Source organism: Citrus sinensis, chromosome 6, assembly GCF_022201045.2.
Source record: "Citrus sinensis cultivar Valencia sweet orange chromosome 6, DVS_A1.0, whole genome shotgun sequence".
Taxonomy (NCBI): Eukaryota; Viridiplantae; Streptophyta; class Magnoliopsida; order Sapindales; family Rutaceae; genus Citrus; species Citrus sinensis.
In genome coordinates this window covers 1,815,326-1,887,414 of record NC_068561.1, presented here as the reverse complement: position 1 = coordinate 1,887,414, position 72,089 = coordinate 1,815,326, and the positions used below count along the sequence as shown (strand labels likewise).

The 72,089-nt window shown below is 33.2% G+C and overlaps 6 protein-coding genes across 23 annotated transcripts in view; 2 read left to right on the top strand and 4 right to left on the bottom strand.

Annotated features, from left to right (window-relative positions):
* The window catches only part of LOC102631165 (putative RNA polymerase II subunit B1 CTD phosphatase RPAP2 homolog), a 7,522-nt gene extending 182 nt beyond the window's left edge, over positions 1–7,340 (bottom strand). The window contains exons 1-7 of the mRNA XM_006480226.4: positions 6,462–7,340; positions 5,021–5,389; positions 3,593–4,222; positions 3,303–3,496; positions 2,958–3,221; positions 1,516–1,674; positions 1–235 (exon numbers count right to left, since the gene is read on the bottom strand). The exon at positions 1–235 is cut by the window's left edge and continues 182 nt beyond it. Of these exons, the coding sequence (XP_006480289.1) occupies positions 131–235; positions 1,516–1,674; positions 2,958–3,221; positions 3,303–3,496; positions 3,593–4,222; positions 5,021–5,389; positions 6,462–7,047 (2,307 nt within the window). The 5' untranslated portion in view covers positions 7,048–7,340 and the 3' untranslated portion in view covers positions 1–130. The remainder of the gene's footprint in view (positions 236–1,515; positions 1,675–2,957; positions 3,222–3,302; positions 3,497–3,592; positions 4,223–5,020; positions 5,390–6,461) is intronic.
* A 2,041-nt stretch (positions 7,341–9,381) lies between these two features.
* ABA2 (short chain alcohol dehydrogenase) lies at positions 9,382–13,541 on the bottom strand. Of its 8 annotated transcripts, XM_025099519.2 has the most exons (6): positions 13,140–13,541; positions 12,478–13,011; positions 12,042–12,131; positions 10,322–10,448; positions 10,127–10,176; positions 9,382–10,028 (listed from the first exon to the last, which is right to left on the bottom strand). In XM_025099519.2, the coding sequence occupies exons 3-6, from the start codon at positions 12,083–12,085 to the stop codon at positions 9,650–9,652; spliced, it is 600 nt and encodes a 199-aa protein (XP_024955287.1). In that variant the 5' UTR covers positions 12,086–12,131; positions 12,478–13,011; positions 13,140–13,541; the 3' UTR covers positions 9,382–9,649.
* Positions 13,542–19,175: 5,634 nt separating this feature from the next.
* On the top strand, positions 19,176–23,708 carry LOC102607456 (FACT complex subunit SPT16-like). Of its 2 annotated transcripts, none has more exons than XM_006480232.4 (2): positions 19,176–19,584; positions 20,211–23,708. In XM_006480232.4, exon 2 carries the CDS (start codon positions 20,241–20,243, stop codon positions 23,460–23,462), a length of 3,222 nt encoding a protein of 1,073 aa, XP_006480295.3. In that variant the 5' UTR covers positions 19,176–19,584; positions 20,211–20,240; the 3' UTR covers positions 23,463–23,708. The 2 variants fall into 2 exon arrangements, with proteins under 2 accessions (XP_006480295.3, XP_006480294.3); XM_006480231.4 differs by having other exon boundaries at positions 20,192–23,708.
* Positions 23,709–24,617: 909 nt separating this feature from the next.
* Positions 24,618–28,673, bottom strand: LOC102607954 (FACT complex subunit SPT16). The gene is made up of 3 exons (XM_006480233.4): positions 28,513–28,673; positions 28,336–28,409; positions 24,618–28,123 (listed from the first exon to the last, which is right to left on the bottom strand). Exon 3 carries the CDS (start codon positions 28,109–28,111, stop codon positions 24,914–24,916), a length of 3,198 nt encoding a protein of 1,065 aa, XP_006480296.1. The 5' UTR covers positions 28,112–28,123; positions 28,336–28,409; positions 28,513–28,673; the 3' UTR covers positions 24,618–24,913.
* A 13,145-nt stretch (positions 28,674–41,818) lies between these two features.
* Positions 41,819–46,637, top strand: LOC102608248 (ATP-citrate synthase alpha chain protein 2). The gene is made up of 13 exons (XM_006480234.4): positions 41,819–41,938; positions 42,151–42,270; positions 43,599–43,775; positions 43,863–44,024; positions 44,179–44,259; positions 44,547–44,598; positions 45,017–45,131; positions 45,225–45,306; positions 45,403–45,498; positions 45,649–45,750; positions 45,859–45,975; positions 46,081–46,197; positions 46,282–46,637. The coding sequence occupies exons 2-13, from the start codon at positions 42,172–42,174 to the stop codon at positions 46,351–46,353; spliced, it is 1,272 nt and encodes a 423-aa protein (XP_006480297.1). The 5' UTR covers positions 41,819–41,938; positions 42,151–42,171; the 3' UTR covers positions 46,354–46,637.
* Positions 46,638–48,694: 2,057 nt separating this feature from the next.
* Positions 48,695–52,438, bottom strand: LOC102608535 (uncharacterized). 10 transcript variants are annotated; one of them, XR_003065837.2, is made up of 7 exons: positions 52,099–52,438; positions 50,506–51,312; positions 50,357–50,443; positions 50,094–50,216; positions 49,831–50,013; positions 49,681–49,747; positions 48,695–49,569 (listed from the first exon to the last, which is right to left on the bottom strand). XR_003065837.2 is itself a non-coding variant. In XM_025099571.2 (6 exons), the coding sequence occupies exons 4-6, from the start codon at positions 49,950–49,952 to the stop codon at positions 48,919–48,921; spliced, it is 594 nt and encodes a 197-aa protein (XP_024955339.1). In that variant the 5' UTR covers positions 49,953–50,013; positions 50,094–50,216; positions 50,357–51,312; positions 52,099–52,438; the 3' UTR covers positions 48,695–48,918. The 10 variants fall into 10 exon arrangements, 7 of the variants coding, with proteins under 7 accessions (XP_024955339.1, XP_024955341.1, XP_052298920.1 ...); XR_003065838.2 differs by having other exon boundaries at positions 50,539–51,312; XM_025099571.2 differs by lacking the exon at positions 49,681–49,747 and having other exon boundaries at positions 48,695–49,148; positions 49,328–49,569; positions 50,357–51,312.
* Positions 52,439–72,089: the final 19,651 nt, after the last annotated feature.

Below are 72,089 nucleotides of genomic sequence, written 5' to 3'. Positions count from 1 at the left end.
AAAAGAGCAATAAACTTTTGTCTATTCAACATTTCGGGGAACCTGGGTCTAAGACTGGATCTCTAATGTTTATATGTCCATAATCAGAAATCTCAATTGCATCAACAAGAAATTATAAGTTTATCCCAAATTAAGCACCAGATTGTGATGAGAACTGAGGTGCTCGGCCAAGCGGCATTAAAAAATCCTTCATAACTTCATACTCTTCTGCACTTATTTGAGCGCCATCCAACACCTATTCAGTCAACAATAAGAAAGAAATAGTGAATTTTCAAACGCACATAATTTATATTACCACACTGTCAAATTTAGTAACTCTACGCAGAATTCCAAGATACCCCATTGGTTCTTCCACCAGCCCCATAATTGTTATGTCAACATTCACCGTTACTATTTTAACAATCTGCAATTTGATTGGATATGATAACTGCCAAGTAAACCTTATTCAATATATATTGAAGACAGATTCCTAATTTAACTTCCCGAGACTTCAATCACCTAACTGCAAGACTATAATTAATTCTTTACACACCTCATAGAAACTTGAGTAAGACAATGCCACATAAACTTTTAACTTAAAAGTTACGAGAAATGATGAGTAAAAGGTCTCAATATCAATCTTTCGTCACAGAATATTGCATCTTGTCTATAATACATAGAATTGTGAAATAACCATTTTAGGGTGCGTTTGGCAGTATTGTATTAGGTCGTATTGCATTATTTTAATATTAGTGCATTGTATTATACTGTATTGTATTAGCATTATATTATAATAATGTTGTATAATGTTTGGTGCTACACTATATTTTATTAATTTTTTTGTGATTAATTTAAATTATATATTATATTATATTAATATTTTATATTATATTATATTCATATATTTAAATTGTATCAATATTTTATATCATATTAATATATTTAAATTGTATTAATATTTTATATTATTATTAATTTTAAATTAATATCATTCAAATTTATTCATATTTAAATATTTATTATTAGTTATATATTAAATTATAAATTTATTAATAAATTATAATGTAAAAATAAAAAATATAATATAATATTATTGAATAATAAATTATATATTTATTAATTTATATTAATAATTATAATGTAAAAATAAAAAATAAAAAAATTATATAATATTATATTTAATTAAAAAGTTATATTTATTTATTATTATTATTATTATTATAAAGCAAAAGCAAAAGAAGAAGAAGAAAAAAAAAAGAAAAGGCAAGCTAATGAGGCAACAGCCGCATTAGCTTAAACCTGACTCACAGTTGGGTTTAGCTCATGCGGCAGTTGCCGCATTAGCACAGTACGTGTAATCCATTCCCATGTTCTTCCAAACATAGTATTAGTATAAATTTAATGTGAACAGTATTTTTATACCCCATAATGCAATGCACCAAACATAAGTGACAACATTTTTTTGGGGCAAGTTTCATCAATTGTTAGCATCATAACATAAACAAATGAAACAAATATCATATCCAGGGGTCTCACCTTGCGAAGCAACATGGTTCGATTAGTCATATGTGGAGTAAGAGCAGGGATCCTACATACGGAGAGAGCATCCAGGAAGAGAACTGTAATCACTTGCCACTGCTTCACTTTGAATGCTGGAAGTGGATCAATAAAAGACATTGTATTCAACAAGCCTTCCTGTAACATAGGCGAGGGTTCAGCAACCAGATGCATAATCAGATTAAGATGATTATAAATACTTCTTTAAAAAGTTGTAATCTACTTCAAAACCATCACACCTCTATTGCACAACCATAACATCCTCGTTCTTACAAGCAAACAAACAATTATCACAGAAGACTCATAAGAATCAAGAAATACATCTCAGAGAAAAAATTAGCAAAGAATGAAACTGAAATGTGGAGTTTGCTTTACTACAAGCACATAGGAATGGGAATAAAAAGATTAGATTGCTTTGCTACAAGCACATAAGAATGGTAATAAAAAGATTAGATCAACAACAGAAAACCTAGCATATTGGAGAAGTTGCCTGGGAACAGCCCTGTGGAATCAGGATCAGCATTCACATTCACATTCAGATTCATCAACCTAGCAATATGGGAATCTTTCAGCATAATAGAAGACAGAAAGCAAATGCAGCAAGAGAAAGCAAACGATAAGTCAAACTCTCTCAACCTTAAGTGTTCCATGTAACATGTCAATTAATTCCTCAACGATGTTTTAAAAGGATATACAATCTCTATATACATTTGCTCTAAGAAATATGCAATGGGTCTTTAACTTCATTACTTTTCTCTATTATTAATTGTAATCACATAAATTTAGACAGAGAACATATAGGTCATATAAAGCCAATGAAGCATAGCTGCTCTAGTCAAACAGAAGATGATAAAAATATGCAGTGCGGAGACAAAGTCGAAACAGTGTTGAGATTTTGCAACACTGAGATACAAACTCATCACTGTGAATCTTGCGGCAATATTCAAGTGTTTTCCTATTATTGTTATTGTTTCTTGGCATAACACATAAATACATATACAACTCAAGCTTAAGATCACAATGAATGTTAACATCTTGAGAATGCTACAGTGTCCAGCATAAGCATATAAGCTTTGAAAACCTCAAGCTTCAGGCAAATTTCTAGAAAGTTCTCAGTCTCTGTTATGTGAGTTCACATGTGCATGCCATCCATGATAAATGAAAGGATGTTACCATCAAAGAACATTCTAAGGATACATTAAAAGGGTAACCTAGGAAAATCTTGGATGTGGTGAAGCTAAATGGCATAATGCATCAATTACAGCTTCAGTGAAAAATATTAATAGAATTAAAACATAATAATCTCAAACAAATCACATTTTATTCCTTATTACCAAAAGAACACATATTGTTTCAACTCAATTGGGAGCACAAAACCCTTAATAACTGTCGACACAGAACATCCAGTTCAGAGTTATTACCAGTCCCTTCTCCAAAGTAGATACTGGAATACGCAGCCTGAGATCAGCAACAAGTGCGGGAAAAGTCCGAGCAAGACAACCAGAAAGAGTTTGCTTAATTGCAGAAGAGTGACCGTCTCCCATAATAATCTTCTGGGAATATTCCCTTCCATTAACTGATAAATATTCTTCATGGAAACTTTCATCCCTCCCATAAATGTAAGCCAAAGAAGACGATGATATCCAAGCGAAGATTGCCATCCACATGGTTGCAAAAGGAGACAACTAACACACATTAAAAGCATTAGTAACATAAATCTGAACTAAAAATAGAACATAATGATAGGAAAACTTAAAATGACTTACCGTCAAGCTGAACCCCTCTGGTGGTTCATCATACCACGAATCCTCAGGGTCAAACAATTCAGAACGTGGAATCCCCGGCTTACTTGGCCACTTTAAGAGAGCTGCTTCTGGCTCAAGCACATCAGGATCCTCCATTGACTCCCCTTCATGCCCATCGCGTGGACTTGGTAATATAATAACTCCAGCTTCAGACACTGAATATCACAAGTAACATGATGAAAAGAAATATCCAGAAAATTAGTTTACAAAATATAAACAAGATAATTTAGCATAGTGCACAAATTAACTACCAGCATCAGCAACATCAGAATCTCCAGACATAACAGCTTCTGCTACTCGGCTCAATGCCATCGCACAGGCTCCAGCAGACGCAAACCGTAACATGTCATCAGCATTATTATCATTACCATCATCACCCATATCTCTAACTTCAAAAAGGTCTCTACTGCCACAACCGTCAATTTTCTCATCTGCCCACGTGACAGAGAGACCAACCTTCTTTGAACCTGATGATTTAAGAGAGGATTTGGGCATTGATACACCTGATATAGATTCTTTCGCAACCTGAATTTCCCTTTCAGCGTCAACAGTACTGATATTGGAACCAGTGAGGGGAAGAACTGAAGCTGAAGGCACCTTTTGAGCACTGAGTTCAGCTTTCACAACAGTTTTACTCTTTCTACAAGAATCATCCTTAATTAAAGCTAATGATCCCAAAGCAGCACATTGATCCTCCAAGTTTTCACCATCCGCATTTTCTTTTGTTTCTTCAAATTTTGTCTTGGTTATTGTCTTCGTTGAACCACAATGTGGCTTTGAAATGCTATACTCATCGTTTGTCATTATCACACTCGTGAAGTCCATTTCATTGAAAAGCAAATCCTTTTTACTATTTGGCTTATTAGTCTTAGAATTAACCCCTGCAATGGACAATTACTTTAAACACAGTTTGAAGGATAACAACCCAAATAATCGAATGATCAATTAGACATACTATAGCAGTAGGGATACTCACACAAGTAACAGAGTTGCAGACAACCAAGAACATATAGTAAAAAAGAAAGAAAAGGGGGAAAAAGAGAGAGTATTGTTAATTACAACAGCCAAAATGATGCAGAAAAGATAGAAATAAACAGAACTACATACACCAGCTTATCGAATGCCATAACAGAAATAACTTGAAATAAATTGCAGGATATCTGAAAGTACAAAGATTTCAAAATGTGCCCCTATGAAAACTTGGATCAAGTCAGAAGCCATGCAACAGACTTCACTCTGTTGATAACACAATAATTAATCATCAATAAAAAAAAAAAAAGCTTAGTGTAATGATTTAAAATTTGGCAAAATATTCTGTTGAAGAAGCTTCCACCTCCTATCTAAGAGTCTAAAAAAGGCAGTCAACAACTCAGAATAATATAATCATATCTAGTGGATACTTGTCAGCTGAACTGATAAGACCTCTTGTGGTGGCACAAGAGGTTTAGTTTTAAATTCTGCTCACAACAGAATTAGCAGATTGGGGATAGGTCTGGTTATCATTTGATGTACTATTTTCAGAGAATGAAATTCATGTCGAAATTAGTTGCAGAGAATGTACTTTAAAAAAAAAAAGTTCCGTAACATAGAGCCATGGACTACTGCATTCAGTTCCTTCTTAGAATTGAAGAAATGAAATAATGTAACAATTACTAAACAAGGAAAGTGAAGATCAAGACCTTCTTTCTTCTTAATCGAAGACTTGATCATCGACCTTGTTTGCGGAACATGGCCTTCAATTGCATCCAAAGCCGAAGGCATCTCCTGAGCATCAAGTTCATCTCTTCCTGTTGATTCTCTTGAATGCATGCAAGAATCATCTTTAATGGAAGCTAGTGATCCTGATGTGGTACATCGATTATCCAAGATTTCACCATCTTCTTGCTCTTCTGGTTCTACAAATTTTGACTTGGATTCTGTCTCAGTTGAACCACAAGGTGACTTTGAAATGCTATACTCGTCATTAGTGATTATGACACTCTTGAAGTCCATCTCATTGAAACTTAAATCATTTTTAGTATTCAGTTTATTAGTCTTATCATTAACCCCTGCAATGGAAAACTACGCAATTTAATTGAAGAAAAGAAAATAAAAGAATATCGAGTAAAAACAATACAGCAGTATCATAATGGTTGAGAGTTGATATCTGATCAAGAAAATGTAATAGATAAAAAAGTGGGAGAAAAAAGAAAAAGGAAAACTGTTTTTTATGACAAATCATAGAAAACAAATAAGACGCATACTAAGAATAACAATAAACAATTATAAACACTTCGATCAAATAATTATGGAGAAATTAAACTATAAGGATCAGTAAACAGATATGAGAGTAGCCAAAACAAGTTTTTACAGAAACTTCCACCTTATGTCTAGAGTTATCAAGAAGTCAATAAACAATTAAGCACAACATACTCATCTCAATTAGTTGCACAGAGACATGAACAAAAAGAGGGCATAATGATTCTACCTATTAAATAAACCCTAATCAAAACTTTTGCATATTGTTTATACACCATCTAGAAATTGATTATCATCACTTGGGTGGCAGTCACCGTATTAGTGGCAACCACATATATTGTAAGGTGTTGCCACTTTTAATCCATGGCTACTACCATGGAATGTAAATGTAATCACTGGTTACCATGTATAATGTGGGTGGTGAACAACCAAACTAAAACTACAAAATAAGAACAGATGTTTATCGGACATTCTACCTACAATACTTTCAAAATCATGCAGAAGCATGACAGTTACAAACATACCCTTAATTCCTTTTTAAAATGATGAGAGTAAATATATTTGATGTAGAATACTAAGAATTTCATTTTTCTTAATCGAAGAAGACTTAAAGATATCTGGAAATTAAGGTACAACAGTTGAGGATCATCAAACAGCTGTGCGATGAAACCACTAGCCAAATATATAAGTGTATTTAAGCATACAATTCAATATAAATAAGAAGCACAACTATTATGCACATACCCTAAATTATTTCTTGAAATTGATGAACCGAAATCCTTATCCAACTATCAATAAAGAATTGAAACAACTAGCTTTGCACGTTTAAACTTTAAAAATAACATTCAAAAATAATTCCACGCACAACACTTACGAACATACCCTTACTCCGTGGAGGCACAGGTTTAGGCTTGTGCTGCGGAACATATCCTTCAATGGCATCTGAAGCACCACCACCACCACCACCACCACCAACACTCACTCCTCCAACATTCCTTTCCGCATTCTCATTCTCCTTCACCTCCAAGCCACCAAACAGCTTCACAATCTTACTCTCCACATTTTCGTCATCCTCAACTTTCCCAATAACCACTCTCAAAACCTCCTTAATCTTCTTCTCGTTCACGACCACACTCCTCTCCTCGTTCAAACTCCCGCTAAACGCCTTGCTATTCACGAGGCAATTCGTCGAACAGTACAGATAATTCTCCCGAACGTCGTAGACTTTATGCTCCTTCAGAGAAATCCGGTACCGGCCCTTCCGCGTCCGAGAATCGGCCGGCGGCAAGGGGTTTGAGCAGAGAGGGTAGCCGCAGAGGTCCGCGATTGATCGTTCCGTTACGACGTCGTTGTAGTCGCTTTTGGAGATTAAAGTGCCGGCGGCGAGTAGTTGTTTTTCGGCCTCGATGCCTTCGAGTAAGGCGAGTTGGAGTTTGTGAACGGCGTCGTTCACCGCCTTAATCGCCATGACTTTGCAAAGTTAAAAAGAGACACGGTTCGATTATTTATCTAATTAATCCAGCAAAAACGATGTCGTTTTTAATGATGTAATTTGTTAACTTGTGAATTGTCGGGAGCCGAAGAAATTAGTTATATCAGCAGCGGAAGGAGAATGGAGAAACGGTGTCGTATGTTTGGGTTACAGGATTGCGGTTAGAGAGGAGCTTCGAATTGAATTGATCGCCGATCAGAACAGATATTGAAAGAGGGAGCGTGTTGGTGCTGTTAAGCCGTCATGGAGGATTTACAGCAGGTGAAGTGAAAATACATAAATAGCCTGCTTTAATACGATGTTGAAGCGAAAATACATAATACCCCTTTATTATTTTTATTTTACTTCGCCTTAATTTTTTTTTTATTATGGTACCAATGGATGACCTAAAAGTTTGGATGTGAACTAATTTCATATTTGTTAAAATTTTAGAACTTTCAACCTCAAAACTTGTGTAGAGATCTACAAGTTCTGAAGTCTAGATTATAATTTGAAAAAAAAATCCAACACTAAACTCAATTATTAATGATGAGATTAGGGATGGCAATAGGTACCATCTGCAGCGGGTTTTAACAATTATCAAACCTGTAATGATACCGGATGAATTTTATTTTTGTGAATTTCCAAGTTTAAAATCACAAATGTTCAATATGCAAATTTATACTCATAACCTAAAATTCCATATAATATATTTAATTCTAAATTTAATCAATATAAATGGAAAATTAAAATTTCAACATCAATCAAACACAAATTCTTAAATTTAAGTATAAAATATATAAATGCATAAGAAAAAGCCACAAACTAGTATCTAAAGTTCTAAAAATAACAGTTATCATTTCATATTATCATTCAGCACAAGATCTAAAGAAGATCATCATTTCATTCACCACCATTAGCACCTATCCAATACAATACCTACAATAATGATTAAGATTAATAATTTCTAAAGAATAATACATTTGAGATATTAATCTAAAGAATAAAATTATAATAATGAAATAATCCATACATTAAGTTAACGAATAATAGTCCATATAAAATTATAATAAGTATATTTTTATATTCAAATATTTTTGAATTAAAATTAAATTAAAAAATAATTAAAAAAGTTGCGGCTTGGCGAACACTCATGCTAGTATCTGTCGCATATTTAGTTAATATCAAACCCAACCGCAAAATTAATCTTATGATAAATGTGAAAGGAAAATTATAATAAGTATATAATAATTCATGCATTAAATCAAAGAAAATTCAATCAAATTATAATAAGTATATTTTTATATTCAAATATTTTTCAATTAAAAATAATTAAAAAAGTTGCGGCTTGGCGAACACTCATGCTAGTATCCGTCGGATATTTAGCTAATACCAAATCCAAATTAATCTTATGATAGATTTTAATTTATAACACCATATTCACTTGCGACTTACAAAATTATCCACAACAAGCGGGTTTTAATGGGTGAGTTTGGACATATTTGCGAATTTGCAGGCCCCGTTACCATCCGAGTATAATATATCCCAATGATGTTTTGTTGCATATACATTTCAATATAATTCATTTTATTTTATAAGAAAAAGGTACTAAATCAAAAGTACCTAACACTTAAAAATTCAACACTTTTATCACTGTAAATTATCAAAACAAAAACTTAGACTCAAAAATTAATCTTACGATAGAGTTTAAAGGAAAAAATCTAACCTTTTTAAAGTAAATGTGATTTTTAAATTATTTTGAAATATGTTTATTAAAAAAATTAAATTTTTGTATGAAATTCAATAGTGAAGAGAAAATTAAAATTTTTGTAGAGAAATTTAAGGACTTCTGTTGGGAGAGGGACTGCTCGTTATGAAAACGAGACTTGGGAAGGGTAATTTTTGCTTTCTGCTTCCTTCACTGGGTCATTTTCACTTACCAACCCTCAGGTTATGACTTTTCTCAATTAAATAGAATCCTTCGTTCAAATTTCAAATCTAATTTCAAAGATCACCCGGGCCGGTAGCGTTAATGATTCCGTCAATTGATTGTTTAAAATACCCACCAAAATCATCTACTGATACCTCTACTACAATCTTTAGGTTGCCGTTGACACAGCTGATAATCCCCAGAGACTAAGAAACCCCTGGGCCAATTACAATTGACAATGATATTCACACTAAAGGATGACCAAATAAAAGTAAAAATAGAGCTTACTTATCTTGTAGTTAAGGTGCTTTGCATTAATGTTGATAGGCATTATCATAAATCAGGCTTTATTCTTAGGCGTTAATCTAATTACTGTATTGAACATTTCAACCCATGAATCATGATCAAAAGGTTTCAAACACATACATCAACAAGTTTTCATAATCTAAGAAGTACATGCTTACGAGTTCTCAATAGTCCTAACAAGTAAACCCCAATCACATTTGCATCACACTTTCTTAAACGGTTCATTCTTATGCAACCCAATAATCTACCATGATACTTGAAATATGGAATCAATTGCAGGTATCTAACTGAAATAACGAAGAAACTCAAATGCTCCAATCACCTTTTATGCATCTAATTGTTGATTGGCGTGGAACCAATATTTTATCTAAAGACTCGAAGTGAATGATTCACAGATGTGAAGCCCCCATCAACCATCAGATTCGTTCCACTTATGTACCTAGCTTCATCACTTGCTAGGAAGAGCACAGCATTAGCCACATCATTGGCTGTCAACTCCGTGCCCTGCATGTTAGCATTTCTTGCAACAAAATTACGGAAACCTACCATGGCATCCTCTGTCCTCTCCTCTTCAGGCAAGTGAGCCAAAGCCAAGCCTGTTGCAACAGCATAAGGAGAAACACAGTTCACGCGGATGCCATATTTTCCAAGCTCTGCGGCAACATTCTTGTTGAGTCCCAAAACGGCATGCTTGGACCCCGTATAGGCATGTGGGCCAAGACCACCAATGGCACCTGCAACACTGCAGATTGATATGATAGTGCCCTTAGTTTGTGGGATCATGATCCGAGCTGCATGCTTCATTCCATGGAAAACTCCCTTCACATTTATGTCAAATACCTTCTCAAACTCTGATAAGTCCGCCTCACGGATGTCAGGACAAGGAGCCCCTGAAATGCCAGCATTATTGACCATGATATCAAGTGTGCCAAATTTTTCAACTGTGAGGTCAACAGCAGAGCAAACATCTTCCTCCTTTGTGACATCACAATGGCAAAAAAAAGTGTCTGGCTCACCACCAAGGGATTGACAGACCTGCTGACCAAGATTGTCTTGCACATCTGCAATGCAAACTTTTGCACCATGCTTGTGGAATAGGCGTACAGTGCTCTCTCCAATGCCAGTAGCTCCACCTGTGATCAATGCCACTCGTCCCACTAATCTGAGGAAACAAAGTGCTCATAACCATCTAAATTATTAAAACAATAAGTAAAACAAAATAATTATACCAACAAAATGTTAGGAAAAGAAAACACGTCTAAGGCCATTTAGGAAGACGTAGAGCATTTCACACAATAAAACTATTGCCCAGCAGATTGCTTCCAGAGGTGCCTTGCAGTAGGTTTAAATTTATAAGCCAATGGTAAGGGGACAAGATGTTGAACTCATATCATGTATGGTAACAACAACATAACCGTCATGCTCATTATGCAATTATACTGCAAAGATAGCCTAAAATTTCAATATAGATTGCCAGGCATTATTTTGCTCTCATACCGATAGAATTAAATCTTGCCATGAAATGAAACACGCTTCATTGTTTTAGAACAAGGTTTAAGGTTCTGCTAACAAATTAAACTGATCCGGCACATGCTAACAAATTAACCATGTTGCAAGAATGTCCATACAATTTTATACTCAAAAAGGCTGCTTGTTAAACAAGTCTCATTTCAAAAATGCCATTAATCCTATTTATGAGTAATCATTTTGGAGTGAAGTATGGGTTATCAGTATCTATTAATGAAGCTAAAGCATGAGGACTAAATGGAAATTGAGTGACTTCTCAAGTATTTGGTAATTATAATTACAGGCACTCAGCAGAAGTTTAATGTCTAGGCACCTACTTAATCAACTATAAAATTACCCACTTGCTTATGAGGTAAAATGAAGTGATATAGAAAGTCTTCTATAGTCAGGGGAAAAAATAAATTAAAAAGGAACAATACAAAGCTAGCTTTCTGTAGGCCTCTTGCCATCAAAGCCAGTTTAGTATTGAAGTCAGTCTCATCTTATACATTTCAATCTTTCTTGTTCATATAGTGTGTTCCCAAAAACATTATCTTCCACCAATGGCTATCAAAACCCCACATCACATCAGTTACTACATAACCAGAAATTTGAAGAACTCTAAACAAGTTTCAGGCCACAAGCGCAATAGTATTTTGGTTGGAAGCTGATTTCCAAATACAGGTTCAAAGATGACTCCAACTTGATTTGGGTTTCATTATCGACTAGGGAAAATTTGGTTTGCAATTTCCAAATTCAACCATGAAACAACAAAATCAATCAAACCAAGGACAAGGCTGCAAATCCAACTCAATTTCCGTCAATTTGGCTAGTAATCCAGAAAACTTGATACGAACAACATCAATCATTAACTGCGGCACTGAGATTGAAAAATAGTTCAAACAACAAAACATATAAAAACACCATATATTGACTGGTATATAATAAAACTCACCCATTTGCTGAAAGCTGGTTTAGTCACAGAATAAAGCATAAGAGTAGTGACAAAGAAACCCAAATAAACAGGCTCTAGCTCTACTTGCAGTAACAGACAACTTGTTGCTTTGAAAGTTCAAACCATCATTATATCACAAACCTAGTTAAGACTTGCAGACGAAATAGAAAACGTGAACCTTGATTGTAAAAGAAAGGGATAACACAAAAGAAAACATGCATAGATAAAAGGAACTAAATAAATGAGTATGGAATATGGAATGAAATGAAGCATCAAGAGAGGAAAGGTTAGTACCTCTGGACAGCAGGCGATGAGTCAGTCGAATTGGAGTTGGACATGATTGGAGAGCTTGTAGCACTTTGGCCTTTTCTGACTCTTTAGTCTCTGATTAGGATGAAAATAGAACAATCAACTTTGAGTTTACATGTTCAGGAGGCAAATGAAGGACTATAAATGGCTCAGACAAAGTGATTCAGATGCCTAAACTAGCCCATATTGTATTGGCCTCAATATTACATGTCCAATAGAGAATATAAATGCATGCTCACACTTTCTCAGTAGACTTGCTTTCACAAAGCTAGTCTTAAGACTCTGACCACAGACTGTAAGTTAACTTTTGAAACTGAAAGAAACAACAGGAACTCCAAAAAAGATATTTAAACATTTACTGCTTATATACTTTAGTTTCTAGCAATTGAAACAACTTGAAGCCAAAAGCGAAAGCCCCTACCAAGTCTGTGAGGGTGGCCAAAACAGGATTTTGACCTCAAAGGCCTGAGAATGCCCTTTATCTTAGAATCCCAAAGGCCCACAAGAAGTCTTCCGAAGTGACAGGGTGCAGAAATAGTTGTTGGAGGGGGAGTATGATTTCTTCTTCTACTTTTAAGTGTTTGTTCCAGACATATTCTTTCGCACCTAATATGGTGTTCAAATGATGGGTTCCTGGATCAAATAAATCAAAATCACAAGTACAAGTACACATGTAGATAAGAGTCAGCTAGAAACTTCAATTATATTGGTAACTTGGCCCAAAATCAATCATCTGTGTTCAGTTTTCACTTGCTCTAGACTCGTAGTAGTGATAGAAAGATCAACTTTGTAGCTGGTTCCCGAAGCAAAAGTTTCTTAAGATTATAAAGTGAATTTGCATCAAACTACACTCATCATTCATATGTTTCAATTTACAATTACAAACCACATATTTCTAAAACCTCACACACCAACCTTGAAGCTCAACAAGCTCCTCTTCAGACCTGCAATGAACCTGAAGCCATTAACACAACATTTGATCAAACTCAAAACACTCAAAACAAAACAACCAAAGAAACATATTAAAAAGCGTAATAAAGCAAGCGCACAACACAGTCGGGAAGAATATCAAGATAAACCCACCAAGGAGTAAGCTTCAATCCACTACACAAGCTTCCAATCGCAGAAGCTTGAAACCGTATCTGGGTTTATCCCCAGCTTCCTTGGGAACCTCCAAAACGACTCTTTTCTTTTTTCTTTTTTTCCCCCCTCTTTTGGGTGAAACCAGCCAGAGTTCTTACTTTTGGGACTGTACCTAGGCTAATGGGTGACTTGGGGGAGCTGACTTTCTCGTCACAGAGCCATTGCAGAAGGTCTGGACCTCTGATAGTGGTGACGGTGGCGGCTTGGTGGGTTTGTTGCTAACTTGTTGCTGAGTGGAGTGTAGCAGTTGCTCAAAAAGATCTGCTTTTGTTGCGTTGCTACGATGAGAGTGGCAAATTAAATGAGTGGCCATTTTCGTGAGAGAAACTCTCATCCGGGATATATTGCCAAATTAGCTTAAAACAAGGGGTCCCGCAGCTGTGGTGCCGTACAGCAGCTGTGTCTAGCCATTAAATATAGCTATGGTGTTAACTGTAGGTCAGATTTAATGGCCGGGTGCAGCTATAATATGATACTATAATTACATCATAATTTTGCCCTAAAATAAGATAATGTAATCTCATGGCTGGAAATCTATTCCAGAAAGTATTTTATCGGTAGGAATGAGGATTCAGTTTCATATAAAATATATATATCATCCGCGATTTTATATTGTTACCCTCTCAAGTCTCAAAATTTGAATTTATTTAATTTTTCCTCGTAAACTTGTAATTTATATCAAATTATCAATTATTCATTAAACTATTAAGGTTTTCTTTGGGATTAAAGTTATATAGTTGTAGACTTGTAGTTTAAAAGTTATAATTATAAAATATTTGGTAAATATTAACTGCTGTAATTTATAAATTAAGTTGATTTAATTTTACACTCATATGATAAAAAATCTATTATATTTTTAATAATTTCATTAAAATTATTATTTAAAAATTATATTTATTATGCATATTAATTTTTATATACAGCAACTTGCATTATCATATTTAAAATATTTTTTTTTATAGTTACAAATTTTTTTCTCATAGCAGTAACTTTTATCCTCCAGTACCTTAATCTCAAAAAGAGCCTAAATGTCAACTATACACTAATTTATACATTTATCAAGTATATCTCTAATTTATTTCTAAATTAATAAAAATTTTCTCTTCTCAATTTATCTTCACAAGTTTACTTAACCAAACTCAATTCACAAATTACCCTAAACCCTAATTCATAAATTAATCATATCCTTCAAATTTATTTCATAATTTATAAAAAAAAATTGCTAATTCTTCTTCTCAGTTTTATCTTCACAAATTTATGTACTCAAATCCAATCTATAAATCATCCAAAACCCTAATATACAGACACTCAATTAATATAATTCCTAAATTTGATTTCATAAACACCCAATGAAACCCATTTAGCACTGTCTTAGCCACCATGGCCGCTGATTGCCACTATCGCCGGCTCATGGATAGCTGTAACTACCACAAGACTCCTGACAATCGATCTTTATAGCTCAATGCAAGTTTTTGTCAATTACTTATGCTGGGTGTTTAGGGAATAAAATAGGGTGATCATGATCTTCTCGAGGTAAAGAGTGAGCAAATAGTTGATAAGCTATTATGAGAAGATTTTGGTGACCTCAAGCAGGCCGCCTCAACCAAATGATAATTTTGATGATCTCGACCAAGATGTTATTTGGTGACATTGAGCAGATTACATTGACCAAGAAGTAATCTTGATGACCTCAAATAAAAAATGCTCTTGAATTCAATCAAGAGTAAAATAGTCATTTTACTTAGATTCCTTTAAAAATTATAACAATGTTAACATTTTGGTGCATAGTTGATATAAATTATAAGCTTAGAATGGAAAATCAAATAAACACGAATTTTTGTAGTATTTTTTTATAACTGTATAAATTTAAGGTGGATGATTGATAATTTCCTATTTTATTATTTATTATGGTACAAAGTAAAAAATGCACTTTTCAAGGGTAAGATGGTCATTTTACTTAAATTATAATAAATATTCTAACAATGTTGGCCTTTTGGTGGACAATTGATACAATTTACAAACTTAAAATAAAAAATTAAACAAATTCGCAACTATAATATTATTTTTTTATAATACCATAAACTTTGGTGGATAATAAATTTTCATTTCGTGATTCACAACTCGTGCTTTTTGATTTATTTTATTAGTTTTTTTTTCCTGTAAATTTTGGGGTTAGCTAGCACAATGGGTGCCCATTGTATGCTGAGTGAGCACCTGGTTACTCTTAGCGGCATTCTATAACCGTTGACAAATAACATTAAAATTATTGTAAATTAATCAGACAATATCACCCGCTACTTCACTATATCATTTTTCTATAAATTTTGATACCATAAATTATTTGAATATGAATTAGCGAGGTGACAGCCAGGGGCACTACTTATTTCCCCTCTTAATTATATGAGTAGATGGGTGTAGATATGTCTTTTAGCCTTACAAATATGAGCAGGAGTAGAATAAATAATATTAGATGGGATGGATGTATCTTAATATAAGAATAAAAATTTACAAACTGTAATATAATAGTCTTAGTCTTGATTTAATTAATCTGACTCAATTTCTGATTTCCACTCATTTGGGGGTATGATAATTAAAAAAAAAAAAAGAAAATAATCATTCCACCATCTTTCTTTTACTTTATTTTCATCCAACCACCGTAAAATTTTAATATGTTCTTTACACCACATTTCTTTTTAAATTTGTATCAACTAGCTAGTTTTTAACTAACACTGTTAAATAATTTAGACGAAACAATAATTTTACCCGTAAATAAATTAAAATACTATTTTATTTTATAAAAACTTTAAAAATTAAGAAAATTATAATTATAAAAATACCCTTAAATTTAATAAAAAATAAATCTCAAATAGAGGTGCTCAACTGATTTTTATTTAATTTAGATTTTACAAAATTTTAATAATTATTTTTATTAAAAAATCACAATTTTGCAAAATTTTAATAAAAATGATTGAATTTATTGATTAAAAAATAAATCCCAAAATTTTAATAATTTAGGCGATTTTTATTAAATCTCAAAATTTTGCAATTATTTTTATAATTATAATTTTATTTAGATTTTTATTAAAAATAAAAATTCTAATTTTGAGATTTATTTTTTTATTAATCTTAGGGGTATTTTTATAAGTATAATTTTTTTTAATTTTTCAAAGCTTTTATAAGATAAAATATCTTTTAATTTATTTAAGGATAAAATTATCATTTCGTTAAAATTATTTAACAGTGTTAGTTAAAAAGTGGCTAGTTGATACAAATTTAAAAAGAAAGATGGTGCAAAGAACATGTTAAAATTTTGTGGTGGTTGGATGAGTATAAAACAAAAGAGAGGTGGTGCAATTATAATTTCCCTAAGGGTAAAAGCTTGTTTAATCCCTATATTATGAGCTTAGTGCCTATTTAATCCTTATATTTTTTAAAATACCTCAAAAAGGCCTTACTATTAAATATTGACGCTTATGCCATTATTTTTTATTTTTTTTATCATGCTTTTACAATATTACACTTTTACAGTAATGTTTCTTTTTTGGATATTAATAAAAAATTGGGTTATCAAATTAAACCCAAAAATAAAATAAAAAATAAAAAAAGATCTATATTAATTTTAGTGGAAGCTCATGTGTGTCCAAAAAAAATTATTTTTGTAAAAAAAATTAAATTATCAATTTTTTTAGAAAAATTAATATTTTAACTCCTCAGCAAAGCGTTCCACAAAAATTAATATATTTGTTATGCCCTTTGGTTTAAAGAATGCACTCTCAGAATTTCAAAGAATTATGAATGATATTTATAATCCTTATTCTGATTTTTGCATTGTTTATATTGATGACGTGTTGATTTTTTCGAACTCAATTGTCAATAATTTAATGGTCGGGATGCTTTGAGGTATTTTAAAAAATGTATGGACTAAACGGACACTAACCTCAAAATATAGGGACTAAACGAACTTTTAACCTTTCCCTAAAAAAAATTCCACAGCTTATAAATTAACATTTTTCAATCTCATTACATAGTGACACCAACTGCCTTTGAGCTTGTAAATGTACTTGAAATCTGTAAACAAATATCTTTCAAAAACTCTTGAGCAAATTTAAAATTTTTATGCAAAGTAAATTTTTTTTTTATAAAAAAATACATTGAAATATAATTAAAAATCTACTATATTACAATCATAAATTTATTAGAATTTTTTAAGATTAAATCTATTGCGGCACAGCCTATAGTTGCTTCTCGACTAACGTTCAAGAGGATTAATATAAAACTCGAACCAATTATAACCACTAACCAGTAAGTATGAAATGGTTCCCTCCAAGGCCGTGCTAATTCCCTACTGCATTTGAGAGTGGATCTGGGCCTCGAGCTAGTACATGTGGGTTCGCAAAGTAAATAATGTGGTTTCTCTAGAAATCCAATTTTTAAATATTCCGAACTGCATTTGAGATAGGAAAGTTCTGTAAGAAAATTTGTGCGTGGTATACAAAACTACTTATTTTATAATTTTTTTTTTTAATTTTGACAGTAGTTTTTAAAAGTAAATAGGGGATTCCATGTTATAATAACTTATTAAATAAGTTATTACACTTTGTTAAAGTTTATATTATAACCTTAATAATTTAACAAAAAAAATAATTATATTTTATTTTTCCATACATCCTAATATATAAGCAATTAAATATCATATCACCACAATAATTTACCACGACAACTATTTTACATTTTCTTTAGTGTCAAAGTTTTGATTCACTAAGTTCATTTTTTCATATTTTCCTTTTATTTTCAATTACAAGATTCAATTGGACTTGCATAAGATTATGTATATTTTTCTTTGAATTATTAATAATTTCATATGAAAGTTAACCATAACTCTTAAAATCAACTTCATAACCACGACTTTTAATGTTCAACACTTCAACCTATTTATATTTTTTCTAGAGTCATGATCTTCGTTTTATTAATTTTTTATTTTATTTGAATTATGTATTAATATGAATTTTTATCATATTTTATGCAATTGATAATGGGGTTCATTATATTTTATTTAATTGAGTTTTTTTTTTCACTTTATGTGTTAAAAAAAGAAAAAGGCATATTTAAACATTATTAAACATACTAAAAAAATAAAAGATAATTAAACATATATTTATTTTAGTTATTATATAATAAAATAATATTTTTACAATAAAATTTACAAATACGTGTACATTACTTTTTAAACTTATAACAACTACAATGACATATTTTACCGAACACTAAATTATTTTTTTAATTAATAATTTATTTTACTTATACAATAAAAACAACTTATTTAATGGCTTGCGTAATTCCAAACTGACACTTACCGCAATTGGAATCTTGTCGCCTTTTTTTTTTCCGTTTTGAGATTTTGTAGGTTATTAGGCTTTTTATTTTTCAACAGTTTTTGAAAGGAGTAGCTCATTATATTTTTATTATACAACATTTCTGTTATGAAAATTGTAGTCTAATTTTTTTTTCGAATAAAACAAAATAAAAAGGGATAAAATTATTGTAAGTTCAGTTTTTTTCTTTACCATTGTATATAACAATATATATTATTATATGATATATTTATGTATGTGTAAATAAATTTCATTTAACAATATAATAATTTTATTCTTATAATCTTATTACAGTTAAATTTCGTTCAGCATTATATTCATTGAATAATATCTATTCTTACTACAGCAAATGTAATTACTTTAAACCCACTATATTAATCCTAAATTAAGGAAAATTAAAAAACCCTGAAAATTGATTTTTTTAATGTTTAGAAAAAAATTGTTTTTGGATATTGTTTAGAATAAATTTAAGATTTAAGAATTTGAATGGAATATACCTATTACAGATTTCATGTATCTAAATTACATGAAAAAAAATTAAAAAAATCTAATCATCAACATAATTTTCCAAAAAATATATTATTAATATCATGGAAAATGTTGCACACAGAAGTGAGAACACGTATTTAAACTTATTTTCCAATCCAATTTCCCCGTCTTCAACCTTTTGTCGTCTCTGCAACTTCAATTTTCTCAATCAAATCTTCACCTATTTCCTCAAATCCTTTCGATCCAAATTATACCCTTTAAAGTTCCCGCTTTTTTTTTTTTTAATGCTTACTAGTTTTTTGAATTCACATCAACTTTGTTTGCTTGCAAAGTTGCCTGATCGCGTATGATTCTATGATCGTATTTGAATTTGGATGCTTTCTTCATCTGGGTTGTTTTTATTTTATCAAGTTCAGATGATTCTGCAATCCAAATTAAAATTTTAACCCAAAAAGGACAAAAAATTTGACTTCATTTTGGGATATAAGGATAGAAGTTCAGAGCTTTGATTAGGAGACGCTGAGGTGATCTTTTATTTCGTTGATTTTCAATTGAATTTGGATTTTAGTTTTTTTTTTTTCAATTAATGGAATTTGCTTTATGGGGTTGAATGCATGTGTTATACTTATTGGTAGTATCATCTATTGCTTTGTTTGGTTGCTGAGAAACTGTGGGAAAGTTGAAAAAGAAACAGTAGTATTGTTGTTAAATATTTACATTTTATCGAAATTTTGGAAAAAGAGAATATTTTAATCAATTTGTGCTAATAAAACTCTTGAACTTGTTGACTTGATGAATTAAAATATAAATGAAAAAAAATCGTTCTAAATGCAGATAATTGCATCAATATTGTGTTACTGCAATGAATTTATGGTCGATAACATGCAAATCTTAGAACACTTGACTACATGATGCAAACTTATGATATATTTGTATTTGTATTGCAGTCAAATGTGCTAGTTTTAATATTACTAGCTGAGCTTGATTTTTCAGAAAATGTTACTCTTGTCCTTTTTTCTTCTTAATTGTTTGCCTCCCTCTATCGATTTATGGAACATTTCTATAATTAGCATTAACATTTACTCAGCATAACAAAAAGCTAAACAATCAATTGTTTGTTATTTCTCATAGTTTATACTGTGTTGTCAAGGATAAAAGTTGCGATCTTGAATCATTTCCAATGGCCGAACATCAGAACAGTACTGTCAAACCTGCTGCTGGCAAGCCCTCTGGGAATGCCGCTGCCAATACATATGCCATCAATCTGGATAACTTCAGTAAGCGGCTGAAAATGTTATACTCTCATTGGACTGAACACAACAGTGATCTGTGGGGTGATTCTAATGCTCTTGCTGTAGCAACTCCTCCGGTTTCAGAAGATTTGAGATATTTAAAGTCCTCGGCATTGAACGTCTGGTTGGTCGGTTATGAGTTCCCAGAGACCATTATGGTTTTCTTGAAGAAGCAGATCCATTTCTTGTGCAGCCAGAAGAAGGCGTCATTGCTTGAAGTCATTAAAAAGTCCGCCAAAGAGGCAGTGGGTATTGAAGTTGTGATACATGTGAAGGGGAAAACGGATGATGGCTCTGGTTTGATGGACAAAATTTTTGGCGCTGTTAATGATCAGTCGAAATCTGGTGGTCAGAATTCTCCTGTTGTTGGACACATTTCAAGAGAGGCTCCTGAAGGGAAGCTTTTGGAGACATGGAATGAAAAATTAAAGAAAGCGAATTTTGCGCTAAGTGATGTATCGAATGGGTTCTCAGACTTGTTTGCCATCAAAGATGACACTGAGCTTACAAATATCAAGAAAGCTGCATTCTTGAGTTCGTCGGTGATGAAACAATTTGTGGTTCCTAAGCTTGAAAAGGTAATTGATGAGGAGAAGAAGGTATCCCATTCCTCGTTAATGGATGAGACAGAGAAGGCTATTTTAGAACCAGCAAGAATTAAGGTCAAATTGAAGGCAGAGAATGTTGACATTTGTTACCCTCCGATTTTTCAGAGTGGAGGAGAGTTTGATCTTAAACCAAGTGCATCGAGCAATGATAATTACCTGTACTATGACTCTACTAGTGTGATCATATGTGCAGTTGGATCCCGATACAACAGCTACTGCTCTAATGTAGCTCGGACGTTTCTGATTGATGCCAATACAGTGCAGAGCAAAGCTTATGAGGTCCTTCTTAAGGCACATGAAGCAGCAATCAGTGCTTTGAAATCTGGGAACAAGGTGAGTGCTGCTTATAAAGCCGCATCCACTGTAGTGGAGAAGGATGCACCTGAATTAGCTGCAAACTTGACCAGAAATGCTGGAACAGGAATTGGCCTTGAGTTTCGCGAGTCAGGGCTTAGTCTTAATGCCAAGAATGATCGTATATTGAAAGCAGGCATGGTTTTCAATGTTTCACTTGGTTTTCAGAACTTGCAGACAGAGAACAAGAACCCAAAGACCCAGAAATTCTCAGTGTTACTTGCAGATACTGTTATTGTTGGTGAAAAGGTACCTGATATTGTGACATCTAAAAGTTCTAAAGCTGTAAAGGATGTGGCATACTCATTCAATGAGGATGATGAAGAAGAAGAACAACCAAAAGTCAAAGCTGAGGTTAAAGGTGGTGAACCAACCTTGTCTAAGGCGACATTGAGATCAGACCATCAGGAAATGTCAAAGGAGGAGCTCCGGAGGCAGCACCAGGCTGAACTTGCCCGTCAGAAGAATGAAGAAACGGCTAGAAGGCTTGCTGGTGGGGGTTCATCAACAGCAGATAACCGTGGTTCTGTAAAAACAATTGGTGATTTGGTTGCATACAAGAATGTAAATGATCTGCCCCCTCCGAGAGACTTGATGATTCAGGTTGACCAGAAGAATGAGGCAATCCTCTTGCCGATATATGGAAGCATGGTTCCTTTCCATGTTGCGACTGTGAAGAGTGTCTCAAGCCAACAGGACACCAACAGATCTTGTTACATCCGAATAATATTCAATGTACCAGGAACTTCTTTCACTCCTCATGACTCGAACTCTCTAAAGTTCCAAGGATCAATTTATTTGAAAGAGGTTTCACTACGTTCCAAGGACTCAAGGCATATAAGTGAGGTGGTTCAGCAGATCAAAACACTCCGTCGGCAAGTCACTTCCAGGGAGTCTGAAAGAGCTGAGAGGGCAACTTTAGTTACTCAGGAAAAGCTTCAACTTGCATCGGCCAAATTTAAGCCACTAAAATTGTTTGATCTATGGATTCGTCCACCTTTTGGTGGTCGTGGAAGAAAACTGACTGGGTCTCTAGAAGCACACACAAATGGGTTTCGGTATTCTACCTCAAGGCCTGATGAACGTGTTGATGTAATGTATGGTAATATTAAGCATGCATTCTTCCAGCCAGCAGAAAGGGAAATGATCACTCTGCTACACTTTCATTTGCATAATCACATAATGGTGGGAAACAAAAAGACCAAAGATGTCCAATTTTATATTGAAGTAATGGACGTGGTGCAGACGCTAGGTGGTGGAAAGAGATCTGCCTATGACCCGGATGAGGTAGAGGAAGAACAACGTGAGAGGGCGCGAAAGAATAAAATCAACATGGACTTCCAGAACTTTGTGAACCGGGTAAATGATCTATGGGGTCAGCCTCAGTTTAAAGCATTTGACCTTGAGTTTGACCAGCCTCTGAGGGAGCTTGGTTTCCATGGTGTTCCCCACAAAGCATCTGCTTTTATTGTCCCAACATCTAGCTGCCTGGTGGAGCTGATAGAGACACCTTTTGTGGTAATCACTCTAAGCGAGATTGAGATAGTGAACCTGGAGAGAGTTGGTCTCGGGCAGAAGAATTTTGATATGACTATAGTATTCAAGGACTTCAAGCGTGATGTCCTTCGAATTGATTCTATTCCGTCTTCATCACTAGATGGAATCAAAGAGTGGCTCGACACTACAGACCTCAAGTATTATGAGAGTAGATTAAATTTGAACTGGCGGCCTATACTGAAAACCATAACTGATGATCCAGAAAAATTCATAGAGGATGGTGGGTGGGAGTTTCTAAACATGGAAGCCAGTGACTCAGAATCTGAGAACTCACAAGATTCAGATCAAGGATATGAGCCTTCAGATGTGCAGTCTGACTCGGTATCTGACGATGAGAATGACGACAGTGAATCATTAGTGGAGTCAGAGGATGATGAGGAAGAGGATTCTGAGGAAGACTCGGAAGAGGATAAAGGAAAGTCGTGGGAAGAGTTGGAAAGGGAAGCAAGCTATGCAGACAGGGAAAAAGGGGCTGACTCAGACAGTGAAGATGAGAGAAAGAGAAGGAAGATGAAGGCTTTTGGGAAAGCTCGAGCACCTGAGAAGAGAAATCCCGGTGGTAGTCTTCCCAAGAGGGCCAAATTGAGGTAAACATGTTTTCGGTATTTTTGGTCTGATGTGTAAATTATGCACTTGTACCAGCAATAGCTGTTGATGTTATAACATAGTTAGCCTGTAAAATACCGCAATTATGGGAGCTATGTTTTGAAATGTTATGGTTGTACTATCTTTTTTGTGTGCTGAGCAAATATTTTAAGTTAAAATGCTTATCGTGAAGTAGCTGAGCAAAAAGTTTCTGAGAGGATTTTGCTTTGTACATCTCTATGTTTGTGTTTATTTTCATTGTCATTCCGCCTTCAATTTCTTCTGAATCTTCTGACACCGATTTATCATTGCTTTATTGTGCCACTGAATTATTTGTAGCTGTATCAAGAAATTGAGATGATATTTCTGTGGTTCGATATGCTTGGACTGCTTCACCCATCAAGCAGTAGCCGGCATTTTTATGCGTGAGAGTTGATAGCTATCTACTTTGTTTCAAGGTGTAATATTTGTTGAATAGCTGAAACTGTAGTGTCAGGCTGTAATGGACTGAATAGAACTTTATCTTATCAGTCAGAACTGCCGGAACTTACAGACAATAAGGGCTATAGGTAGTGAGTTGTTAAAAACTGGGAATTTTCTTCTTGAATGTGCGCAAGTCATTTCATGAACACGAACAAATTTTGATTACAAAATTCTTGCTCCTTTTGGCTACCAATTCAGGTTGGCTTACTTTTGAAGAAAATTTTGCAAAACGTTCAAATTTACTCCCAGCTTTGAGAGTGATCTGTTGCTTGTAATAGCTTATTATATACACGGGCATTGGATCTTGTTTTTTTGGTGTTCTTGCATCTGGCAAAGATCCTTTTGAGTTCTGACAACCAACAGGCTGCAGAGCGAGCAGGGAGCACAATCGCTTAGATCAGCCTCCTTCAAACATATAGTTTCATTTTTCAAGGAAATTAAAGCATATTTTTCGTTTATATTCTTTAGAACAAGTTAAAATATACCTTACACTGTTTGTCATGCCACTCAGAAAATAAAAATAAGCTAAGGAATATAAAGATGAGAGGTCAAATAACTTTTTGATAGCGACTATTTTTGTAACTAAAATTCCAGAAACAACTGCAATTGTAGGTTCTCAATACAAGCCCCAAAGAGCCCTCACTAGCAAATGAATCCTTTCAGGCTGTTGAAGATAAGTTGACCAACAAAATTGCAGCAAAATATCGATAATTAGCTGAAACAAACGAAGTAGAAAGTGATAACAAGAGAACCTTGCTTTAATCTAAAACTAATCCTGGCAATGTACAAGCAAAAATCTTGTCTTCTAGGCTATACACAAATGTACGCCCAAAACACAGGATACAAAAACTAGAAAGAAATCAAATTCCAAAGCTAAGTTAGAACACTGCATTCTAATTTCTAAAGCCGCTACTACAGATAAATCTTGTTCAACCACAAATTATAAGAACACGGAAACCCAGAGTTCTTCAGATCTATCTTAACTTGGTACGTTTTGGGAAACCGCCACTGGGTGGCCCGCGTGACTTCCCAAAAGTCTTTCCCTTCCTTCTCTTTCGTTCCTCCTCACTGTCTGAATCATCCCCTTTTTCCCTGTCAGCATTGGTGGCTTCCCTCTCCAACTCTGCCCATGTCTTCCCTTTCTCTTCCTCGGAGTCTTCCTCTGAATCCTCTTCTTCTTCATCCTCAGATTCCACCAGCGACTCACTGTCTGAGTCTTCATCTTCTGTAACGGAATCCACCTCCATATCTGATGGTTCGTAGCCCTGATCTGATTCCTCCGAGTTCTCAGATTCAGAATCACTGGCTTCCAGATTTAAGAATTCCCAACCACCATCATCTATAAAGCTCTGTGGGTCATCGGTGATTGTCTTCAATATCTGCCTCCAGTTAAGATTCAATCTACTCTCATAATATTTGATATCAGTTGTGTCAAGCCATTCTTTGATGCTATCGAGAGATGATGAGGGAATAGAATCAATCCTCAGCACATCCTTCTTGAAATCCTTAAAGACAATGGTCATGTCAAAATTTTTCTGCCCAAGTCCAACTCTCTCCAGGTTCACAATCTCAATCTCACCAAGGGTGACAACAAGGAAAGGAGTCTCTATCAGCTCAACCAAGCAACTTGAAGTTGGGACAATGAAAGCAGACGCTTTGTGCGGCACTCCATGGAAACCGAGATCTCTCAAAGGTTGATCAAATTCAAGGTCAAGGCCATTGAATTTAGGCTGCCCCCAGAGATCATTTACCCGATTCACAAAGCTTTGAAAATCCATGTTGATCTTGTTCTTCCTGGCCCTCTCCCGTTGTTCTTCTTCGATCTCATCTGGATCATAAGCAGACCTCTTTCCACCTCCCAATGTTTGGACCACATCCATCACCTCAACATAAAATTGCACATCCTTGGTTTTCTTGTTCCCCACCATTATGTGATTGTGCAGATGGAAGTGGACAAGAGTGATCATCTCCTTTTCTGCAGGCTGAAAAAAAGCATGCTTTATATTGCCAAACATTATGTCTACCCTCTCCTCAGGTCTAGAAGTGGCAAATCGGAATCCATTCAAGTGAGCTTCAAGAGTACCAGGAATCTTTCTTCCACGGCCTCCAAAAACTGGTCGAATCCAAAGATCATGCAGCTTTATTGGCTTAAATCTGTTACCAGCAAGTTGGAGTTTCTCCTGTGTCACCAAAGTTGCCCTCTCAGCTCTCTCAGATTCCCTTGCCATAACTTGACGACGAAGTGTTTTAATCGCCCCTACCACTTCACCTATGTGCCTTGGATCCTTAGATCGAAAAGATACCTCCTTCAGATATATTGCCCCTTGGTGTTTCAATGAGTTTGTGTCATGCGGATTGAAAGGCGTCCCAGGGACATTGAAAATAATGCGAATATAGCAATTCCGATTTGTGTCTTGCTGGCTGGAAACTGTTCTTATGGTAGCCACATGGAAAGGGACCATACTTCCATAAATAGGAAAGAGTACTGCCTCATTCTTCTGGTCAATCTGAATCATCAAATCTCTTGGAGGAGGAAGATCATTAACGTTCTTATAGGCAATCAAATCAGTCGTTGTTTTAGCAGAAGCACGATTATCTCCAGCCCCGCTTCCCCCACCAGCAAGTCTCCTACCAGTTTCTTCATTCTTCTGACGAGCAAGTTCTGCCTGATGCTGCCTCCGAAGCTCCTCTTTCGAAATCTCCTGATTATCAGATCTGAGTGTTGTTTTAGATGGCAAGGCTTCGGTGCCATTAGCCTCAGCTTTCACTTTAGGCTTTTCTTCTTCTTCCTCATCCTCATTAAATGAGTAAGCAACATCCTTAACAGCTTTCGAGCTCTTGCAAGTCACCACCTCCGGATTATTTTCACCAACAATAACTGTGTCAGCAAGTAACAGAGAAAACATCTGATTCTTTGGCTTATTGGTCTGGTTCTGCAAGTTCTGGAAACCAATTGACACATTAAAAATCATTTTTGCTTTCACCACTCGATCATTCTTGGCATTCAGATTTAGACCAGACTCACGAAACTCAAGGCCGATACCTGTGCCGGCAGATTTTGTTAAATTCGGAACCAACTCAGGTGCCTCCCTCTCAACCACTGAAAGGGCAGCCTGGTAAGCAGCACTAACCTTGTTCCCAGGCTTCAGAGCACCAATAGCTGCTTCATGAGCTTTCAGAAGAACCTCGTACGCCTTGCTCTGCAAGGGAGTGGCATCAATCAAGAATGACCTGGCAATGTTCGAGCAGTAACTGTTATACCGTGACCCAACTGCACAGATAATTACACTTCCAGAATCATAATACAGTAACTCATCATTGCTGGCAGCACTAGGTCTAAGATCAAACGCGCCCCCACTCTGAAATATAGGAGGGTAGCAGATGTCAACATTCTCCGCCCTCAGCTTCACTCCAGCTTTAGTAGGTTCCAATATTGCTTTCTCAGCCTCATCCATCAACAACGAATGAGTGACTTTCTTTTCCTCATCAATAACATTCTCAAGCTTTGGAACCACAATTTTATTCATCACATTATACGTCAAGTAACCAGCTTTCTTCACATTCATAATCTCCTCTTGATCCTTAACAGCAAACAGTTCAGACAACCCATTCGTCATATCACTGAGCTGAAAACCACTATTCTGCAATCTATCAGCCCATGTCTCCAAAAGCCTCCCTTCAGGAGTCTCTCTTGCTATGCTCCCAACAATGGGGCCATCACCACTATCCACATTTGACTGTGAACGAACAGCATTGAATATTGCATCCATCAGTTCAACACCATCATCAGTCTTTGCCTTAACATGAATCACAACATCAACACCCACAACATCCTTTGCAGACCTCTTAACCATCCCAAGCAAAGACGCCTTCTTCTGACTACACAGGAAATGGATCTGCTTCTTCATGAAAACCATTACAGTCTCCGGAAACTCATAACCTAGCAACCATATATTCAAGGCTGACGATTTCAAGTACCGCAAATCCTCTGAAGCTGGAGGTGTTGCTATTGCAAGCACATCAGCAGAACCCCAGTAATCAGATTTATGTTTATTCCAGTGAGAATAAAGTGCCTTCAATCGTGTACTAAAATTCTCCAAATTAATCGAATAAGCATTCGCCCCTCCAGTTCCATTCGCCATTTGGGCATTGCCATTTCGATTATCAGCCATTTAAAGCACCAACTGTAAAAAAACACTAGGGTTAGGGTTTCTAGTTCAACATAAAACCACTACTACACAAAACAAATCTCAATAAGTTTCAACACTTCAGATTCTTACTCAACTAAACCCCGAAATCCCCAAATAATCGTAAAATTAGGGTTTCAGCCACTTCAAATACACAGAAAAATCAACGAAATTAAAAGATTAAAATCGATAAAACTCTAGTTACTTACTCTTCGACGTGATGCTTCCGCTCCAAAACGTGGAATTTTGACAGCTAATTAGTCTTCTATCTTGCTTATCGATGCTGTTCTCAAACGAACACTAGGGTTAGGGTTTGTTAAAAGGAAAACAAAATTTAATAACGAATTGAAGAGCAAAAAAATTAAAAAAACAAACTGAGCACTTACAGAGATTGAATCTTCTAGATGCTCGACATCAAAACTGAAAATTAAACAAAATAAAGAGAAATCTGAAAAAAAGAAAAAAAGGAACAGAAGAAGAGAAATCGAGGAGAGAAAAATGGGAGGGTCAGCGGGAGAGCGAAAAATAGATTTTTGATTTCGAGTGCTCCAGAGCTCTGTTTATATATGTTGAGTGATTAACAATTAAGGCTTGGTTTTGATATTATTTACGGTAAATGCCACCGACACTTGGCTCTTGGATTTTTGAATTGTTATGTTTTGGACGATAAAGTACAGAAGCTGAGAGGGACATTTGTGAGCGATCAAGCTGGAGGATGGTGTAATTTAAGCGCTGTTCGTAGGGGTTGATTAGTAATATCAAACTTCCTCGCGCTTAGCGGTCGTTTTGTATGAGGGCCTCATTTGTTCAAGGATGTGGGACCAGAAACGGCGCCGTACAAGTGGGACTTTATTTCGTGCAACGCGTCGTTTTGGTTGGGTCCGTCTGTTTATCACCATCAAGAAATGGCGGGAGTGGAATTAGAGCCCTAAAATGAGGCGGGAGGTCGCGTTTCTCGTGTCATTCTTTTCTAATCCATTCACTATTTAAATTTCAAATTAATTTGATTTAAAATTTAAGAGCCTTTTTTTTAAATTAATATTTTTTGAAAACAAAAGTAAGAATAAAAATGATGTTTTACAGTTATTGTATTTTAAATTTAAATGAGCATTTGATTTTATTTCCTATATCCTATATTTTAAAATTATAAATTATAAAATGTGTTCGGTAAACACTATTAAAAAGAACAAAAACAGTATATATGTGTTCGATAATACTATTTTTAAAAATAATTTTTTCTAAACATTTAAGTCTTAATTAAAATAAAAAGTCAGGCATTTGCTAATAAATGTAATAACTTCAATAATTAAAAAGTCTTGCATTTGTTATTGTTCCTAGATTAAAATTAAGTCATATATTAAAGAATTAAAATCCTCAAACATTATCTCAATTGGTAATTGATCAGAGTAAAGATTGCTATATCAATGGAATGATTTACTCTAAGAAGACAAACTTTTTATAAGAAATTCTAATCCCCATCCACGGCAGCCATTTGCACCCATGGCAAGCATTAAAAAAGGTAACGAAAGGCCCGATATAATTCGATTTATATATATACTATATATTTTGTTTAGAAAAATACCCACCATCAAACTGCTCTCGATCATCCCAAAGCTAAAAATTTAACAGACATGAATCACGGCTTGATGACAATTTTGCAGCTACTCAGCACATTTTCTTACAATTTGTAATTTAAGATAATCAATAAAAGAAATAATAAATAGTCCCAGATATTTAAAATAACAAATAATATATGGCCAGATATTTAAAATTACAAAATCAGGAGCCAAAGACCATAAAACAAAATGGACCTAGATGAATAAAACATAACAAAATGACTCAATAATCTATAGAGATTTGGCTCTGTGTAAACGAAGACAAGGAAGGCCATGTTTGATAAACCAAAAAGTAAAAGAGAAAAAATTATGTGAAAGAAATGAAAAAAATTAAATTAAATTAAAATAAAAAAATTACATAGAAGAGATGAAGACGATCGGAATTACAGAAAAGATTTTTTGGTAAGAGAGAAAGAAAAGAAGATGATGATAGTCGGAGAAAATATGTGGTGCAAGGGAGAGAGAAGAAGATGAGAGAAAAAAATATTTTATTTGTTCTACTTTGGAGAACGTGCAGTATATTACGGCCTATTCGGTATTGTTTCTGAATTTGTATTTTCTGAAAATAAAAATAAAAATGAAAATGGTGTTTTACAGTCGCTGTATTTTGAATTTAAGTATGCGTCTGGTATCATTTTCTGTATCATGTATTTTAAAACTGAAAACAGTAATATGCATTCGGTAGACACAGTTGAAAATGATAAAAACAGAACATATGCGTTCGGTAATACTTTTTTCAAAAACAGTTTTTACTAGCATTTACGTCATGTTTATAGTTATAAAATAATTATTTAGCTAATACATACACAAATACAACATAATAATTTAAACAAAATTATTGTAAAAAAATTACATGATAATAACGTTTTAGAGTTAACATTAATTAAAAAAAGGTTTTACATTGTCATTGTTTTTACATCATAATTAAGATATATATTACAACACATGATTTAAACAAAATAATTATAAAAAAATTACAACACAATTTGATTTAGTTCATTGCTCTTCTTCTTAAGCACTTCATTTTCTTTCATTAATTCATCAACATGTGATTTCTCATGCTCATATTAAGTACTTTGTTTGCATTTAAATGATGCAATTCTATCATGCAACATTTTATTATTTAACTCTAGTCCTTTAATCTTTTCATTTAATGAATCATTGCATTTTTGTAAAGCATCATTTTCATTTTTCAAGTAATCTACATATGATTCTAGATGCTTGTGTGAAGTGCTAAATTTCTCATTTGATAATGCAACTTCATCATGCAATGTTTTCTTCTCTAATTCTAATTCCCTTATCTTCTCATTCAATGAATAAATGCATTTTTGCATGGTATCCTCTTCATTTGTAAGTTCTAGCATTTTCTTCTTAAGGCATGCATTGTTTTTACCAAGTTGCATCCACTCATTATGCAATTCTTTAAAAGCATAATGTAATTCATCATAAGTAGGAAGATCATTTACCTCATCAAGTTCATCATCCGATTCATCTCCAATTGCCATAAGTGCCAAATTCGATACTTCATGAAATCCCTCCTCGTTTGTAGTGTCCTCATACACAATTTCAAGTTTTCTCCAAATTTCATAAGCATTAGAACAATTTGAAACTCTATGAAATTTCTTTTTATCTAATGCACAAAATAAAGCATTCATAGCCTTGGAATTTAAAGATATATTTTTCTTATCCAATTCACTTAAAACATTCTTCCTAGGAATGAATGAACCATCACAAACTATTTCCCATAGTTCATAAACTAAGGCTTGTAAAAACACTCTCATCCTAGTTTTCCAATAAGGATAGTTATTACCATCAAAGAATGGAGGTCTAGTGGTGGATTGGCTTTCCATGAAAGTTGAACTAATTTGTGTTGCTATTAATCTTTAACCATAGACGGTTAAGTCTACACAAGAGCACCTCTCTCTGATACCAAATGAAATACTAACTAGGCAACCCAAGAGGGGGGTGAATTGGGATTTTAAAAATTAAGCTAAGCAAACCACACAACAATCCAATCTAATGCTTTAATAAATTCAAAAACAATAAAATTTAATGAAAGCACAATAATAAATGAGCAAGGGAAGAGAAAACAAACTCAAGGATTTTTACGTGGTTCGGCAATCCTCGCCTACGTCCACGCCTCCAAGCACATAGGGCTTGAGGATTTCACTATCCGAGTCTTTCCAAGGCTTCAAACGTTTACAATTGACTTCAAGGTGTCAATGAACCTTTACAACAAGAGATTATTTCTCCAATCTCTTCACCCCAAGTGTTTCTCACACTTGTACACTCACAATATAGATTATCAAAAATTAGTTGTTATGCACATTTTGGTCGTAACCGGATTGCCGGTTATGGACAACCGGTTAGCCGCTTAATGTTACCGTTACATCCACAATTTTGAATTTCTGAACATCCGGTATGCCGCTTTGTCAAATCTGGATTGCCGTTTATGCTCAGAAGCTTACTGCCCAACAACCGGATTTTCGTTTATCAGGATCCGGTTAGCCGCTTGCTACAGTAACTGCTACAGAGAAATATTTTCTAATTTTATAGTTTGACCCCAAAACTTTATAAAAACTATATTATGGCCCAAAACGTTATGAAACTTTGCAAATAGGTCCAATTTCATAATTTCTAAATATTACTTTGTCAATCCCAAAATTTTCTGAAATTGTGATTTCACCCAAACTATGTGAAATTATAGAATGACCCAAAATATTTAAATAGTTTCAAATATGTCCAAATCCGAAATTTAAAACAATATCAAAGGTTTTAAAATACATTCATTTTAGTCCAAAACACTTTGATTCCATAACATCATTTTCTTATTATAAAAACACAATTCATAAATCTTTGTTTAATCAATATATGTGGTTTGTTATCATCAAAATCAATATCTATAGCCATATAGGCTAACATTTAAGGCATCCATAAACACCCTTGAGTCACTGGCGGTACCCTCCCAACCCGTATACACAAATGTGAACATCATGTCAAAAGAACATACACACATGATATTTTGAGTCACCTAAGTCTTTCTATCTCAATATGATATCTGTTTATGTGCCGGTGACCATGTAGTAATGTGGGTTCCATCAATTACACCGATACACTTCTGTGAAAATATGTAAACATTATTAATTTATTAACCAAATGTTAATGTCACATAAACATTGAAGTAATGTGTATTGAATTTCTTACCTCAAAATATGAAAAAAAAAAATTGGATTGTTTCCAATCTCTGGTGGCATTTCCCCTTGAGGTTTTGGTTTTATAATATGATTTGCTAAGCAACAAAGTGCTTTTAACACACGCTTAAAGTGTGTAAACACAGTATCCACTGAATGTTGAAAACGTTCAAAAACAACCTGCACAGCAGCACCATGGGACAATACATACAAGCACATTGCTACAGCCTCCTTAATACAAACATGCCTATCATTCTCTAATAACTGTAAATGTTCAAGTGAATAACATAATCAAATAAAAACTTCTTTATACATTCGAAACATGTTATACATCCTATCCGGATGACCATTTAACAACTCTTGAACAAATTTAATGCCAGACAATTGTCCTGTATAGCATTGCCTCTTAACAACATGCTGTTGTTTCTCATTAATTTTTATAGCAATGGCTACCTCTAAAACATCTTCTTTAATATCTGTTAAACTATCAATATCATCATCTTCATTGTTGTTGTTGTTCATTTTTTCTACTCTAATTTAAAAAAATCACAAATTTTATATCTCAAGTATATGATAATTGATCAAAAAAAAAAAATAAAATGAACATACAAATACAAATAAATAAATAAAACATTAGAAAGTTCAACTCACAAAATAAAATGAAGTTCAACAAATACATTTAAGCTTATAAAAAAAATAAAGTTCGACAAATAAAAGTACTACAAAGTTCAAACCATAAAATGAACAAGCACACAATTCACAACAAATAACATCCAAGTTAAATATATTACATCTTAAAGAACAAACTACAAACTAATTAACCAATATTTTTTCTTATGCTCAAGCATGCTAAGAAAAGCTTTCCTCCACTCAATACTGGGTACTAACTTATCCATCTGTTTGTTGTATGTATCTCCATTAATGTCTCCTAATTTCTCCACAGCTTCAATACACTCTTCAATATACCACTTTTCAACACATTGAGAAGTTGACTCCGCACTTTTGCCTTTAACCATCTCTATTCTAGCATTCATCACTGAACTAGCCATTTTAAAGTAACCGTCAAACTCACTCTTTTTTTTTTACCACGCTCAGTTGAAGTTGCAACTGGCCGACGATGCCTTTTTCTTTGTGTCCTAGTCTCGAAAAGAGGTTCCATTGAATCGTCATCATCAATATCAACATGAACTCCATGACTAAGAAAATTCTCTTGCAATTCACGATCCTCATCCGAGGACAATGAAACTTGGTTAGAAGAAAAACGTAAATGGCCAGAACTGTGGTGGTGTTGAATATCTCCCCTAAGGTTTGGTAGTGCTCTAATCATTTTTTACGATATGGCTTCACTCCAGGCACTCTCTGTGGAAAAAAATAAGTGTATAAAATTAAAAAAATAATATTTTAATTTGATACGAAACTATTTAATATACTACGAATATAGTTTTACCTTAATATATTTAGCCTAAACAGCTTCCGATGCTGTGATCGTATTTGAAACAAGATCCCAACCAAACCCGGTATGAGCTATTAAGTCAGAAAACTCTCGATGTTTTTTGCGCAACCTATTAAACTTGGACTTAAGTTGCCTTATATTGAATCGTTTTTAGGATTTTTCAAATAATTCATCACTTATAGTGGTCCAAAGTTTCTTAGTGAAAGTTGATCTTTGTAAATCACCATTTTTAACATGGTCATGTACTATACGAATAAAAACAGTTTCGATCCAGCTAGACCAATCAGCCTTATCCTCAACATCAACATCATGTGGATCCATATCTTGAAAAATTAGAAAAAAAATATATCAAATATTAATCAACTTCAACATAGCATGAAAATCATTTCAGCAACATGTCATACATTAAAAACTGAATGTTACCTAAAAACTTTTTCAAAAAATTAACATATATCATATATTAATCAACTAAAAACACTGCTCTTACATATACATAGATTATAAATTACACAAGCCAATTTAAATTAAGGTTGAGCTCTCATCAAAATTTATTCAGGGCATAACAAATAAATGGGTTTCTATTTTTTATTCTCACTTCTACAAGTTGTAGATTGGAGTGAATTCTATCCGGACAATATTTTTGGCGTGACAGACAATAAATTCAAATTGTGAATTCCATCTAAAGTAATAAATTGAAATTACAGATTGTTTACTGAATTCTATCTAGGGCAAAACTTGAAAAATCCCTATTTCTCTCTAATAATAAAAGCCTAATTGCCTAAATCATTTTCTCTGTAAAAAAAAAAGGAATTTGTAATAAAATCAATATCATGGCAATGACAATCGTGAAAAATATCATCTTTACATGCTATTAAAAATAATTAAAATCACTCAAATAATTTCTAAAAATTTTAAGTCAAACAAAACAAATACCGGCAAGTGACAGATTCGAGAGAGCAACAGTGGTTGGGTGAAGACGGAGCAGCAACGGCTGAGCAGAGACGAAGCAGCAGCGGCTGGGCAGAGTCGAAGCAGCAGCGACTGGGCAGAGTCAGAGCAGCAGCGCGGCGAAAACAGAGCAGCGACAGTGGTTGAGACGAAGTAGCGACAGCAGCTGGATAAGGAGGAGAGAGTGGATCGGGAGAAATAAAGAGAGAGAAAGATGTTGAATGAAGATAAGGGGAGGGAGAGAGTGTAAATTTGCTGCAACTGGATCAAGAAAGCTGCAGGGGAAGAGAGCGAGGCAGTGACGAGATAAGGAGGAGAGAGTGGATCAGGAGAAACAAAGAGAGAGAGATGTTGGATGAAGATAATGGGAGGGAGAGAATGCAGATTTGCTAGAACTGGATGAAGAAAGCTGTGGGAAAGAGAGAGCGGCAGTGAATAGATAAGGAGGAAGAGGGTCATGGTTTTGCTTTTATTTTTTAATTCATTTTTAGGTTTAGTTTGTAAAATTTGGAGAACATGTTTAACATGTTTTCAGTTTGGTAGTTATAATAATGAATCCAGATTTTGTGTTTTGTAATATGTTTTTTTTTTTTAAATTAATCCACCGAACATGTTTTATGTGTGTATTATAAAAACGAACATAAAAACATTGCTTGGAAAAGGATACCGAACGGGCCCTTATTTTATAATTTGTTTTATAATTCATTTTGTGATTTATATAAAATGTGTCTAACATGTTTTCACTTTTATTATTGTCAAATAGATTTTGTTTTCTGCATTTTATAATTTGATTTTAAGTTTAGGCTCACCGAACATAGATTACATTTGTACTATTAAAATGAAAATGAGGACTACAAAATGATACCGAACAAGCCCTAATTTTCTCAAATCATTTTTCATTTTGCATTCTACTACCTTCTTTATTGGAAGGTGCTGCATACTATTTTGCAAACTAATAGAAAAATCATTTTTTTCCTCTTTTCAAGAACAACTAGGGACGAAGGTCAACTTACAATAAGCAATAGGGCTTTGAATATTACTATTCTAATACTACATTCATCTTGCATTTTGAGAGAGTGAAACAATCGTAGAGCGTGTGAGTGTGACCATTGACAAATGAGTAGTCCTATACATCTCAAAATTTTATTTTAAAATATGTGGCATTCATTCATTGGTTGTTATGATAATAAAACTAATTCACTTAAAATATATGAAAAATTATTAATTATTTAATAAATTACCTTCTAAGTGAAATTTTGAGAATCGCTATAAATATTAATTAATACAATTTAATACTATGTTGCAAACACACCCTTATTTAATTATTGTCCTTAGTATTTTTATCATCTGTTCCAACAGCAACAATAATAATGATAAAAAATTATAAAATAATAATAAGACTAATAATAAAAAATATTTTAATATATTTTAATCGGCACAAGGCACTGGATGACATTGTCGTTTACTATTTTCTTAACAAATGACATGCTATCCAAAAAAAATAAAATAAACACATGACATGTTGTCCTTTGCATTTACACAAATAACATGCCTAAATAGTATAAGTATACTCTAGATGACGTGTCATGCAAAACGACATGCCGATAGGCTTACTGTCGCATGGACGCCATCACATCTCTATTATTTCTTGGTAAATGACACATCACCTGTAAAGTTGAAATCCAATCAATTTTAATAAAAATACAAGATTGTTTGATTTTAATAATTACATGGAATAATGATATAATGTAGTATAGTATTACTAAATAAAATAATAATGTAATACAATACTATTAAATAAAATAATATTTTAATACAATGTATTTTTATATTTTATTTAATCCATCATTTGGTGCATTGTATTGCATTATAATAGTAACAATAATAATGATAAAAATAATAATACACCATAGTCCAACTTTCAAGACTTCCAAACATAGGTAAGCAATTAATTAATATGAACATTAATATAACATAGTTTGATACTATGTTCCAACCACAACCTTAGTTAATTATTTATCCATAGTATAATGTTATCTGTTATAATAATACTAGTAATTGTTGTTGTTGTAGTAGTAATGATGATGATATTGTTATTATTACTATCATCATCATCATCATCATTATTATTACTAAAAATACTACTAATAATAATGACAATAATAACAATAATAATAGTAACATATTTTCAATATTTTGATCGACACACAGGTACTAGATGACATTGCTATTTATCATTTTGATAACAAGCAGCATGCCATGTACAAGACAAGTACGACGATGACCTGTCATCCTTTTCATTCACACAACCAACATGAGTGAATAGTAAATACTGGCGCATACTTTAGACGATATGCCATTTATGTTTTTTGTGCCAAAATGATATATCACTAGGTTTACTATAGTAAGGAATTCATGACATCTCCCTTGTTTCTTGGTAGCGATGGTCATATATAAAGTTAAATTAAGTATAATAAGTAAATAAAATTAAAAAAAAAACTAAAAGAAAAATATCTTATTATTAATTTTTTATTCATATCAAGATATATAATTTCTTATTTTTATTTTTATTTTCATTTGTATGACTTATTAATTTATGATAGATACGAATAGAAATGTACTTGAAAAAAAGACTAATATTGTAAAATTATGGTGCCAAGAGGATTATTGGATATTATAAAAATAGTAAGGGGAGAAGTGATATATATTCATTTCAATAAGGAGAAATTGACAATCTCTCCATAATCAAGCTACGTCGAGAAGGTTACCAACTTGATAATGGCATAATTAATTTGAGGTAAAAAAATAATTCTTAAGTAGTTTAAAGTGAAGATTCCACTATTTGTAAAGTTAATTTCAGCGGGCACCACTGAAATAATGAAATATTAAGTATATAGATATCAAGTAAAAAGAATGATAAAATTTGAATCACAAATAATTGACTTAATTGAGAAATGTAACTGAATGGGTGTAATTTGCCAATTGTCATTTAAAATGGGTTCTTATTTCTGATTATCAATAAATTTGAGTGTAATTTTGAAATTCACCCAAAAATATAATATTTTAAGTAAGCATTGATTTTTTGAGTAAGAATAGCAAAAAGACCCAAAGTGGTTCTTGGTCCGACACCCCACCCTAATTTTTAGGGATTTGTCTCAAATTTAAACGGGTCTTAAGATTGAGTTAGCGCTTAAAGAATTAGGCCCAATTATACATAGGTTAGGGTCGAGGGCAGGGCCTTACAAAAATGTCTCGACCCGATCCTTTATTTTTAAATTACTTTTTAAAATTAAAAAATATAATGCTTAAAAGTAAAAAAAAAACACAAATATGTGGTTACAATTCAATCTACTAATATTTATCTCTATTTTGCATTTAATTTATTTACTTGTTAACGTAGTTATATCGTTATATGTCATATTGTTGTTAAAGCTAAATAAAAAATAATTTATTAAATTTCTTATAACCAAATTCAACATAAAAATGGAATAATAGTAATATAATATTGTTAAAAAAATGAAGAATTGAAATTCTATTATAAAAATTGAAAAAAAGGGTAAAAACAGCTTATGATGGGCTCAAATAAAGCGTAAACCCGACCATGATTCAACGAGGGGTAGCCTTTTAAGGGATCGGGCCTTTTAAGGGATGGAGTATGAAACTTTATACACTCTTCCAATCAGTGCAGTGCCATGATTGGTCCATACATTCTTCTGCGGAGGATTTTCGAGTTGAGCGGCCATTTTCAGTTATAAATGAGTCATTTTAATAGTTTCAATCAATTGGTAACTGCCAACTGTCACGTTTTTAATTCCCATCACATCACTCCGCGCACATGTTCAACGGATTTGCTTAGATATCAAACTCTCAATACCAATAATGCCACTAATTTTTCATATAAATGTAAAATATCCATTTCATGGTCTCGTAAATCTTCACTTCGGTAATTATTTTTATCCAACTGTATTTTTTCATTTTTTTGATTTAATTTATTTATACAGTAAATTTTTTTAATGAAATAAATATAATCTACCAAAAATTACACATTTTCTTTTGCTTTATATTTTTTTTTTCATGATCATAACAAAAACCCGTACGATTCATGGTCACATGACATTATTTAAGGTTTGACTATGAAGCCTTTATTTCTTTCTTCTGGTGAATAGTCTAGTCAATCACAATGTTCTAATAAGGAATTCATCTTTTATGGTTTCTAATTGGTCATTACGATTTGACCAAAATATCCTCACTCGATGGTCCCTAGTCTATCTGTATCATCATAATTTTAAAAGAATTCCTCCTCCATAGTCAACACTGGAAGAAATCCTAAAATGCACCAAATTTAATACAATTAATTGGTGTGTTATAAAAAATATAATTAATTAATATATATATGATGTATGTAGTTAGATTTAACATAGCCACCGATTGTATGTTAGTTCCTTAAAATAAATGTACATATATCATAATATTATTTTTTTGTTGCATTATTGACATTAAATTGCACAAGAATTTCTCCTCTATGGTCTATTACTAATAAACCATTATTGATCTAGTATTACATATACTAGTTGTCTGCAATGGAAAATCAAACAAAATAAAAAGAACAAGTGATAAATAGGTTAATGAGAGGAAATTTAAATCTCCATGAATATTTTTTAGTACTTTGAGGGACCAAATACATGTTACTACAACTTCTCAATTACCAAATAAAATATGCCAACCCTCCCATTAACGACATTAGTGCAAATTTAAATACTAGCTTACATATAAAGCTTGAAACTAAAGATTAAAAAGTAGGAGCCACAATCCTAAACTAATGCAAATAATTAGCTAATTAACTAAATGCTAATTTACTGAATCCAAGTACATGTTAACACATTAACAACAACCAATTGGATAAATATAATTTAAAATAAAATAAAAAATAAATATATCTCAAGACTTGAAGATCTTATCATTCCTAGTTAATTTAGATGTGCTTTGTTTGTAATTTAAAAGCAGTTATCTATTTGTGTATGTATGTTGTGATAAATGTATTAGAAAGGAGGTAAGTATTTTCTAAACTAGGGAGTCTTGACTTGGAAAGTAATTCTCTCAAAACAATCTATTTTCTTTCTATAAATTCTCTTTTCTCTATTAAATACTAAAAGGCATGTACCATCTACCATTATGGTCTGCCCAAGAAATTCTTGAACTATTTATGATGGGTCTATAGAATTTGACCAAGAACTTCTTCCTCAACCAACTTCTTCATTTTTTTTTAACTCTTTATCATTATATTTGATGTACTATTGTAACAACATATAAGTCAACTTATGCTCAAATTTTAACTTAAATGTGAGTCTAAATACAGTAAAAATTCTATAAATTAATAATTGATGATAACTAAATAATGTTTTTTTTCATGAGTTGACTTATGGCCAACTTGCTAAATTAAAAATTCAATAAATTTATTAGATATTGCATTCGGAGATTGTCGGTTTTTCTTACTAAAATTAATATATATCACTTAACCTTATTATTTCCATAATATCTAATAATCCACCGACACCACAATTTTATAATATTATTTTGATTTTCATATACACTTTTTTTTAATATTTATTGTAAATTAAATAAATCATATAAATTAAAATATAAATATAAGTTTTGGTGTGAATAAAAAATTAATAATATAAGATATTATTCATAAGAGTGGTGAAAAACTGAAAATGGAGAAAATTAATTAAAAAACTGAAAATTAAGGGGAAAAAAATTAGAGTAGTAAGGGCAAATAATATGAAAAACAGAGGGGAAAAAAGGGGTAGGTGTGGAGAAGAGTTTGTTGACTTTGGCACCTAATTCTTAATTCTTATTTCTCAACGTCTCTTGCAGAATGGGTAATTTTTAAAAACCTCCCCTGAGGTTTGGGTTTATTGCAAGTAGATGGCGAGAATTGATTTATTTGTAAAAAACCCCCTACCGTCAGTTAAGTTTAACATTGACCGTTAGTTGACCGTGCAAAGACAATATTACCCTTAACAATAGTTTATAAACGAAAATAACTAAAAAAAAACCAAAATTATTAGTTATTTTACACTTTTTAAATTATTGATATTTTCTTAAAGTTTCTATAAAAAAGTTAAAATTAAAAAATTAAAAAATCCTCTTTAAATTATTGATATTTTCTTAAAATTTCTACAATAAAGATAAAATTTAAAATTTAAAATTTAAAAATGAAATAGTCATAATCTTTAACTATGATATTGTAAATTTTTAGAATTGACAAGGATAAAATTATCAAAAAATAGGGTTTGTGCTTTTTGCACCAATAATTTTAGTTTTTTTTTAGTTATTTTCGTTTACAAACTATTGTTAAGGGTAATATTGTCTTTGCACGGTCAATTAACGGTCAATGTTAAACTTAACTGACGGTAGGGGGTTTTTTACAAATAAATCAATTCTCGCCATCTACTTACAACAAGCCCAAACCTCAGGGGAGGTTTTTAAAAATTACCCCTCGCAGAATTCGCCAACCAACCAACGGCAACTTACCAAAAGCAAAGCCAACTCCTCAAAACTTCTCTCATCTTCACTTCTTGTTTGCTGTTCTGTCTGAACTGTAAGCTTAATTTTTTTATCATAATATTAATAATTGAAAAAGTAACAATCAATCCTTTATCTTGTCTTATCTTTCAAGCAATAAACCTCCTTCTTGATTCTCTCTCCTTCTCTGTGTGTGTATATATATAATTCAATCAAGAGACTGTATCACACAGCATTAGCTTGATATATTGATTTGAAAAATACCTTCTTGTTTTGTTGTTCCTGCAGAGGTATTGAGTTGTATTTGATATGGCTAGGAAGAAGATCAGAGAGTATGATTCTAAGAGACTTTTGAAAGAGCACTTGAAGCGTCTTGCTGGCCTCGACCTTCAGATCTGCTCTGCTCAGGTGATCTTTTATCTGATTTGTCAGTGTGTTTATGTTGCTGGATATGTCAAAATTTCATCGGGGTTTGACGGGGAATTATTTATTTTGATGATCACTTAGTTGGGTTAGAATTTGACCATGATTTTGGCATTGAATTGCTCTGAAGTTTGTAATTTGGACGTGTAGGGGACAGTTTATTGAACAAGTAGTGATAATGAATTGAGATCACTGTATTGTTTTGGTTGTGTTATTGGACTTCAATGAAAAATTTAAGTTTTTCGACAAGTTGACTGAAATGGGATTGGATCTGGGGCTTGGAATTGGATTTGGTTGATATTTGTGTAGCATAATGGTTGCCGATCATTAGGATAGCTGCAATTTGGAAACTTCTATTTTATTAATTATCCTAAAAAGATAAATTTTTTGTTTGTGTAACCGTGTTTATGTTTTCTTGTGAAAGTGTGTGCATCTTGTGGGAAATGGCATTCATCTGGGGTTTGTTTGAAATTCTTTATTTTGATCATTTGGTTAGAATTTCATCATTGTTTTAGTTTGTAATGCTCTGAAGATTGGAAAGTACGTTTTATTTGTATGAATGACTTGTTTTTGAGCTTAACTAGTAACAATGAGTTGAGATCACTATGGCTTTGTGATTTTATAACAGGATTGAATGAACTATACGAATTGTTTAACTAATTGGCTGAATTGGGATTGGATCGAGCACTTGGAACTTGATTCGGTTGATATTTGAGTAGCATAATCTGTGTATCTGTTTATGAAGGGGTTACCGTTCATCTGTGGTTGTGTTTGTTTTTTATTTGATTGTGCCTAGTGTGAGCATCCTCGGGGAAAGGCCAAGACTTCATCTAGGTTTGGTGGGGTATTCTTGATTTTGATAATCACTGAAGATTGTTCATTTGATCGTGATTTTATTTTTGAATTGCTTTGAAGGTGTTAAAGTTTGAATATTTATTTGTATGAGCTCGTAGTGCTGGTTTTTGTCCTTAAATAAAGTGATGAGATGAGATCAGTATGTCTTTCTGCCAAGATCTAAGCTTTTTGTATAGTTGGCTGAACTGGGATTGAAACCAGAGCTTGCGACTGGATTTAGTTGATATTTGGGCAGCATAATGGTTTCTTATCATTAGAATATCTAACATGAGGTGATTCTGTTTCATAGATCCAAAAGATTTCCGTATTCTTAGATGTTATGGCATCTTTTTCTGTAAATTGACGACTGAGATTGTTATCTAAGTTAACATTTTTTTTAAAGGACGATAAAAGGAAGAAAAATACTTGTGACCTTTTCAGAAATTTAGAGAAATAATTATTTTAGTTCTTTTGTTTAGGTGACAGAATCTACGGACTTCTCTGAGTTGACAAACAAAGAACCATGGCTTTCATCCTCAAGATTGGTTGTGAAACCCGATATGTTGTTTGGGAAACGTGGGAAGAGTGGTTTGGTGGCATTGAATTTAGATCTAGCTCAAGTGGCTGAATTTGTCAAAGGACGCCTTGGTACAGAGGTGATGAATGGATCAAATAAAGCAGAGACTTCACACTTTGTTAATTTTGATTTCATTATACTGATGTGTGGATGGGATCTTTATTAGGTTGAGATGGGCGGTTGCAAGGGACCAATAACTACCTTTATCGTTGAACCATTTGTCCCTCACAACCAAGAGTACTATCTTTCAATAGTCTCCGATAGGCTTGGATGCACCATTAGCTTCTCAGAGTGTGGGGGTATTGAAATTGAAGAGAACTGGGACAAGGTGTAGCCATAAAGTACAATTCTTCCAATTCTTATTTATTTTGGAATCGAGTTTTCTGTTCGATTACAATTTTGTTTAGAATTGGTGGAGTCTATAGCATACAGGGACTATATGAATTGAAACACATTTTTTTATTATTTTAACAATTTTACAGGTGAAAACAATATTCCTTCCAACAGAGAAACATATGACACTGGATGCATGTGCTCCTTTGATAGCCACACTTCCTTTGGAGGTGAGTTCGTCTATGCTTGCTCAGTTGTTTATGGTTTTTATTCTAGATTTATTTGAATACTAGGAAAAACTTTGTCCTCAATAGATGTAACATTATTTGATATGATTTGGTCCAACAAATTCTGTTCACCTGCTCATCTTAAATGATGCTACTCTCCTTCATCTTTTAGATTCCTCATGGTTGAGGGCTTTCAGGATCCTGTATCAATTACTGATTTCATTCTCTCTTTTGTCTTATAGATTTCTTTGGACCTAGCATGTGCTAACCTGAATTTTGTATTATTTTAGTTTCGTGGAAAAATTGGTGACTTCATCATGGGGGTCTTTGCCGTATTTCAAGGTACGCCGTCTTTAAGTTTTAAAATTTTCTACCACCTGCTTTTGGAACAGACGTCATCACGAGTATAGAAAAGATTTAGAAGCCTCATACTGAAATTTCAGCTAGTTACTTTTGTATGCAGATTATTTGAACCTACATTGTTCTGATGGTTAGGAACCATCAAGAACAGGGTCTCAAAGTCGCTGGAAGATGAATGGATATCCCAAATTATTTTGGGGATCATAAATATGCAAAACTATTTTAATCATCTATAGGATCCTTAACGGGTAAAAAATTTATTGAAGGAGAAAGAGAAGGGGGTGGGAGAAAGGAATTCTTATTTTTATTTAAGTTTTTAAAATTCATTTTTATACTTGATTGTTAGATAATATTCTTCATGGTAACAATGTTAACTTTTAACTTTATCCATTTTTCATAGATCTCGACTTCAGTTTCATAGAGATGAATCCCTTTACACTGGTTAATGGGGAGCCATACCCGCTGGATATGAGGGGAGAGCTGGATGACACTGCTGCCTTTAAGAACTTTAAGAAGTATGTGTATATATGCTTGACGTATATGGCCATGTAATCTGAAGACATTCTATTAGGTATCTTGTATTAACTAAAATACTTTTGTACGATCAGGTGGGCCAACATCGAGTTTCCTTTGCCTTTTGGAAGAGTCTTGAGCTCTACTGAAAGCTTCATTCACTCATTGGATGAAAAGGTGCTTCTACCCTTGTTCTAGCGTCTATTCATCAGGAAATTTATTCCAGAAAGCAGAAGATATTGTCTTTATCATGTTCTTGCTTTTACGTTGCAGACAAGTGCATCTTTGAAATTTACTGTATTGAACCCCAAAGGGCGTATATGGACAATGGTAGCTGGAGGTGGTGCTAGTGTAATATATGCTGATACTGTAAGTGTGCCAGCATGTCCTTCTGTTCACTTTTCCATTGGCACATTTGTTGAACTACGTACATTACAATGCTTTTTAGAAACAATATTGTTGCAAGTTTCAATATCTACTCTTGTTTACGAGCAATTAATTCTGTTTGAATTTCTTTAGGTTGGAGACTTGGGTTATGCATCGGAGCTTGGTAACTATGCAGAGTACAGTGGAGCTCCCAACGAGGAGGAGGTGTTGCAGTATGCAAGGGTTGTTATTGATGTAAGAGATTTTACTAACTTTGGTTTGTTTTTTGGAACTCAAGCTCTCTATGTATCCTGGCAATTTTAACATTTCTGGTGAGGAACAATGTAACCTTGGGCATTGTAGTGTGCCACTGCAGATCCTGATGGTCGTAAGAGAGCCCTTCTCATTGGAGGGGGTATTGCAAATTTTACTGATGTTGCTACAACATTCAATGGGATTATTCGAGCTTTGAGGGAGAAGGTATGTAAATATTCTAGTTTGAATTATATCAACTTCATTTGTAGTTTCTCATTCTTTTGGCTTACTCCTTGTTTTTGTATTAATCTGATTTTCTTCTCCTCGTAGGAATCCAAACTAAAAGCAGCAAGAATGCACATATTTGTTCGAAGAGGTGGTCCGAACTATCAGACTGGTCTTGCAAAGATGCGTGCTCTGGGAGAGGAACTGGGAATACCACTTGAGGTACGAGATCAATACGTATCCGTAAACTATGCTATTAGATTGAAAATGTTTCTAAATTCTGTGAAACTTTTACCTGATTTGCAGGTCTATGGCCCTGAGGCCACGATGACAGGCATATGCAAGCAGGCAATTGACTGCATCATGTCGGCATCATAGATTCAACAATTCCTTTTTCTCCATCGTTAAGGTGTCGCGAGAGAGTAAGTCTGCGTCATCCTAGTGGAGAAAAATAATTTGGCATTTATGGGTTCATTGGAGGCAGACGATGGAGATATTGTTGTCAAAAACTTTGAACCTTTTTTTATTTCTTTTTTAATTTTTTTGTCCTTTTTTGAGACAATGCTTTTCAATAAGGCTTGAACTCTTGTAACTTTGTACATCATATTTGTGAACTTTTGATCCCATTTATTTGAAAATGTGTTTTTTTATTGTGATAGAAATCGTACTTCTATGTATCCATTTTATTTCTTCAATTTTTTTGTTATCATCATACGGGCATATCTCTATAATTAAAAAAAAAAAAAAGAGAAGGTATAACAGCATAAGTCAATAAATCAAGTGGTTAAAATTTTTCACATGTTTGAGAAAATATATTAATTTATCACTTGGCAAAGAATTTTATATATTTATTTATTTATATTAAATTGTCTATGATAGTAATTTAAATCATGAGTATTTTTGCAATAAAGCTTTGCACTAAAGTGTGAGAGATTGAGAGTCAGGAGTATATATATATATATTAGGTGCAAATATCTCACACAGCCTATATTAAGTTTAAAGCAATTCCAAAATTAATTTTTGGTTGTTCAAAATTATTTTCTACATATTATATTACTAAATTAAACTAATGAATTGGAGTTGTATATCCGGAGAAAAGAGTTGATCTATGATCATGGCTAAAGTCAAGTGCTCGGATGATTGAATCACCAACTATTCACGCGATTGAAAAAAAAAAAAATTGGAAAAAGATTGCTGAGAACTTATAACTTGAAGCATACGACCATGAAGCAAATGCCTTGTCTTTTGTTAGTCGTGATGGGTGGATGCCATTTTACTGAAGGTTTTACTTAATTATTATAATTTCATGTGAGTTGAAATTGTGATCACTTATATTAAATTCATTGTTAAGTTGCCTCTTATGAACTAAAATTCGGACTACGTCCTTAACAGCAAGGACCTGCGAATGATGTATAATTTTGTCATATTTGCCACTTGGGTTGATGAATATGATTTCACTGTCATTGACAAATGGTGTTGGCAGTTAATGTGGTTATTGTCATCTTGATTGCATTTCATGCACCTGTTGAAAATTTCACTGTCATTTTCTTGACTTCGGATGCCTTGCCGTCCTGTAATTTGTTGCCCTCACCCTGTTCTGATCATGCCTTGTTTTAGCCTGTTCTTCAACTTGTTTTGGAAACAATATTTCTTAATCGTTGCGTGTACACAGGAAGATTCATATTTTTGTAGTCAGCAGTGACACAACTGCTCTAGTTTTTTGGGATATGGATTTAGTGCTGAGCTGATTTCTTTTCTTTTTTTTTTGTTACTAATATTTTAGAACTACACAATTAGTAGTTATTAAAGAAGAATATACAATTAATTAATTCTTAATCGTATAATACTATACATGTACATGTGATAAAATATTACAAAGTGTTTAGCATAAGTAAACCCACCACCGGATCCAAATTACTGATCTGCAATGAGACAAATGGCCAATATAGTGCAGATTGATTTGTATTAAGCTGATGCACGCCTCTGGGTTGTGTCCATATGAATCATATCTGATTATTCCTTTGCCATTGATCTCTTCCTCTGACCTTGTAGATTGTCCCTGGAAATTTGTGCCCATACATCTTTTTGATATCTTGATCCATTTCAACAAGTTACAGATTCTGCAGCTGTATATCTTGCTTGCAGGAATGTAAAAAGTTGCGTGTTGGACCTGGGAATGGAGATGTGATGGCTATAAAAATTAAAAAGCATGAATCATTGTGTCCAATGAAATAATGCTTAGAATAAACAAAGGGCTTAATCGATTGACAAATGTTTAATCAGGAACGCTGACCTTAGTTTATTTTATTGGAGGTAAGCATTGAATGAATGATAAAAAGTCAACAACCTGCATTTGTAACTGGTAATGATAGCTGTAGAATTTTTATTTCAATTATTGGGTTGAGATTGATCAAGCTTAACATCTCTCTTTCTCTGTTACACATAACTTTCATTTTTTATGTTCAAATTTGTAGGTCTCTAGATTCTCTTTCACACTTGTGGAGCCATATATTTTTTTTTCCCCCTCTTCAACCGCATTGTCTATTTTAAATATCAAGCGTAAGAATGATGCATTGCCTTACTTCATCTCATAATGTATTATATATATATAAAGTAATGTAATGGATTTTTGATTTGTGAAACTCATGAGATGTGTGTTCACTAACCAAATGGGAAAATTTGGAGCTATCAAAATTTAAAATTAATCATGCTTCAGCACTTTATTGTGAACTTTGCCGTTTGTTGACATTGATAACTCAGGTGTCATTACAAGGTTCTATCAAAGCAAATAGAGAAATAAATTTTACATGGCTGTACGAAGAAAATAAAAGCACGAGGATGATCTTATTTTCTCGGTAATAAAAGTAAAGCAACTACTGTTCACTGAGACTAAATGTTAGCAAACGAAGAGCCACAGGTTATTTGTAATTCGAGGTTAAAACATTAAGTAGAGATTTCACGAAGTTTGGTTACTTCAATTTCGTAACTTCTCTCCCAGGAGGTATCAATGTCCATCTCCTTTGCATTTTTCGGAGATCTCAGACTTTTGAAATGTGTTTTTGATGACTCCATGAGACTCATGGCTTCTTCCCCTAGATCAGCTTTTGATTTCTCATTTTCATATAAGTCCTTTCTTTGGTCTTGTGACTTCTCCTCGACAACCTTGATCTTGCCTGTAATCATAAGGAAGAAGTTATGTTTGTCTCCCAGACCTTCCCTCAAGGACTGAGCATATCCCTTTAACACGTCAAGCATGTTAATGTTTTAATCCCTCTGATTATGTAAAATGTTAATGGAGCTGCAAAGATTGAAGCAACTCTTTCCCTCATTAATTTGTTTTGGAGTGACTCACAGGTGTTGTGAAGAACCTGGAAGTTCGCCAAGGAACTCTTCAAGAAGAGGATGAAGGTTGCAAAGAATACTTGCTCTTCACCTAAGAGGTTGATCTCCACTCTCTCATCCTTCACTTTAAATAGATCAGTAATTATTGCCTTCTTCTTATGGCTGGAGACCAGTATTTGTAGCTTGTGACGGCAGTGCTGATGCTTTGGGGGCCTCGGCTGATAGCGGTTGAGGGTTTTGATAGGAAAGCTTCTGTAATGTAAACAAATTAAAGCATTCAAGTGTGTATATTACTCATATTCAGTTCTACAATCATAAATGACCAGAGAAGTTTCAAAAGACAAAACAATTCAAAAAAACTACCTTGCAAATTGATAAAAATATCACACTTTTACTCGAATTCCAAGACCTTGATTCAACTTATTAAACTCTGCGAATTCCAAGTATCAGCAATTACTACATTGAATGAATGATGCGTAGACAAAATCAACAGAAACAACAAAGGACATTTACCTTACAAGGATGTTCTTTTGGTGATGAAGATACATTAGGAACTTCAGTTCTCTTGGGAGTAGGGACAGAGCTCGCAGCAGAACTGTTAGCCATAGAGAGTAACATTGACCCATATTCGTCATTCATTCTCTCTAACAACATCCCGTTTGACAGTCCTTCCATTTTCCTTCTCAAAATCGCCATCTGCACAAAAAGTCCCAAATCACAATTAAGCACTTGAACATTAAGGGGAACAAACATAAGAATAATAGATTCATTCTTACATGGTGGTTTTCATTTGAAACAAAGCTCTGATCAACTTTGCTACTCGCTTTATTAATCGACAAGTTTGTTTCTGCCATCTCTCTGATTTCCTTAACACATGTCTCATCTGATAGTCCCCCAACCTTAACCAGGGTTGTGATATGTTTATCAATTTGCATAGTAGTTTCTTTGAATAGCTTTGTCTTTTAGACTTCTCTAGTCATTTATGATTACATAACTGAGTACAAGCAATATACATGCTTGAATGCCTTAACTTGTTTACCTTAACAGCAGCTTCTCTCTCACAACCCTCAACCGCTATCGGCCCGAGGTCCCTAAAGCATCAGCACCGCCATCACAAGCTTGAAGCCTAAGAGGAAGACAATAATTACTGATCTAATTAAACTGAAGGATGAGAGTGCAGACATCAACCTCTTAGGTGAAGAACAAGCATTCTTTGTCAACCTGCAGCCTCTCCTTGATGATTTCCTTTGCGACCTTCCAGGTTCTATGCAACAATTGTCAGTCACCCCAAAACAAATTAATGCGGCAAAGAATTGCTTCAATCATTGCTGTTCCATGACTTTTGAGCAGCTCTTCTAACATGATCAGAGAGATCGGTCTTTTTCCTCCCCGAACTTGCTGCTGAAAGATGGACACTTCCCTCAGAACATGCTTGACATGTTAGCTAATTTACAATTGAATTTCCTGAACAATACATGCCTACATTCTCAATGCCAGAGGCAAGTCGGGAGGCAGATGAAGAAAGAGAGTGTGCTCAGTCCTTAAGGGAAGGTTTGCCATACAAACATAAGCACTTCCTCAAGAATAAAGGAAAAATCAAGGTTGTCGAGGATAAGTTACAAGACTTAAGAAAGGAGCTCTGTGGAAATGAGAAATCAAAAGATGATCTAGTGGAAGAAACCACGAGTCTCACGGTGTCATAAAAAACACTTAAGGAGGAAGATGTACTTTTGAAAGTTTGAAATCTTGGCAAAAGTGCAAAGGAGATGGACAACAATTTATGGCAGAAGTTACAAATTGAAGTATCCAAGCTTTTGTGATATCTCTGCTTAATGTTTGATCTTGAGTTACAAGTAATGTGCCGCTCTCCAGTTTTTTAGTCTCAGTGAACAGCAGTAGCTTTACTTTTATTGCCAACAAACTGGGACCATCCTAGTACTTTTTCGGCAACTGCAATTTCTACCGGAACCAAACTGCGGTTGTTCAGATGGTATACTGCAAGCAACTGCATTGCCATTAGAGGTTTTTCCAGGAGATGATTCTGACAAATATTTTTAATACTGAATAACAAGGACATTGTAATTATCAAGCCCTGTTTTTTCACATCAGTTGCACTTCCTGATCATTTGATGCTTATAAAAATCCAATGAAGGAAGTTCTGTGAACCAAAAGTTGATTTATTAAGACCAAATACAAACACACACACACACGTTTTAACATCAAAATGACCTGCAGCTATTTTTAACATCAATATGATCAAAACATCGTTTTTCACATCAAAATGGACTGCATGCAGGTTCAAGAACAGTGGAAAATACCTAAAAGCCATGTTTTTTAAACAGTAAAATCACATATAAACCAGTAAGTTTTAACATGCAATTGTTTCTTTAGCTTAAACATATGGAAATTAGATCTAAGCAAACAACATAGATCAATATTGGCACGCTTCAACAGTGATAAAGTCCCAAATTTTAGCCTAAACCAGCATTTTCTTATTACGTGCACTGGTAACACAGCAGCTTGTTCACATAGCATAAGAGCACAAGTAATCAAAACAACTTTCAAATCAGTAAACCCATTTTCTTTTTTCACATAAAAATAAACCCAAAAACACTTAATTTAGCATGTGTCAGATTCTTTAACATATCATCAACAAACCCATTTACATTTTTATAAAATATAATAATAATACCAGCCGTCAGATTTTTCATTCTTAAAAATCTAAACAATTGCAATCACAGATTCTAAAGTGCAAGGATTCTTCTTTTTTGGAAGACTAACCTTCTTCTCGTGTCAATGCCAGCTGCCTCTGACACTGGCCGCCGGGGATACTCGCTCGACAGCACCCTTCTGCCACTACCTGAGCTTTTCTCAATTGAAATTGGTGGTGATTTGTTGTAATGGCAGTAGCTTCTTCTTCAGAACTTCGAGTGTTTCAAATGGCTCCCGGTGTTTAGTGAATAAAAGTGAAAATAAATTGCTCAAGTTTGGTTTGATGAAAGAGATGAAGCTATTATTACATTATGGGGTATAGATATAAGATTATTAGGGTGGCAAAAGTAGCAAATGAATCGTATTCCCATCGAATTGTAAATAAATTGTACCAGAACTCTCCAATTCAGATTGGTTTTGTTTATTAAATGTATTAAAATCTTAGGATTTGGATTCCATTTATTTATTAAACAAATGATTTCTTTAATAAAATTAATAAACGAATCAAGATGAATTGAATTGAATTTGGATTCATTTACTATTTGTTTATGCTATAATGAATCTATAATGAATGAAATTGAATATGAGTTCGTTTATAAAAATATAATTAATAAACAAAATTAAGTAAAATAAAATATAAAAAGATTACAAATTTAAAATCCTATAGAATACGAACTTATTATCATTTGTAATTACTGCATTATCGTCCAAATCTTAAAAATTTTCATACATATTTAAAGATAAATAAGTAATTTAATTAAACGAATAATAAACGAATGGATCGTATTTGATTTTTTTTATGATCCATTTATTAAATGAATCATAAACGACAAATGAATCAATGCAGTTGAACCCATATTTGATTAGTTTAATTAGCGAATTGAATCAAATTCATCTATTTATTAAATGTATCAATTTTTTCAAACTCAAACCCACTTAATTTGTATCGAATCGAATCGAATAAACAAATTCTAACCCAAATTGCCACCTTTAGCTATTATTTCGATTTGTGTTTAATTTTTGTTTGTTTATAGTTTCAAATATGTTTTTACGAGTTTACCTATCAATACTGACGTTTTGCATATTTTTTCACTAAAAGTTATGTCCCAAATCCCAAATTCTAAACTCAAAGCCTTAAATTTCGAGCCTCAAATACTAAACAGTAAACTTGAAACCTACATAATACATTATTTAGGATGAAATTTTAGTATTCAATTTGGTACTCTATCATTGCTCTTATTAGTTAAGTAAGAATATCACAAAGACAATTTTATCCTTCAAATTTTATTTGTAGTACAATTTTAGATAAATTAATTATAATTATTATTCTAAAATAGTTAAAACGACAAAGGGTTTGATCGATAAGTTTTGAAACAACAAGGGAGTTATAATCACTTTCCTTTCATTTCATTATTTTAGTTTTTTTTTTGGGTTGGGGGAAAAAATAATAAATATATTCCATTCCATAAACATATGCTTAAACTTTTGTAGTAAATACCTAATTTTCATCATAAATGACTTGTCCAATGACAATTATAGCTCTAAACAAACTTCCTCAAACCAGAAAATTCATCACTACATAAGAGAATTGAAAATAGAGAGAATATCAAATTAAAGTTGTGAGTTTGGTCCCAAAATGGAGAGAGTGCTTGTCAAAGTTAATTTTTTTATTCTCATGATAACTCTGCTTCTTTCAATTCTTATTGCATCATCATCAAATTCAAATGGGCAAGAACAGGAAATCAATGACAAAGAGATTGAGATGACTTCCAAGAGGAGCAAGAGCATGCAGGGTGTGAGCAAGCTTCTACCCTTACTGGTTGGGGGAATAGTGGCTGATTATGCCATCAAAAGCCCTGCAGTTCACTCAGCAATCAATTCTACATCTTGTTGGATCTCCAATAACTGCACTACTAACACTACAGATCAGGAGGATGCTGACGATCAGAGTACTCCTGCGGAGGAGGAGGAGGAGGATAATCAACAATAAAATTAACAATACAATCTTCATTTCCTCATGCAAATCCTATGGATATATATGTACTCACAGGCAATAATTTTTCAATAAGGTATCCGTGATCGTATTAAAGTTAGTAATGATCTAAAAGACAAAAAAATAAATACTCCAATATAGTGTATTTTATCCTGTAATATATTGAAATCTATATTTTTTCGTCTTTTAACTTATCTATAACTTTAACATAGTCAGAGATCTCTCAATGGAAGCTTTCTCTTTTTCTCTATAGAAATTTTTAGGTACAAGTGCCTCATTTTTTTAATACCGGCATGCTATCAAACTATATGATTTAATAGAGTTAATGCTCTATTCATTATAAAGCCATATGGCCTCATTTTTCAATTGTTGCATGTTGGAGTCGCTAAAATTTGAAGTTGTATTGAAAAAATTACTAGTTCTCCCTCAAAAGTTACACTTATATTCCAAAAAAAAAAGAAAAAGAAAAGAATTTTACATACCTGCAGATTTATACAATCTAAAATCTATTGAGATTTTAGGTATATACACTTGGAGTATCCAACTAGAAGTCTATAAGCATTAGTTCGAAAATATTCGGAGAGAAATCTACCCATAATTGAATAAATAATATCTAATTAAACTTATTAAATAAAACATAAAGAGAATTATTTAACTCATTAAGGAAAATTAGAAGAGAAATTACTAATAACAACCAACGATGCACTTCTGACCGAGATACGTACAATTTCAATTGCGGGCTCTAGTTAGCATTAACAATAAAATCTCTTGAGGTGATACAAAAGGTCTGGTTGCCATCATTTAAACCAAAAAAAAAAAAAAAGACAATAATGTTCCAATGCGTTCTAGTGTCTAAGAAAATACAATTTCAATTGTAAAATAGTTTAAATTGTTCAATTTGTTTTTTGAAACAATATAATGTCAACCAACAGATAAAAATGGGGTGCTAAATTAAATTTAATGTACTTGGCAAGTCACCATAAATGGATTTATCTTTAAAATTTCTTGTATCGGATCAAAGTGGTAAGAACGAAACATTCCTCATGGCAGCTTCGAATCATCCATTCAAATTCTTTTGTAGAAATATATTGCTGGTAGATAGTAATGGAAGGGAGTAGAAGAAAATAAATGATGTTTATTACATCTATAATTAGGCAGAAATATCACAAATTGAGAAAGTCCTAATTAGCTAGATGAGAGTAGCTATAACAAAATCCTCCTACATTATGGTTCTGTTTAACTAAAATCCTAGTTCTCTCATTGGTTGTTAATTAACTAACCAACTTCTGAAATGATACTGAGCTAGAATTGTTATTTTTTAAAAATATATTTGAAATTACTAAAGGCATATGAAGAGAGAATAAAAATTATCCATATGCTTTAACTTTTAAAGTAGTATACCAGATTTTCGTAATAAATAACTTGTCCAGTAAAGGGTCAGTTTATAATTCTACAAAAACTTTTTCAGAGAAGAAAATTCGACACTATATAAGAATGGTGCGGATGTGATTGCCTACTCCTCGGACTCCGGCCTCCCATTGGAACAAAGAGAAAATCAAGTTGGAAAAAAAAAAAGAAGATCAAACAGTTGATATCTAGTTTGGAGAGTTAATTAATTTGGTGCTAAAATGGAGAAATTTATGGAAGTCTTTTATGATTCTCATCATGATTCCTCTTCTTCTTCTCTTGATCGTCTCTTCAAATGGCCAAGAACAGGTAATGAATGGCGTGGAGATCGAGATGACACCCATTAAGCTCCAGAGGATGTGGGGTGTGAGCAAGAAACCGTTCATGAATTATGATCACCGCCGCCAGTGCCCCGGCGCCACCAACTGCGAAATGGTAACCGGGCTGAGTCCCCCTAAGAGCTAATTAAGTCGATATGATATAAATTAATGACTCATGCAAAGTCTGATTACAAAAAAAAATATAAAGAAATAAGATGTTGCCATTGATTATTGAAGTGTCAGAAAGCTATTAACCCCAAGCTTTACACAAACACTCCCCAAGATCCTTGATCAGATACTACAAGATGCCTTTTACAGATAATCTGAATTACTTAACAAATGCTATACGAATGAACAAGATGATGATTGAGTTTAGAAACGAACAAAGATTTGAAATACAATTAAAGAATCACAGAACACAGCTATTAACGTGGTTCATTGAATTTACACATCCACGGAGGAACAAATTCATCAGTTTCATTGATTCTTCAAGTTTCTTTTTACAGAGATTACAGAGCATGTATCAAGGAACAAGAAAGCTTCTTTATCTCAAGCTAACTCTCTCACTAGAATGCTCTAGTTCTCTCTAAATTTCACACACTCATCAGCTGTGTAAAACAGCCTTATAACAAACCCAGAGGCTTTTCCAGAAACGCTCGTGATGGTCATGTGCAGTAACGGTTTCATAACAACCTTTTCACTGCACGTGCAATGCATATGCTTTACTAAACTGAAAACGGCAAGGTTATCTGTCGTTTCACCAAGTGACCATAACACTAATTAAAACGCAGACGTAACATGTCGTTTTGCTCAAATTATAAGCCACCAAACACGCATCAGCTCTATCGTTTTAACCTCTTTGATTTACTTCACTGAATACACAACAATCATATATGATATGAATATTATTATATACTCTTGGGAAATTCTATATGCATATATGTTGTTTAAAGTATGTTTTGTTGGACACCTGACTGTTGAGGTGTCTTCTAAAAGAAGTTTACAGTATATGGACTAACATTTTGCCACGTTTAGAGAAATAAGTGCTAGCTGTCAGATGGTATGATAACTAATTATAATTACCATCATTTCATCTTTGATAGAAAGATGAAATATAAGGAAATTGTTAACAATTGTTTTGGTCCCTGGGGCTTATAATAAAAGAAAATATATACTAAACCATCACTACTGATTATAGAGGCTTCAAAAGTATCAAAATCAAAAGTAAATAGTTGCATAGGACACATCAATGACTAGAGGTTCGATTCTAAACTTCTGCTCATAATTTTTATGGGCATGTTATGTTTGTATTTGGAAATCATACTTAAGTATGCTAACTGTTGGTATCAGAGCAGTGTTATGCCTCTGTGTTGATGTGTTATGTTCTTTGTGATATAAGCAAAATACCCGAATTTCTTTTTATAAACTTAAGAAGTCATTTTTCATGTTATGGTGATTATAACGATTGTAAATCATTAGGAAATGGATTCCTAACAGTTATATGGTTTGAAATATTTAATTTGGTGTTGGTAAATCATAAATATAGTTGGGTTTGTAAAACGGGTCATTCGGTTGAATATGAAGCAGCATAGACCCGGGCGGGAGGTTGAAGACGAGTCTGGATGGCATGTCGTTTAAAATTTGTGTGCATTATTTTGATTTAGTTACTAATGCATGCAATTTTGAATAAATAATTATGATATTAAAAAAAAGAACGTCAAGTGATCTAATATGATTTTAATCAATTAAGGAGTAGCCACAACATCCTTATTTGTGCAAAATTATATATTTAATATTTTAGATCACATATAATATAATGGCATTAATTGTGATTAAACATATTTAATATAATGTATTTTATCCCATAAGAATTTATGTTATATTTGTATGTTTAATTAGGATAAAATATCAAACTATTTTCTTAATTTACCCACAGAAATTAAGAATTGGAATATGGTTTGATAGTTTTATTATAAAGATATATGTGAACCTACTTGAATTAAAACTTTAGCCCGCAATTTGTAACTTCAGATAAGGCACTTGCAAGCACCCTAATAATGAAGTTTTCATCTATGAAGCTCATCAGTATTAGAGGTGTGCGTGAGCACATCATGCAAATGAGGGACATTGCGGCTCAGTTGAAACTTCTTGAGGTTGATATGTCCGAAACTTTTATTGTGCATTACATACTGAATACACTTTCACAACAGTATGAACCCTTCAAAATTTCATATAACACACATAAGGATAAATGGTCAATTAATGAACTAATGACCATGTGTGTTCAAGAGGAAGGGGGGCTGATAATGGAAGTTGATGAAGGTGCATATACTGTAATACAAGGAAAGAACAAGCTTCAAGCCAAAAAGAAAGGGAAAGGTAAAATTCCTCCCTAGGAAGAAATTAAAAAATAATCCAAGCGTTTTTTCTGCAAAAAGAAAGGACACATGAAGAATGATTGCCCCAAATTTCAGAAATGACTTGAGAAGAAAGGTAAATCAATCTCTTGTGTTTGTTATGAATCTAATATGATTGATGTTAATCATAACACATGGTGGATTGACTCTGGTTCTACAATCCATGTAACAAATACCTTGCAGGGTTTGCAAAACCTAAGGAAGCCAGTGAGAAATGAGCAATTCATCTTTTTTTGGAAAAAAGATGCGTTCACATGTGGAGGCAATTGGAACATGCAGTTTGATTTTGAGCAGTGGTTTTGTTTTAGTTTTGGAAAAGACATATTATGTTCCAAGTTTTTCTGGAAACTTGGTTTTAGTTTCAAGACTTGTACCACTCGGTTTTTTCTTTAACATTTCAGATAAGTTTTGTAATGTATATTGTAAATTTGAACTTGTTGGGAATGGTACATTGTTTGATGGTCTTTTTCGTATTAATTTGCAAAACAATACTTTTTATACTTCAATGCATGTTCATGCTAGTATTCAAAGATGTGTTATAAATGGAAATTCCTCTATTTTGTGGCATCAGAGACTCGGTCATATCTCCATAGAAAGAATTAAAAGATTAGTAAATGATGGAGTACTTAATACTTTGGATTTTACTAATTTTGATACTTGTGTGGACTGCATAAAGGGAAATCAGACCAACAAGAGAAATAAAGGTGCTCAGAGGAGTTTAAAAATATTAGAAATCATACAATCAGATATTTGTAGTCCAGACATGGACTCATAGTCAAAATTACTTAATCTCTTTTATAGATGATTACTCAGGATATATGTATCTTTACTTAATAACAAAAGTGAAGCATTAGATGGTTTTAAGGTATTTAAAGCAGAAGTAAAGAAATAATGTGGAAAGCAAATTAAGATCGTGAGAACAAATAGAGGTGGGGAATATTATTGTAGATACATTGAGGATGGGCAAGCGCTGGTCCATTTGCAAATTTTCTTCAACATCATGGAATAGTTGCCCAATACACTATGCCTGGTTCTCTAGACCAGAATGGTGTAGCAGAAAGAAGAAACCGAACTTTGCTGGACATGGTGCGCATTATGCTTAGTAGCTCTAAGCTTTCTAAACCCTTATGGACTAAAGCTTTAAAAACGGTTGTGTATATATTAAACTGAGTTCCAACCAAGGCAGTTTTTAAAATGCCATTTGAATTATGAAAGGTTGGAAACCGAGTTTGCGACATATACATGTTTGGGGATGCCCGTCTGAAGTGAGAATCTACAATCCACAAGAAAAGAAGCTGGACCCAAGGACCATTAGTCGGTATTTCGTTGGATACGCTGAAATGTCTAAAGGGTACAAATTTTACTATCCATCTCATAGTATTAGAATTGTGGAATCGAGAAATGCAAAATTTCTTGAAAATGACTTGATCAGTGGGAGTGATCGATCTCAAAAAATTATTTCTGAGAAAGATTATTTAGATGTTCAACCTTCCTCCTCAAGTGATAGACTGATTGTCATTCACAACACTCCCCAGGATCAAACAAGTGTTGGGCAACTAATTGTTAAAGTTCCACAAGTTGCTAATAACAATCCAGTAGATCAGGTTGTTCAGGAATTACCCGAAACCCTAAAGCAACCAGTTGAAGATGCTCCTTAAGAGAATGTGGGTTCAACATTAAGAAGATCTACTAGAATAAAGAGACCAACAATTTCTAGTGACTATATAGTGTATCTGCTAGAATATGATTATAATATTGGAGCTGAAAATTATCATAAATCTTTTTCACAGGCCTTGAATTCCAAAGAATCATATTTATGGTATAATGCTATGAAGGAATTAATGAATTCTATGTCATCGAACGGAGTCTGGGATCTTGTTGAGTTGCCTAATAGTGTAAAAGCCATATGATGTCAATGGGTCTTTAAGACAAAGAAAGACTCATTGGGCAACATTGAAAGATATAAAGCAAGACTCGCTGCTAAATGATTCACTCAGATAGAAGGAATCAATTACAAGGAGACTTTTTTCTCCTGTATCGAAGAAAGATTCTTTTCGTATCATTATGACATTAGTTGCTAATTTTGATTTGGAATTGCATCAAATGGATGTGAAAATAGCATTCCTCAATGGAGATCTAGAGGAAGAGGTTTATATGAAACAACTAGAAGGATTCACCTCTAGAAATGATGAGCATTTGGTATGAAGGCTTAAGAAATCCATATATGGATTGAAATAAGCTTCCCATTAGTGGTATTTAAAATTCCATAATGTTATCTCTTCATTTGGATTTGTAGAGAGCCTTATGGATTAATGTATATATTAGAAGATTAGTGTGAGTAAAATTTGTTTTCTTATCCTATATGTGGATGATATTCTACTTGCATCCAATAATAAAGGGTTGCTTTGTGAAATAAAACAATTTCTCTCTAAGAATTTTGACATAAAGGATATGGGTGATGCATCTTATGTCATATGCTTTAAGATCCATAGAGACAGATTTTAAGGAGTTTTGGTCTGTCTTAAGAAACTTATATCAACAAGGTCTTGGAGAGATTTCAAATGAAAAATTGTTCACCTAGTATAGCTTCCATTGTGAAGGGTGACAGGTTTAATTTAAACCAATGCCCAAGGGAACGAATGAAAAATATTCCATACGCATCTGCTGTTGGAAGCTTGATGTATGCTCAAGTCTGTACAAGACCTGACATTGCATTTGCTGTTGGAATCTTGGGAAGATGTTATAGTAATCCAGGTTTAGATCACTAGAAAGCTGCAAAGAAAGTAATGAGGTACCTTCAAGGAACCAAGGATTACATGCTTATGTATTGATGAACTGATAATCTGAAGGTAATTAACTACTCTGATTCAGACTTTGCTGGTTGTGTTGATTCACGAAAATCAACATCAAGATATATTTTTATGCTCGCTAGTGGAGTTATATCTTGGAGAAGTACAAAGCAAACTTTGACTGCTACTTCCACTATGCAGGCTGAGTTCGTTTCTTGTTTTGAGGCTACCTCGCATGGTGTATGGTTGAAGAGTTCATATATGGGCTTAGAATTGTGGATTCAATCTCAAGGCCATTGAGAATATATTGTGAAATTCAGCTGTAGTTTTCATGGCTAAAAATAACAAAAACAGAAGTCGAAGTAAACACATCGACATTAAATATTTAGCCATAAGGGAATGCGTTAAAGAAAAGAAAGTGGTCATTGAACACGTTAATACTAAATTGATGATTGATGATCCTTTAACAAAAGGCATGCCACCACAGAAGTTTAAGGATCATGCAGACCGAATGAGACTTTGTTCCATCATGTAATTTTCATTGTATATGCAATGTAATATAAACAAGACTCTTGTTTTTGTTTATTGTGATGTTTTCTCGTCTTTATGTGCACATTCATTCATATTGAGAAAATGTCAATTTTTATTGGACCAAGAATAAACATGGGGTTTATTCATTAAGTTAAGTTATCATACGTGGCTGGATTTAAGAAAATGATGCATTGTAATACATGGAAGATAATACTCGTTCTTAGAGGACCTATTGCTATGATTCATATATTATATTTCTTAAGTCTAAAGAATTGATATATGTAAATATCAAATCAAATAAAATGTTTGGACCAAGTGGGAGATTGTTGGACACCTGACTGTTGAGGTGTCTTCTAAAAGAAGTTTACAGTATGTGGACCAACATTTTATTGAGTTTCATTTTGACACATTTAGAGAAACAAGTGCTAGCTATCAGATGCTATGATTATTAATTATAACTACCATCATTCCATCTTTGATGGAAAGATGAAATATAAGGAAATGGTTAACAATTGTTTTGGTCCCTGGGGCTTGTAATCAAAGAAAATATGTACTATACCATCACTATTGATTACAGAGGTTTCAGAAGTATCAAAATCAGAAGCAAACAGTTGCATAGAACACATCAATAGCTAGAGGTTCGATTCTAAACTTCCGCTCTTAATTTTTATGAGCATGTTATGTTTGTATTTGGAAATCATATTTAATTATGCTAACATGTTTACGTACTACAAGGTGTAAAGCTCATAAAAAAAGCACAAATATTTTCATAAAGATAATACTGGGTGCTGCTAAATCCTGAGAACTTTTCAATAACATATCGATTTGACAGAAAAATATCAAACAATACGTGAGTGTCTGCCACGAAAATGGAGAGTATTACAAAGGTGTTTCTAAGTGTTACAAAAGTGTTTCTAATTTTCATGACTCTCTTTCTCTTGGCTGTTTCATCAAATGCAAGATCAAAATCCATGCTGTTAGTTCGTCGACATTAATGATTTTCCCCTCATAAGCCTACCAAAATCACATTCTTCTGTTAAGAAAGATGGGTGGGATTATTTTGCGCCCTAAAATATCCGCTAAACATTCTTTGTTATATGCATACGTAGTAAATTTAAAAATTAACTTTTAATCTTCACACGAACTAGTTAATACAAAAATAATACGGCTATAATGATTGTAAAATGTGTCCGAATAAATAAAATCAAAATTTTAGTCGCTTTAATTTTGCCTATTCAGACACCCAACTAGAGCTCCTTTTTTTTTTACTAGTTTTTATTCCAAAACAAAAATAATCTTTAATCACCATACCAAAATAATCTTTAATCAATCTAGTTTATTAAGTATTTTTATTTCCTTTACAAAGCCATGCACATGTATCTCACCCTAATCCAATATCTTTATTATAAGTGAACCTAACTCTATTATTTTCCCATGCAACAAGCATACAATCCATATGCTTTGTATGCTTTAACTTTTAAAGCATGGTACCTGACTTTCATTAAAAATGACTTGTCCAATGGTACGTATAACTCTACACAAACTTTATCAAACAAGAAAACTTGATGCTATAGAATGGCAGGGATATTGATTGCTTAACCCTCAATCTCCAACCTCACAATATCACAACGAATAGAAGTTGAGAGGAGAAAAATATCAAACAGTTGAGAGTGTAGAGAGTTAATTTGGTTATATGGGTCTCATGACTCTTCTTCTTCTCTTGATTCTTACATCAAATGGCCAAGAACAGTAGGTAATGAATGACAGAGATGGAGATGACACAAAAGGGGGGAAAGAGCATGCGGGGTGTCAGCAAGTTTCTGCCGGTTGCATTTGCTGCCGGCGGACTTGGTGTCACCGCTGCCACTGGTGCCGGAATGGATGGTTATGGTATCTTCCATGACTAAACATTCTTGTATAATCCTACGTGATTTCCAAGCTTGTTAATTATTCGGATAAGTAAGACACCTCTATATATCGTTAATTGTTTGAGCTTAATGTGATCAATTTGTGTTTAGTGTCGGTAGTTGCTTTTCTGAAATAATTTATTATAAGAAATACCCTGACAGTTATGATGTAGTTGTAAAAATTTAACCAATTCCTTCCTGCCACATAAATTACCAACTTAACTTACAGAAAAATATTTGTACAACTATTTGTGGTTGTGTGATTACTCAAGATTATATAAGATTTAAGATGATGTGAGTGCATATGCATGATTTTTCAGAAACAGAGAACAGAGAACGAAGAAGTTACCAAACGTACCTTTAAAAATTTATGGTTTTTGGTAACTAAGTCTGTTGTTTACAGAAAATGAATTAAAAACGGGACTTTGTAGAAAGCATCACTTAACTTCTTTTAACTTTATAAGTGAACCTCGATGATGTGAGGGAATTTTTATTAACTATTTTTATTAACTAAAAAGAAAGAGACTCATAATTGTGGGATTTAATGAATCTTTTCTCTTAAAAAAAACCATGCTACAAAATCAGAAAAGAAAAGACAGTGAATGCCAATTATCAAAACATATACAAACATTAAAATTGAACCAGTAAGCCATGAATTAACATCTCCTCCTCTAGTGAGGACAGTTTCTATCCGTTGATTTTTCTTCCTATTAGCTTGCTTCAACTTATTTTATTAGGATTTAGAGATATCTTGTTCCAACTATAAAGTTTTATTTGGTTTTTAACACTAAGTTAACTATGACAATAATATTTTACTGATTTTTAAGCATTTGCTAGATGAAAAAAAATCATTTTTAAACAAGATGTCAGTGTTGTCTCGACAGTGTTAAAAGCTTAATTTTAATAAAGAGCTGAAGATATACGAGTACTAAAAAGATGGATTTTATGAATAAAAGACAGGGTGATAATAGATAATTAATTATTACAAATATTAGGAGGATTTTGATTATTTTCCGTAGATTTTAAGAAAATACAATTTCAATTGTCAGTTATTTTAATTGCTATAATGTCAACCAACAGATAAAAATGGTGAGCCTAACATTAAATTTAATGCACTTGTCAATTCATTAATGCATATATCTTTAAGATTTCCTGTATTAGATCAAAGTGATAAGTTTGAGTCATTCCTCATAGCAGCTTTGGATCATCCATTCAAATTCTTTTGTGGAAATATATGGCTGGTAGGAAGTAATGGAAGGGAAGTAACTGGTTTTTGTTACTGTTAGTTAAGCAGAATTACTTCTAATTATTTGTCCCTCATGTTTCAGAACTCTTCAAAATCTCTCTGCTGTTAAAAAGAAAATATTTTAGCTTTCAACTTTCGTGTGTTTTACTTCTTTAATTTAACCCAGAATTTTTATTTTAATGCTCAAGAACACAAGGACAACTCAACATTTTTATTGATCTGTCCTTATCCGCTTAATTCACTTGTGTGTTGAATAAAAATTACTTCAATATATATTAAAGAAAATAACAATGAACCACCAATAAATAAGATCAAATAAACTTTCACTTAGGGTTGGCAAAATTTGGATCCGGATCCGAATGTAGGTGCATCCAGATCTGAATCCGGATTTACAATTCTATATCCGGATCCGCATCCGGATCTATAAATTTTTTTACGGATTTGGATGCAGGTAATATCCGCGATAGATGCAGCGGATATTACGGATATCTGGATCCACAAAATTAAAATTAAATAATTTAAAATATTATTTAAAAATTCAACAATTTAGCCATTAATATCAAATGAAATTCAATTATAACCCAACAATTAACAATTTAACATGAAAAAAATACCACATCATAAAATCCACAAATAAAAATATCACAATATAAATCAAACATAAAAAATAACTAAATTAAAGTATACAACTATTAAAATCCATGAATAAAAAATACTACAAATCAGAAACTACATTTATCCATTTATCCTTATACGTATTAATTCACTTAAAATCAGAAATTGATTTGCTGGAAATTCGTGCTCATCTTTTGTGTTAACAGCAACCAACAATGGATTAGTGGAAAGAATGGACAAGGCAGCCAAGCGCGGTGTGTTTCACGCGAGCCAAGATGCAATGGGTTGCCGACGTTTGATGACGGCAAACTGTGCTGAGCGAGGCGAGGCAGGGTAGTCGGCGTTCGACCTTTGACAACAACAAAGTGTGCTCAGCTTAGGCGAGGCATTCGGCGTTCGATGATGGCGACTGCAAGCCGAACAACGTTCAACGGTTAGGGATTTAGGGTGGTTTCCGATTTCAACCGCTTGTGAGTGGTGGAGGTGTGAGGTGTGAACGGTTTGGTGAGTGATGCTGTTGTTGTCTGCGCTTTTCAACTTAGGGTTACTGGATTTGTTCTTTTTTTTTTAAAATTTTAGCTTATATATTTTTCAATACAAATTAGATTAAATTAATACTGTAATTAAAATTAATCCGGATCCAGATATCCGATTTTTCGGATGCACTTGCATCCGGATCCGGATTCGGATAAGCACGGATTATGATTTTTGAACTCCGGATCCACATTTTTTAAAGTACGGATCTGGATTTTTTGCAGGTCCGGATCTTTGTGGATTCGGGCCGGACCCGGATGTTTTTGCCATCCCTACTTTCACTCTTATTCATTACACCATTAAATCATTATATCTGATAGAGAATTAACTCAAAACTCAAGTGTAACAAGTCGTCCAGAGGTTACAAGCTCATGTGACTTGTTTTTCAGAGCAAAACTGACATAGCCTCATGTGTCACTCAAAACATAAAGTAATACACGTGGTTTGCACGTGTATTGAAGCCGAATCTCATTAGTTCAGAATGATGTTTATGAATGCCGTTTTGACAGCTTGTGACAAGCACATGAAAGAGGAGCGTTTCGGTTGGTTTTGGCGGGAAGGGTTGTTAGCTTAACAAACCCAGGAAATAGAGGTTAAAAGGTGCAGGCTCTGGAATCATCTTTATCATTGAGAAACACTGAGAGTAGAGAGAAGATAGAGAGAGAAAGGGGTTAATAGATCTTGTTCTCTGTAATCATCATCTATTCTTGTAATGTTTCGTTCTCAGTATAGTGAAATCTATTGCTTGTTTTCCCAGTGGATGTAAGCACTACTTCTTGGTGCTGAACCACTTATATTTGGTGTCGTTTTGTTTCTTTTAAGCTTTGATTCTTGCGTAAGATACTTGTTGTGTAGTTTGTGTTAATTGTTCTTGGATTCTTGAGTCGGGATTAATCTCCACTACAAGAAAAAAAGGATACGGCAACGATTTAAATACGTTGTTAATTACATACAACAACGAGGACCTGCACGTTGTTGATGTTGTTGAATGTCCATGACCTTTGACAACGGACAATTCACGTAGCAAAATGCAACCTTGCCTGTGGTCATTTGTCATGTAACCACGCTCTATTTTCGTAGCTGATGTCTCACGTTTCAACACTTTTCACCACAAACTTTTTGATGTTGTCATTTTCTATACAACAACAATACATGCTCGTTGTTATTTGTAACATTTAACAACAACAGCGTACTCGTTGCTGTTTTTAACATTTAACAACAATACATGCTCGTTGTTGTTTCTAACATTTGACAACAATGAATGCTTGTTGCTAGTTGTAATATTTAAGACAATTAAACATTACCTATTGTTAATTTGCAAGTTGTTAAATGCACCTTTTTTTTCTTATTTCATACATTAGTTTTATCACTGTATACTTTTGTCCTACACAAACATATGCACAGTAATAACACATTTCCAAAATATAATTTCATTAAAAATGTATTCAAGCATAAAGTTAATACATTTGAAGTATCATTATCACAATAGTTTCTAAAATCTTAAATACATATAAAACAACAAAATGAGATATGAACAACCAAAACATAAGTTAAAACATCTTTGAGTGATCTTTAAAAAAAAAAGTTTCTTTAAAGCTCAATACCCCCAAGGAAACCTCCAGCAAAACAAAATTAATTCCTGCACAACAAAGTTCAAGGAAAAGAAAATAAGTAGCATTTTATAAAAACATAAATTAACTCTATATGTGTGTGTATGTGTGTGCATGTGTACATATATATTTGTTGATCAATAAAATATCATAGCAAGATGAATCACAACTATTACTTTGTCTAAATTAATTTGATGCAACTCCTAGGCCAAGCAACAGTACTCCCCAAAGCTTCATTGATTGTTCGAGCTTCATCAGTCATCTTGTACAATTCAACATCTTCCTTACCAAGAGTAATTGACTCCACCCAAACTTTCCAACAATCCCTACCAAGAGGCACGTGATGGACTCTTGCCTTAGGATCAGTTGATGCAACCTTCCCCTCAGCCACAACCTCAACTGGATCATCTGAGTACCAATGCAATAGTTGACAGCTTGCATTTTCTAGCTCAAGATTTTCATGCATTGTACCACTTCCTTGTTGTGACTACAAGTATAAAAAATAAACTAAAATAAAATAGCAAAACTTATCACAAACTACAGAAGTGGGATATGGTAGGAACAAAAGAAACTTACTCGAGGAGTGCATTCATGAGCGCTCATCACATCATCAGGTCTACCAAGATTCTGTAAAATTAAAAGTAACTATATTGAAGTGAAAGTAAAATAAAAATGATTTTATATTACCTAATATTGTTGATGCATATATACTTTATCTTATTTTTTTTAGTTTTAAAAAAAATAAAAATAGTAAATGATTTACCTGTTTTAACATAAAAGCAGTCATTTGTTCAAACTTTTGTTCAAGTATCTCCACTCTTTGAGATTGAGTATGCAACTGGCTTTCAAGTTCTCTCACTTTTTGAGTAGATCGATTATGCAAATTCTCCGCAGTAGGAGTAACCCTAAATCCACGTGCCCGAACTCGTCCACGTTTTTCAGAACCATAAGCTTTTGCAACAGCATCATTTCTTATGTCTATGTTCTCATTCGGATTATTATCTATTTCTTGATACTCTACAACCTTTTCCTAAAGCATAAATTATTTATATATTAGTTACATGGAAAAATAAAAGTCACAGAAGTAATAAATATATGATTTGGTTTCAAGAGTTATGAACCATTCTTCTTCCAACTGCTTCATTAGCAGGCTCACAGTTCCTTTTACGATGTCCCTCAAGCCAAACATCTACCCTTGTTATTTTTGTTGGATCTGAACATTTCTTTTTCTACAATAAAAAGAATAGAAATTGTAAATTATAGCAAAATCAATAAAAATACAGCAAAATTATTTTTTGTATCTTACCATATTATGCTCTGTACGAGCATAGCCTCTTCGACCCATTGTATGTACCTCTTCTTGTTCATTTCGCATATTTCGAAACTTCTTGCTTATTTCCTATCATGTAAAAATAAAGTCTTGTATTGATATGAATTTATCTTAACATAAATAATAGATATAATTACTTACTTCAAACTCTGGAGACAATCTATGTTTCACAAAAGCTTCCCAATCTTCATCAAATATAACATTTTTCGGCCGAATAAGAGCAAGGGCACGTGACCTATTCGCTTTCTTGTTCGCTTCCTTAATCTTTGTTGTTATCTCTGATTTGTATTGTCTCCATCGATCTCCTAGATTTCGAAGTGCTAAGTGCTTTTGGGATTCATTTACAATAAATCTTTGCTGTAAAATAAAGAAGCATCTTAGTAGTTAAAACAATAAATTATTATTAATATGAATACAAAATATACCTTAATTAATGACCAAAGATCTTCTTTAGTTTTTGAAGGAACTAGACGCCAATCTTTGATCACAATAGGCACATGCTCTCTTGCTGCAACTCCAGCAAAAGTGGCGTACTTCTCTGAATTAACTCCCACTGGTTGACTTCTTTCATTGAATTCAACAAGTAAGGGAGTATGATCTCGAATCACTGCCAGTGTAGTAGGGCCTCTTTTTCGTTTGCCATTGTTAGTGCTAGGTGTAGATGTTTCGACATTCTCACGACTGTTAATTGTTAGCCTTACATTTTCTTCTCGAGTGGCAGCAACAAAGAGCGCTTGCTGTTGTTTTTTGGCTCTTTTTTCAGCTTTTTTAGATGACTGTATAATGAAAACTTTATATTTAGGTAATATTGTGAAATACAGTATGAATAAAATAATTAATGTATTAAAATAAGTAACGAATTCACTTACCTCTGCACCTGTCATCTTCTCCCACTGTTAATGCTTGCTACAAAATACAAGAAAACAATTATATATCTTATGATAATAGTAAGCATAGATTAAACAAAAAAAAAAAAAACTGCAGTACACATATTATATGAACAATACTTTAAGTAAAACCAAAATATTACAGCTGTACGAGTTGACAAATCAATATCACATAAAATCATTATAAGAAAGAAATAGAATAACATAGCACTTAAAAAAAAAAGTTACACATCACAAATTATATCATCAACATCAGTTCTTTTATTTGGTGCATCCTCATTGTCATCTTGTATTTCAAGTTCTCCCACTTCAATTGACATAGGTGGCTCATTATCACTTTCATCATATAATTGTAAATCTTGAAATCCTCGTGATGGTGCTTTCAAAACAACATACCAATTTGAAGAATTTGTTTTCCTAGAATAAAATACTTGATTAGCTTGCGATGCTAAAATAAATGGGTCTTTTTCAAATTGGCTTTGCCCCTCATGAAGGTTAACCAAGATGAAACCATCATCATCTCTGACACCATTTACAATATTTGCCCAATCACATCTAAAAATGGGGAGTGGAAAAGTATAGTAATCAAGAACTATAATCTCTCTCAAAACCCCATAGTAAGTGACTTTTCCAATCACTTGTGTATTGTCTTTTGCACTAGCTCTACAAATTGTAGTTGCTTCGAGTGAAACACCACTATTTTGTCTTGACTTCTCTGCATCCTTCGTGTGAAATCGAAGGCCGTTTATTACAAATCCAGAATATGACATTGATTGTACTCTTGGTCCACGTGAAAGCCATTTCAAAATATTTGACACATTAATGTGATTCTCCATAACCTTAATCTGTTAAAACAATAAGAATTGATAGAATAAGTTAAATAATTATATAAAATATTATGTTCTAAAATAATTTAAAATAAATATTTGATAACCTTTTCATGCAACCAGACATTAAATGTTTCCACATGTTTCTTTTGTAGCAATTTTTCATTCTTTTCAAATCGTCTATCTGAACCTTTTAATTCTTCCAAGTGCTCTCTGAAAATAAAGATAAAAATATTAAACTTAACTATTAAATATTAATTCAAAATGTTCGTAATAGATATGACTAAAAACCTTACTCTATATAAGGCTGGACTTCCGAACTGTTGAATAGGATACAACGATGGGCAATCTTTAACATCTCATCTGAAAGAGTTATTAATTTACCTCCTGATATTGGACGCCCTTCTAATAAAAATTTGTTCTCAAATTCCTCATTGCGTCCATGTTTGGATCCTATTTGAGCAGCCTTTTTTACATACTTGCCACAAAACATTGCATACTCTTCAGCAAGGTACCGTTCAGCTATGCACCCTTCAGCTCGTGCACGATTTCTAACATATCCTTTTAGGATCTTCATATGCCTAGGACAAAAAGTAGCTAGATTAATGATTTATAATTAATTCTATTTTAATGATAATACACTGTAAAGTTAAATAGTTACCTTTCAATAGGATACATCCAACGATATTGTACAGGTCCACATAGACGAGCTTCGCGTCCAAGATGAATTGTTAAATGAACCATAATATCAAAGAATGACGGTGGAAAGAATCTCTCCAACGTACATAGGGTCTCAACCACTTCTTCCTCTAGCTTTTCTAATCTATTTCTATCCAAAACTCTACTACATAATTCTTTGAAAAAGGCACACAAACGAAGAATTGCTTTTCTTGGACCTTTTGGTAAAATTCCTCTCAAAGCTACAGGTAAAAGTTGTTGTATTAAAATATGGCAATCATTAGACTTTAGGCCAGTTATCTTGTGCTCTTTCACTGAAATACAGTTGGTAATGTTTGAACCATAACCATCAGGTAACTTTATATCAGCAAGCCGCTTGCAAAAAAGTTCTTTTTCTTCCTTAGAAAGTGTATGTGAAGCAGCTGGTAAGCAATAAAAATTCTCCTCTTTTTTAGGATGTAAATCCTTCCTAATGTCCAAGTGTATAAGGTCTAAGCGAGAATTAAGGCCATCTTTAGACTTACCTTTCATGTTCAAAAGCGTACCAATTATGCTATCACAAATGTTCTTTTCAATATGCATTACATCCAAGTTGTGACGCAAAACCAAGTCCTGCAAAAATTAAAAAGTAAAGTTTGTTAAGATTTTAAATTTTAATCAAGAAAGTAAAGCACCAAAAATTTATCACAGAACATATTTAATGACAGCTCACCTTCCAGTATGGCAATTCAAAAAATATCGATTTCTTTTTCCATAATTGAGATTCATTTGTGCTCCTTTTTCTTTTTTTGCTCCTCTTTCCCCAATCATTTACAATATCTTTAACTTCTTTATATATATCTTCACCAGTGAACAATTTAGGTTTACCTTTTTCTTCAACATGCCCATTGAACCATTTGCACTTGTTTCGAAAACTATGTTTACGAGGAAGAAACCGTCTATGACCCATGTACACATGTTTCCTACTAT

Excerpts from the sequence above, each read along its gene's own strand:
- LOC102607954 (XM_006480233.4), bottom strand. The coding sequence starts at position 28,111 with ATGGCTGATAATCGAAATGGCAATGCCCAAATGGCGAATGGAACTGGA.
- LOC102608535 (XM_052442957.1), bottom strand. The coding sequence starts at position 49,952 with ATGACGAATATGGGTCAATGTTACTCTCTATGGCTAACAGTTCTGCTG. Across the intron at positions 49,570-49,830 it reads CAAAAGAACATCCTTGTAAG|AAGCTTTCCTATCAAAACCC; the intron begins GTAAATGTCCTT and ends TTTACATTACAG. Across the intron at positions 49,149-49,327 it reads CCAGGTTCTTCACAACACCT|GCAAGATCAAGGTTGTCGAG; the intron begins GTGAGTCACTCC and ends TTATGATTACAG.
- ABA2 (XM_006480230.4), bottom strand. The coding sequence starts at position 12,085 with ATGTCCAACTCCAATTCGACTGACTCATCGCCTGCTGTCCAGAG. Across the intron at positions 10,449-12,041 it reads TCATCGCCTGCTGTCCAGAG|ATTAGTGGGACGAGTGGCAT; the intron begins GTACTAACCTTT and ends TTGTTTCCTCAG.
- LOC102608248 (XM_006480234.4), top strand. The coding sequence starts at position 42,172 with ATGGCTAGGAAGAAGATCAGAGAGTATGATTCTAAGAGACTTTTGAAA. Across the intron at positions 44,599-45,016 it reads GGTCTTTGCCGTATTTCAAG|ATCTCGACTTCAGTTTCATA; the intron begins GTACGCCGTCTT and ends CATTTTTCATAG. Across the intron at positions 45,499-45,648 it reads GTGTAATATATGCTGATACT|GTTGGAGACTTGGGTTATGC; the intron begins GTAAGTGTGCCA and ends GAATTTCTTTAG.
- LOC102607456 (XM_006480232.4), top strand. The coding sequence starts at position 20,241 with ATGGCCGAACATCAGAACAGTACTGTCAAACCTGCTGCTGGCAAGCCC.